We start from the raw sequence: 72,089 nt of genomic DNA, 5'->3' as shown, positions 1-72,089 counted from the left end.
TATAAGAAAACATGTAATTACTCTGTAATACCTGATATTTAAACATGTCATTACTATTTGAGCCATGTAAATACCTGGTGTATAAACATGTGATTACTGTGTAACTGTGTTATCATGTGAGTACCTCCTATATCAGCATGTTATTACTGGATAACCATGTAAATATTGGATCAATAAACATGAAATTACTGTAAAACCATTTAATATAACATAAATCAACTTGCAATTACTGGTTAACAAATTAATTACCTGATGTTTCAACATGTAATTACTGTTTAAATATCCAAATACATCTTGTAACAACATGAAATTAATGTATAAATTCCATACATCCTGAATTGTAAAAGTTACTAAATTTACTACATATATTATGGCGGTAATCCCCTTCCATACATCATGAATTATTGTGGGCCGAAATAAAGACTGATACATACGCCAGTCTGTTTGTTCGCGAGTGAATCGATAATTTTGAGAAAGATGAGACAGTTGAATCCACACAAGTACAGTATCACAACGATCACGAGTGACCAGGTGTACAGGACGATAACTACTGGAATGCAGGATTCGGAAGCGGAATCAACACTTAATATGATGAGTACCAACAAGACTCGTTCGATGAGTAAGAGTATACCATACTTTGTTTAACTGTTTATTGTTAATCATTCTATCTACCGTAATGAGATTACAGAGCTGGAACATACGTGGTGTAATGTTTGGTACACCTTATTTATGTGAAACGCTAGGTAACTCTGATATCAGTTTTTTTAGCAGAACACTGGTTACTGCCGGAACAATTAGACTTCCTTAGTAGTATTGACAGCAATTTCAAATATTTTGGAAGGTGTGATGATAGGTTAGCATTAGAACCTGAAAATAGAAAAGGTCGTGGTTTAGGAGGAATTGCTCTGTTATGGCGTGAACAACTTAAAGTAACTCCTCTTCTACAGGATGGTAATGACAGGGTAATTGGTATATATGTTGATACTGGTAATGTGTCCTATTACATTATTGGTGTTTTAATGCCGTCTACCAACTTACCACTATGTGATTACAAAGACACCATGCAATGTCTATACGATATGTTTGATAAATATGTAAAGGTGGTTCAGTTATAGTGATGGGGGATTTTAACGCTCATCTTTCAAAAGAATTGGGTAGCAAGAACAGCGTTGAGGCAAACGAGAGAGGGCGAATTCTCGCGCAGTTTATTCGAGATCGCTATTTAATGTCTGTCAATTCACAAAGCTGGTCTAACGGACCAAGCTATACTTACCTCTCTGGTGATAGAAGTAAAATGTCTATGATTGACCTTATTTTGGTACCGACATCTAAGTTTGATCTCGTTGAATCGTGACGTATATGCGATGATAATTTTCTCATCTACCTATCCAACTGACACTACGCGTAGTACTTCATAGGCGTCAAACTATAACTCCTAACTGTAGGGGTGATTGAGGTCACGTGGGTTAGAGTTGGAGGCTTTTTTTGTGCTCTGCAGAAATCATCAAGTTCACCAAGTTATTCTATTTTACAAAGCCTCGTTTCTGACTATGTAAATTGTGGAATTATTCATCGTCGATATATCTAAGGATTTTAGAACATTATTGGGCGGTTTTGATTTCAACAATGGACTGAGCTCCCCACGGTGACTACTACTCAACCACGTACACTTACATGTAGGAAGGCTGTAGAGTTGGCTGATGTATACACGATTTCTCGCTATCTCTCCGTGCCTACAAGTACGTTTATTTAAATTGTTTTTGTTATAAGATAATAGTACGCAGGCTAGTAGCAGTCAGAGGCCTTAACCATATTTGCTATGATTTTATCCTTTCTCATCTTCCTAATCCTTTCTCCCTTTTTCTTACAACACTATTCTTTCTTGTTCTCTCGACTTCTCTGGATGGAAGGCTGTTTGATAACGGATAATTATCTACCGTCGCTATGGCGGACATAGGTGTGACAGTAATCTCGGCCAATTGTCAAGGATTAGCAGACAGTTTTAAGCGTACGGATGTTTTTGCATATCTTAGGGAAAAACGGTATAGTATTTATTGTTTACAAGATACACATTTTTCACGTAAAATGAGGAATTAATTAGAAATGAATGGGGGTATGATTGTTTTTTTTTAACTCCTTTAGGTCAAATGCAAGGGGGGGTTGCTGTTCTTCTGAATAACAATTTTGAGACAAAAGTTTTTAGAGAAAGGAAGGATTTAACAGGTAATTTTTTAGCTCTTGACTTGGAAATAGAAGGCTCTCGTGTAACCTTAATTAATATATATGGCCCAAACCAAGATAATCCAGACTTTTATAACAAAATATCTGAAGCTATTGAAACTTTTAACAATAACAGGATTATAGTGTGTGGTGATTTTAATTTGGTTTTAAAGCCTGAGCTTGACTATGATAAAAATTACAAGAATATAAACAACCCTAGAGCTAGAAATAAAGTGCTGGAATTATTAGAGAATTTTAATTTAATTGATATTTTTAGAGAACAACATGATGAAACTAGGAGATATACATGGAGGAAAAGTAATCCAGTTAGACAAGCTCGTTTAGATTTTTTTCTGGTTTCAGAAAATTTACTCTCTAGTATCCATCTTTCAGGTGTAGACCCAGGATATCGAACAGACCATTCTTTTCCTAAAATCACACTGAAAATTAATGAATTTAAGAAAGGGAGGGGTTTATGGAAGTTTAATAACTCATTATTACAAGATATAGATTATTTGAATTGTATAAATAATTGTATAGATAATGTTAAGAAACAGTACTGTCTCCCAGTTTATAACCTACATAATGTTGACAATATACCTGAATATGATTTACAGTTTTCCAATAATGATCAGTTGTTTTTTGAAACTTTGTTAATGGAAATTAGAGGAACAACTATTTCCTACTCTTCTCATAAGAAAAAGCAGCAAGACCATAGAGAGAATATGGGTGACTACTACCCAACCACGTACACTTACATGTAGGAAGGCTGTAGAGTTGGCTGGTGTATACACGATTTCTCGCTATCTCTCCGTGCCTACAAGTACGTTTATTTAAATTGTTTTTGTTATAAGATAATAGTATGCAGGCTAGTAGCAGTCAGAGACCTTAACCATATTTGTTATGATTTTATCCTTTCTCATCTTCCTAATCCTTTCTCCCTTTTTCTTACAACACTATTCTTTCTTGTTCTCTCGACTTCTCTGGATGGAAGGCTGTTTGATAACGGATAATTATCTACCGTCGCTATGGCGGACACAGGTGTGACAGTAATCTCGGCCAATTGTCAAGGATTAGCAGACAGTTTTAAGCGTACGGATGTTTTTGCATATCTTAGGGAAAACGGTATAGTATTTATTGTTTACAAGATACACATTTTTCACGTGAAAATGAGGAATTAATTAGAAATGAATGGGGGTATGATTGTTTTTTTTAACTCCTTTAGGTCAAATGCAAGGGGGGTTGCTGTTCTTCTGAATAACAATTTTGAGACAAAAGTTTTTAGAGAAAGGAAGGATTTAACAGGTAATTTTTTAGCTCTTGACTTGGAAATAGAAGGCTCTCGTGTAACCTTAATTAATATATATGGCCCAAACCAAGATAATCCAGACTTTTATAACAAAATATCTGAAGCTATTGAAACTTTTAACAATAACAGGATTATAGTGTGTGGTGATTTTAATTTGGTTTTAAAGCCTGAGCTTGACTATGATAAAAATTACAAGAATATAAACAACCCTAGAGCTAGAAATAAAGTGCTGGAATTATTAGAGAATCTTAATTTAATTGATATTTTTAGAGAACAACATGATGAAACTATACATGGAGGAAAAGTAATCCAGTTAGACAAGCTCGTTTAGATTTTTTTCTGGTTTCAGAAAATTTACTCTCTAGTATCCATCTTTCAGGTGTAGACCCAGGATATCGAACAGACCATTCTTTTCCTAAAATCACACTGAAAATTAATGAATTTAAGAAAGGGAGGGGTTTATGGAAGTTTAATAACTCATTATTACAAGATATAGATTATTTGAATTGTATAAATAATTGTATAGATAATGTTAAGAAACAGTACTGTCTCCCAGTTTATAACCTACATAATGTTGACAATATACCTGAATATGATTTACAGTTTTCCATTAATGATCAGTTGTTTTTTGAAACTTTGTTAATGGAAATTAGAGGAACAACTATTTCCTACTCTTCTCATAAGAAAAAGCAGCAAGACCATAGAGAGAATATGGGTGACTACTACCCAACCACGTACACTTACATGTAGGAAGGCTGTAGAGTTGGCTGGTGTATACACGATTTCTCGCTATCTCTCCGTGCCTACAAGTACGTTTATTTAAATTGTTTTTGTTATAAGATAATAGTATGCAGGCTAGTAGCAGTCAGAGACCTTAACCATATTTGTTATGATTTTATCCTTTCTCATCTTCCTAATCCTTTCTCCCTTTTTCTTACAACACTATTCTTTCTTGTTCTCTCGACTTCTCTGGATGGAAGGCTGTTTGATAACGGATAATTATCTACCGTCGCTATGGCGGACACAGGTGTGACAGTAATCTCGGCCAATTGTCAAGGATTAGCAGACAGTTTTAAGCGTACGGATGTTTTTGCATATCTTAGGGAAAAACGGTATAGTATTTATTGTTTACAAGATACACATTTTTCACGTGAAAATGAGGAATTAATTAGAAATGAATGGGGGTATGATTGTTTTTTTTTAACTCCTTTAGGTCAAATGCAAGGGGGGTTGCTGTTCTTCTGAATAACAATTTTGAGACAAAAGTTTTTAGAGAAAGGAAGGATTTAACAGGTAATTTTTTAGCTCTTGACTTGGAAATAGAAGGCTCTCGTGTAACCTTAATTAATATATATGGCCCAAACCAAGATAATCCAGACTTTTATAACAAAATATCTGGAGCTATTGAAACTTTTAACAATAACAGGATTATAGTGTGTGGTGATTTTAATTTGGTTTTAAAGCCTGAGCTTGACTATGATAAAAATTACAAGAATATAAACAACCCTAGAGCTAGAAATAAAGTGCTGGAATTATTAGAGAATTTTAATTTAATTGATATTTTTAGAGAACAACATGATGAAACTAGGAGATATACATGGAGGAAAAGTAATCCAGTTAGACAAGCTCGTTTAGATTTTTTTCTGGTTTCAGAAAATTTACTCTCTAGTATCCATCTTTCAGGTGTAGACCCAGGATATCGAACAGACCATTCTTTTCCTAAAATCACACTGAAAATTAATGAATTTAAGAAAGGGAGGGGTTTATGGAAGTTTAATAACTCATTATTACAAGATATAGATTATTTGAATTGTATAAATAATTGTATAGATAATGTTAAGAAACAGTACTGTCTCCCAGTTTATAACCTACATAATGTTGACAATATACCTGAATATGATTTACAGTTTTTTTATTAATGATCAGTTGTTTTTTGAAACTTTGTAAATGGAAATTAGAGGAACAACTATTTCCTACTCTTCTCATAAGAAAAAGCAGCAAGACCATAGAGAGAATATGGGTGACTACTACCCAACCACGTACACTTACATGTAGGAAGGCTGTAGAGTTGGCTGGTGTATACACGATTTCTCGCTATCTCTCCGTGCCTACAAGTACGTTTATTTAAATTGTTTTTGTTATAAGATAATAGTATGCAGGCTAGTAGCAGTCAGAGACCTTAACCATATTTGCTATGATTTTATCCTTTCTCATCTTCCTAATCCTTTCTCCCTTTTTCTTACAACACTATTCTTTCTTGTTCTCTCGACTTCTCTGGATGGAAGGCTGTTTGATAACGGATAATTATCTACCGTCGCTATGGCGGACACAGGTGTGACAGTAATCTCGGCCAATTGTCAAGGATTAGCAGACAGTTTTAAGCGTACGGATGTTTTTGCATATCTTAGGGAAAAACGGTATAGTATTTATTGTTTACAAGATACACATTTTTCACGTGAAAATGAGGAATTAATTAGAAATGAATGGGGGTATGATTGTTTTTTTAACTCCTTTAGGTCAAATGCAAGGGGGGTTGCTGTTCTTCTGAATAACAATTTTGAGACAAAAGTTTTTAGAGAAAGGAAGGATTTAACAGGTAATTTTTTAGCTCTTGACTTGGAAATAGAAGGCTCTCGTGTAACCTTAATTAATATATATGGCCCAAACCAAGATAATCCAGACTTTTATAACAAAATATCTGAAGCTATTGAAACTTTTAACAATAACAGGATTATAGTGTGTGGTGATTTTAATTTGGTTTTAAAGCCTGAGCTTGACTATGATAAAAATTACAAGAATATAAACAACCCTAGAGCTAGAAATAAAGTGCTGGAATTATTAGAGAATTTTAATTTAATTGATATTTTTAGAGAACAACATGATGAAACTAGGAGATATACATGGAGGAAAAGTAATCCAGTTAGACAAGCTCGTTTAGATTTTTTTCTGGTTTCAGAAAATTTACTCTCTAGTATCCATCTTTCAGGTGTAGACCCAGGATATCGAACAGACCATTCTTTTCCTAAAATCACACTGAAAATTAATGAATTTAAGAAAGGGAGGGGTTTATGGAAGTTTAATAACTCATTATTACAAAATATAGATTATTTGAATTGTATAAATAATTGTATAGATAATGTTAAGAAACAGTACTGTCTCCCAGTTTATAACCTACATAATGTTGACAATATACCTGAATATGATTTACAGTTTTTTCATTAATGATCAGTTGTTTTTTAAAACTTTGTAAATGGAAATTAGAGGAACAACTATTTCCTACTCTTCTCATAAGAAAAAGCAGCAAGACCATAGAGAGAATATGGGTGACTACTACCCAACCACGTACACTTACATGTAGGAAGGCTGTAGAGTTGGCTGGTGTATACACGATTTCTCGCTATCTCTCCGTGCCTACAAGTACGTTTATTTAAATTGTTTTTGTTATAAGATAATAGTATGCAGGCTAGTAGCAGTCAGAGACCTTAACCATATTTGCTATGATTTTATCCTTTCTCATCTTCCTAATCCTTTCTCCCTTTTTCTTACAACACTATTCTTTCTTGTTCTCTCGACTTCTCTGGATGGAAGGCTGTTTGATAACGGATAATTATCTACCGTCGCTATGGCGGACACAGGTGTGACAGTAATCTCGGCCAATTGTCAAGGATTAGCAGACAGTTTTAAGCGTACGGATGTTTTTGCATATCTTAGGGAAAAACGGTATAGTATTTATTGTTTACAAGATACACATTTTTCACGTGAAAATGAGGAATTAATTAGAAATGAATGGGGGTATGATTGTTTTTTTAACTCCTTTAGGTCAAATGCAAGGGGGGTTGCTGTTCTTCTGAATAACAATTTTGAGACAAAAGTTTTTAGAGAAAGGAAGGATTTAACAGGTAATTTTTTAGCTCTTGACTTGGAAATAGAAGGCTCTCGTGTAACCTTAATTAATATATATGGCCCAAACCAAGATAATCCAGTCTTTTATAACAAAATATCTGAAGCTATTGAAACTTTTAACAATAACAGGATTATAGTGTGTGGTGATTTTAATTTGGTTTTAAAGCCTGAGCTTGACTATGATAAAAATTACAAGAATATAAACAACCCTAGAGCTAGAAATAAAGTGCTGGAATTATTAGAGAATTTTAATTTAATTGATATTTTTAGAGAACAACATGATGAAACTAGGAGATATACATGGAGGAAAAGTAATCCAGTTAGACAAGCTCGTTTAGATTTTTTTCTGGTTTCAGAAAATTTACTCTCTAGTATCCATCTTTCAGGTGTAGACCCAGGATATCGAACAGACCATTCTTTTCCTAAAATCACACTGAAAATTAATGAATTTAAGAAAGGGAGGGGTTTATGGAAGTTTAATAACTCATTATTACAAAATATAGATTATTTGAATTGTATAAATTATTGTATAGATAATGTTAAGAAACAGTACTGTCTCCCAGTTTATAACCTACATAATGTTGACAATATACCTGAATATGATTTACAGTTTTTTCATTAATGATCAGTTGTTTTTTAAAACTTTGTAAATGGAAATTAGAGGAACAACTATTTCCTACTCTTCTCATAAGAAAAAGCAGCAAGACCATAGAGAGAATATGGGTGACTACTACCCAACCACGTACACTTACATGTAGGAAGGCTGTAGAGTTGGCTGGTGTATACACGATTTCTCGCTATCTCTCCGTGCCTACAAGTACGTTTATTTAAATTGTTTTTGTTATAAGATAATAGTATGCAGGCTAGTAGCAGTCAGAGACCTTAACCATATTTGCTATAATTTTATCCTTTCTCATCTTCCTAATCCTTTCTCCCTTTTTCTTACAACACTATTCTTTCTTGTTCTCTCGACTTCTCTGGATGGAAGGCTGTTTGATAACGGATAATTATCTACCGTCGCTATGGCGGACACAGGTGTGACAGTAATCTCGGCCAATTGTCAAGGATTAGCAGACAGTTTTAAGCGTACGGATGTTTTTGCATATCTTAGGGAAAAACGGTATAGTATTTATTGTTTACAAGATACACATTTTTCACGTGAAAATGAGGAATTAATTAGAAATGAATGGGGGTATGATTGTTTTTTTAACTCCTTTAGGTCAAATGCAAGGGGGGTTGCTGTTCTTCTGAATAACAATTTTGAGACAAAAGTTTTTAGAGAAAGGAAGGATTTAACAGGTATTTTTTTAGCTCTTGACTTGGAAATAGAAGGCTCTCGTGTAACCTTAATTAATATATATGGCCCAAACCAAGATAATCCAGACTTTTATAACAAAATATCTGAAGCTATTGAAACTTTTAACAATAACAGGATTATAGTGTGTGGTGATTTTAATTTGGTTTTAAAGCCTGAGCTTGACTATGATAAAAATTACAAGAATATAAACAACCCTAGAGCTAGAAATAAAGTGCTGGAATTATTAGAGAATTTTAATTTAATTGATATTTTTAGAGAACAACATGATGAAACTAGGAGATATACATGGAGGAAAAGTAATCCAGTTAGACAAGCTCGTTTAGATTTTTTTCTGGTTTCAGAAAATTTACTCTCTAGTATCCATCTTTCAGGTGTAGACCCAGGATATCGAACAGACCATTCTTTTCCTAAAATCACACTGAAAATTAATGAATTTAAGAAAGGGAGGGGTTTATGGAAGTTTAATAACTCATTATTACAAAATATAGATTATTTGAATTGTATAAATAATTGTATAGATAATGTTAAGAAACAGTACTGTCTCCCAGTTTATAACCTACATAATGTTGACAATATACCTGAATATGATTTACAGTTTTTTCATTAATGATCAGTTGTTTTTTGAAACTTTGTAAATGGAAATTAGAGGAACAACTATTTCCTACTCTTCTCATAAGAAAAAGCAGCAAGACCATAGAGAGAATATTCTTAAGAAGTCTATAGAAGAACTAGAGAAGTTGAAAGAAGTAGATTTAGTGGAATTAGAGGAAAAGAAAAAAGAATTAGAAACTATCAGATTACAAAAAATCAAGGGGAGTATGATTCGTTCTAGAGCTAGGTGGGTGGAGGAGGGGGAAAAGCCAACTAGCTACTTCTTTAATTTGGAGAACAGAAATTTCACATCCAAAATAATTCCAAAATTGCATAAAGATAATGGAGATATTCTAACTAAACAGGAATATCTTGGAGGAAGTAAGTAATTTTATAGGAAATTATATGATAACCCAAGTTATTCATGTGAAATAAATTTAATCAATTTTCTTTGTGACTGTGAGGTACCAAAACTGACTAAACATGACTCTGCTAATTTAGAAGGAGAAATTACTTATGAGGAAGCTGGAAAAACTTTAAAACACATGAAGAATAATAAAAGTCCAGGTTCTGATGGGTTCACAACAGAATTTTTCAAATGTTTTTGGCGGCAGTTAGGGCAGTTTGTTGTTAGATCAATTAATTATGGTTATCGCAGGGGGGAATTATCTATTACACAACGGCAGGGAATCATCACATGTATACCAAAAGCAGATAAACCGAGACATTTTATTAAGAACTGGAGACCCATATCATTGTTAAACATTATTTACAAAATTGCATCTGGTACCATAGCTTATAAGATTAAAACTGTTTTGGACAAGTTGATAGACAGGGATCAAACAGGTTTTCTCACAGGGAGGTACATAGGAGTAAACACAAGGTTAATATATGACATAATGCAGTATACTGAAGAAAATGATATTCCTGGGATGCTGATGATGCTGGATTTTGAAAAGGCTTTTGATTCTGTGTCTTGGTTGTTTATTGATAAAGTTCTACACTTCTTTGGATTTGGTGAGAGTATTTCAACTTGGGTTAAATCTTTACATAATAATTCTTATTCAGTTATTAATCAGGGTGGTAATTTGTCGTCTTCTATTAATATTAAACGAGGCTGTAGGCAAGGGGACCCGATCGCCCCATATTTATTTATACTTTGTGTAGAAATCTTGGCCCTGAGATTGCGGAATAATGTTAATATAAAAGGTATGGATATTGATAATTGTCCAATTTTAGTTTCCCAGTATGCAGATGATACCTCCCTCATTTTAGATGGTTCAGAACAATCTTTGACAGAAGCAATTAAGGAACTTGATGAGTATGCAAAAATTTCAGGGTTGAAAATTAATGTAGAGAAAACACAGGTAGTGTGGATAGGTAATAAAAAATATAGTGAAGATTCGTTTTTACCAGATTTCAATTTACAGTGGGGAACGAATAAATTTACACTTTTGGGAATTATTTTTAGTGTTAATCTTCACGAAATTCCAAAGCTGAATTTTGACAAAAAAACACATCAGGTTAAAATCATTGATTAAACAATGGAGCAGAAGGTCTTTAACTCCAATTGGTAGAATTCATGTCATCAAATCCTTGCTTATATCACAGTTTAATCACCTTTTTATTTCACTTCCAAATCCAAATGAAAACTTTATTAAAAAATTAAATTCCATTTTATTTCAATATTTATGGAATGGGGGGTCTGATAAAATTAAGCGAGATGTTGTTGTTCAACACCATGTCAATGGAGGTCTTAAGATGGTTAATATAGATGCCTTCATGAGCTCTTTAAAATTAAGTTGGATAAGGAGGTTATTTCAAACCACTGAAAAATGGCAGGCTATTTTAAAAACCTATATTGATATTGATTTGCTGGCAAATTGCGGTAGTGAATATATACAGTTATGTATAAGTAAATGTAAAAATCAGTTCTGGAAAGATGTTTTTAAATCATGGTATAAATTCATTGTGCAAAGAGATAATTTGGAAAATAATGAGTTAATCTCCAAAATACCACTCTGGTATAACAAAAAAATATGTATTGGGGGGAAACCTATTTTTTACAAGGATTGGTACAAGAAGGGTGTGATCAATATATGTGATATTTTAAAAGAAGTTGCTCCAGTGTCTTTTTATACCTTAAATGAGTTTACACGTAAATATCACATTGCTACAAATTTTCTTCAGTACCACAGCTTCATATCTTCAATAAAAGATTTTATCTCTTCATATGATTTAACTTTATCGAACATAGCTTACCCATTCATTCCTGTAAACATACAACCCTTTTTTTTAACCTAGTTAGAGGTACAAAACTGTTTTATGATATCTTGATTAAGAATGATGTGGTACCATCTTGTAAATTGAAATGGAATCAAGAATTTGACGATATTAATGATGAAGAATGGGCCAAAATTTTCAAGATCCCCTTCCATACTAAAAAAAATTCAAAACTTCAATGGTTCCAGTTCAGAGTAGTTCATCATATTCTGACAACAAATTCTTTTCTCTGTAGAATTGGTCTGGTTAGCTCACCTCTCTGTATTTTATGTAACTCTGAAAGAGAAACTATTACTCATATTTTATGGGAATGTAATGAAGTACAGAATTTACTACAAGGTTTTGAAATACTATTACAGGCATTACTTATTCCTTTTTCAATTAATAAAAAATCTTTCTTCTTTGGAATTTTTTCAAGTTCTCATATCAGTAGGGTAGATAATGAAATTATAATTATCATGAAGCAGTACATATATAGAATGAGGTGTCTGCATAATTCTTTGCATATAAACTCATTGGTAAACTCCATTAAAGACAATTACAAAGTCCAAAAATATATTGCTGTTAGTAAGGGCGATACTGTTAAGGAGAAGTTTGATGTAGAATGGAGTAAATGGAAAAGGTTAATTGACATGTAGTCGGATTCTGATAAATTCTACCTCAAATATATAATATATATTTATACGAAAGTAGGATGTTTCCAAACCCTTGACAAGGCCATTCTTATCCTCTCAGTCTTCCATCCATTTCTTTCATCTTTTTTCTTAAATGCTTTTCCTATTTCTCACTGTTTTTTTTCTGTCCAGTAAATTATGTGCAATACATATCTGAAAAATTTGTTGGCATCTGTGTCTTTTTTTTTAGTCAGCATTTCTGATATTAAATACACCATCTCTTGAAATCTTTGGTTACTGCTCCCTGGAGTTGATGTATGCTGTTAAGATTACTGAATTTTGTGAGGTGTGAAATGGTGTGGATAGTGATGTAGTGATTGAGAATTATGATTGTGATGATGATGCGGGTATAATGGTGGTAGTGGTGATAAGGATCATGATAATAATGAAATGGTGATGATGATCTTGATTTGTAATGATGATGATGATGATCAGGGTGTGATGATGATGATGATGATGATGATGATGATGATGATGATGATGATGATGATGATGATGATGGTTGTGGTGATGATGACAATGATCTTGATTTGAGATGATGAAGTTGGCGGTGGTAGTGGAGGTGATGTGATGATGACGATTGATACATAATGATGGTGTGATGAGGATGATTATAGTGATGATAAGTGTGATGATGATGAGGATGATATTGAATTGTGATGATGATGATGATGATGATGATGATGATGATGATGATGATGATGATGATAACTGTACTGGCAACTGGAAATAGGAAACTGAGATTCATATAAATAAATATAAGCATTCACTAGACACAACGATTGAAAACACATCTTTACAGTTAAATGACATTGAAAATATAGTAAAACTATTCAATAACGCAGCAAAGTTAACTCCTCCTATGAAGAAGTACAGGCATTATTTAAAACCGTGTTGGAATTCTCATCAGGTTAAAGAACTGCATGCCAGGATGTGAGCTCTCAGGTTATTGTGGATAGCTGAAGGTAAACCAAGAGGTGTTCACTTCGAATTCTATGCAAACTATAAGTCTGCCAAGAGACGTTTTCGCGTTCAATTGAAATTAGCTCGTGATGAGTATGAGCGCGAACAATTCGCGGAACTGGAATCATCGGCAGAAATAGACACTGGTAGTTTTTATCGGGCTGTTCGACGGAAGAGGTCTGTAGGGAAGAAATCACATTCATATGAATTATTAGTTAATGGTAGAATTACTCGCGATACGGATGTTTTGAGAGAAGCGTGGTACGACCACTTCTGCAGACTTGCATGTCCTGTAATTCAACCGCATTTTGATAATAATTTTAAGATCCATGTTGAAAATGCTGTACATGACATGCATGCAGATAGCTTTAACAACTCTGATGGTATATGTGATCATCCGATATCATTACCGGAAGTGAAACACGCAATCACCCATATGAACTGCGGCAAAGCCGGAGGACATGATGGACTAGTATTAGAACAAATAAAATTTGCTAGTGATACTATGATGAAGATAATTGCAAATATGTTTGATAATATCATTGAAAGCGAAAGGTATCCAGAACATTTTAAATATGGTATTGTGATACCATTATTTAAGGGAGGAAAGCGAGATAGATTACTAATGGATAACTACAGAGATATAACTTTAACGCCTGTCTTACAGAAAGTCCTTTAGAGTGCTTAAGAAAGGTCATGAAATCAACTTTCCTCACAAATTACAGCAGGGTTTTAGAGAACAATGCGGTAGCATTACAGCTGCCTTCATTGTGAAAGAGTCAATTTCTTACTATATTGAAAAGAAATCAAAAGTATAGGCAGCTTTTCTTGATAACCAGAAAGCGTTCAATTCTGTATGGATAAAAGGATTAACGTATAAAATATATAAACTAGGGTTCAATGGCAAGTTCTGGCGACTTTTATTTGATTCGTTTATGAATGTTAAAGCATCAGTGTTTTTTTAAGGTAAGCGTAGTCCAACGTACACCATTGGACAAGGTGTCGGTCAAGGTCGAGACCTCTCTGCTTGGTGCTTTCTTGTAATGATTGATGACCTTGTAAGTGAGTTAGAGAGTCGAGGTCTTGGGCTTAGGATAAAAGACATACATGTGCCTTGTGTTTTACTAGCTGACGATACATTAGTATTGTCAACCTCTATAGGTTTACTCCAAAAAGAATTAGATGTAGTTAATTTATACTCTACTCGATGGCGTCTTAACTATAATTCTACAAAGAGCTCTTTGGTAGTATTTCAATCCGAACGTCGACGAGTACTTTTAGATGATTTTAGACATATACGATGTAAAATTGGTTCTGATATAATCCCAATTACATCACAGAAAACTTACCCTGGGATAACGTTTACTAGTAACTTGCACTCAGGAAGTAGTATAATGGACGCCTGTGTAAAAGGAAGAACCAACTTAAATCCACTTCTAAATATCGGTATTCGCCCCAACGGACCTAATGCCGTAGCAAGTTTTAATATTATCAAAAGTATTGTATACTCAGGTATGTTGTATGGATGTGAGCTTTGGAATTCATATACTAAACGAGCTGTGGAAAAGCTGGAACGCACACAGAGATATGCATGTAGACGTTGTCTTGGTCTCTCCAAAACCTCCTCGGCAGTGACTGTTCAATGTCTAGGATCATTTGATATATGGAGCGAGAGACGAAAACTATTGTTTTGGAACAAATTGTGTTTAGGAAGTGCTAAGTTTTTATGGAAAACGCTTTTTGTAATTAGATTGTGCCAATTTATGTATAGTGGTTCATCATCCGCTCAAGCAGGATTTCTGCCTGATATATATAACATAATGGTTAAATTTCGTATAGAGTCTTTCATTAATGATTATATCTTTAATACATTCGTACCACCGACAATGTGTTGGAAACGTTTCATTAATAACTTTGTATATGACTTTTATTTCAAAAGATGGAAAGATAAACACGTGAAGAACTCAAGAGATATGCCACTAACCACAGTGAGCAGGGTATGAACCCGATATTGTATTTAAGCACCAAACGAATTTGGCAACAATTAGTATGGTATTTAGTAGAATAATTTAAGTACTCGTTATCCAGCGAAAACGAAACAGTGAAATGTAAGATTTGTAATAAAATAAGCAGTGATATTATGCTACATTTTATTCTTGAATGTCCTGGTTTATACCTAAGGCGGGATAAAATGATGGATGGTGTTGTAAATGCGATTGAGGTTTTGTCATATATAAAAATTTTCAGAACTAAGCATTGAAGATCAATGTAGTTTTTTGCTTGGTGATCGCTCACAAGTATGTTTGACTGATATAGAATGGGAAACTCTGATGATAAACATGTCAAGAAATATCAAAGGTATGGTCTGTGAAATGGAAAGCCTAATATTATAGTGGTTAACATATAATGTATATCTAAAGGTGCATTCGTATTTAAATCGATAATGTAAAGATTATGTTGTAAGTAGTTTAAAATTATGAATTGTACATGTAAATGTAATCATAAGAATATCAAAAACATTGCATATATACTTTCCAATGTATTTACATATAAAATACGACTTATTTTGTAAAATGTTTTGACAAGATATGAAATCTCTGCAAGCCGGAAATAAAGAATTTCTGCCTGTCTGATATGGTCTTTATGTTTTTAGAGTTTCCAAATAGCTTCCTTTCCAGTTAAGGTCTTTATGCCCTATATATCCAGGTACATTTTAATAAGCTTAATTCTGATTATGACTTTGAATTTATTGTTCATATACAAATTTTCGAACAACATATCATTAAAAGTTGGGCCCATTTATTTCCAAATCAATATATATGACTTATATATATTCAGGAAACTATACATACGTAATTATTTCACATTTTTCAACACGACGAAGAAAACTATGTACCATAAAACCCAGATTACGTGTGATGATATCTTTTGTAAGTGTATAACTTTCAACTTTTCTTCAATTAGTTAGCCAGATTTCATGAGATGTGACAAAGGACGCCTGCCATTATATCGATTATAGGTGTAGGATATTCACTTTGTAGTAATTAATACTGGCAATGATAGTTGACTACGTGGCGTGCTTTACCGCACGAAACTGACAACTGTCTTTATAATATCACGGGTAGGCATTAACTGATTTTTGGTATGTATAATACTTATGAACAGTGTTAAACTTTAAAAAAAATAGTAATATTGATCCATTTGCAGTCTGTTTTACATCAATTTGGAAATCCGCATTACTTGTGGTAACAGTGTTATATAGCGCAATCATATAGGTTGCCGTTATTTGCTATCTTCAGTTTCTTTAAATAACATACGCGTTTAAATAGTATATATAAAAGTATATAGAAAGAGAGTTTTCATTTGATATGAACTTTTATGAAATGAGTCTTGCCGCGAGCCTTGGCAGATATATCTATAAAGATTTAATTGCATTCATATCTTAGAGTTATAAAAATACCCACACGAGAAGGTTTTTTATCTAGAGTCTATTACTTAATGTAACAACAACAGTAAAAAAAATGTAAAATCGCGTTTTACATGGGAATTAGGTTCATTCGGTGAAGCGCCTGCTTTGTATACTCGTTAGTGAAGATCCGTGGTGCATGGTTCGATCCCTCCCAGAACAGAGCATGAGTTTCTCATGTACCCATGCAAGACACTTTATCCATAAAAGTTACTCTAAACAGCACATGGTGGGCCTCCTGCGTGGTGATTAATGAAATATCTATCAGCAAACCAGTCGAACTCTGGCCCTGAGTGTCTGTTCACAAGCGATATACTATAGTCAAACAACCAAACAAACGACTCGAGAGAGACTATGATCTTTCGAGGCATGCGTTCGTAAAATAAAATAACAAGTCGTACTCGTTATCAAACCTAGCGTCAGACAGCGGGATATTTGAATTGCCCTTTGTATGTAGTCCCAATTTTGACAAATCGCTACGAGTTAATAATTAAATGAAACTTTCTTTAAATTTCCTTACAGCCAATTTCGAGACGGATTAAAAAGCAAATATTGCAACATTGTCGCAAGAAATCAGTTTTTACCGTTACTTTCCCAACCAAGCTCAGTGATGATTATCACACCCATTAAAGAATCCTGAACATGCCATACGTTTTGGGGGATTATCAAGAGGAAATAAAAGAATAAACCGTAATGACGTCATGTCAATTCACGCCTATTATTATTATTATTTTACATTTTAGTAGAACCCATGAAATAGGATTGACATCAAAGTCATGATTGCACGTAGAACTTCACGTATTTCCAAATGATTAGGTATATTTTCATTTAAGCTCACATAACAGAACCATTACGATGTTTTATTATTTCCAACTTCATTTTTGTGAATTTTGTTACGTGAACATGTGATATTCACTTTCCATAAAAACAAAATACGAGTGAAATGATACAGAAACTTAGAGTTTCTTTCAGTCAGTGCAACTGTGCCTAAAATGAAAGTAGACTGAATAGTTAATCTGTCTTCTTGCTTGAAGGCAAGTTTATTTTGTCGTCGTCGCGGACCGGGACAAAAAAGTCACGTATAGATTGTCAGAATCCTTCGGGCTATTCTAATCAAAATACGCAACTAAATACAGTCCACATTAAACTTCCGGTATTTAGCATAGGTAGCAGTAAACAGTTATTTTGCATTTTTCCTGAAATTATTTGTCATGTTTGAAATATACAGGTATAGCAGATTGGTTATGGAAAATACATCATTACATGTATATATATTTATAAACTATATAACAATTACATTAACAGTAGAGAGATGAAATTTGTGTAAAAAAAATTTCCTCTGATTTCTGACATTTGATTGTCATGGTTACCTACTGAAAAAATGCTAAAAATGCAAAAATACTGCTAATTCCAACCCAACACTACAACTTTCTAGGAGAAATTTAATTCTAAAAACCTATCTTAAAATCAACAACACTGTCATGGTAACAAAGTACTTACATTTCAGCAAATTCCAACTCGGAAATTCTTCATAACATGACCACATGTGAACACTATGAAAATTTCACTTCCTGTAAAGCTAGTTTTTGGTGCGTAGACACAGATTCGAGACTGCCCAAATAGTAATCTCCAACACAAAGCTAAAATATTATCCTGAAAAAAATGAAACCCCACATTGTCCACTTTAACATGACAGGACCAATTTTAGCAAGGATTTTTTTCATTTTTAATTAAAACCTTTATAATGGGGTAATCTAATGAGCAAAAAAAATCACCGAGAAACTTTGTACTGCTACCATAGTCGTTGTCGTATCCGTCGTGTGCACCTAACTTTTATGATACTTCCGGTTAGGGAGTAAGGTGACGTTGAAGTAACAGTGCCAACGATGGCGGGTATGCAGTTTGAATATGACGAAGAAGGAGGGACGTTTTTCTACTTCCTTTTATCATTTTGGAGTTTATGGCTTGTACCAACAACTATCTATTACTTCTGGCCGTCTGGTAAACAAGCTGGTAAGTTCATTTTGGTGCCAATATGGAGAAACTGCAAAGGGGCATTTCACAAAGTGGAGAGTACACAGTGTGACAAATGATGCCTATCGCTCACAAAGACCATAAGGTCTTACACATTTGTTGTCAAATTTGTTTAATGAACGTATCGGTCTGAATGTAACTGTAAACAACTTCACTTAAGGTCATTATCTTTTACAATAGGATTCAGGACCTCTGGCTTACTAATCTGAAGCTCAACATAATCAAACTAAAGAGATGTCTCTCACCAAGCAGTATATTAGGGCCAGTATTTTCCAGGGTTACATTTAGTCTAATCAATCATAAAACTGGAAACAAACTGCACACATGTCTGAAAGTGAGATGTGCACATTATAACTGATTCACAATCCAGGTTCTCGTTTTCTGTTATGAAGTAAATGCACATTTCTTAAAACCAGAATTAATTACTAGCACTGCTGTAAATTTTGATAAGGGTCAGAGTCTTTCAGACTAGGATTCAGTCTTTACTGATTTGAAATGCGATTTCAATATGGTGAGCCAAAATTATGGGATCACTTGGTTGATTGGAGGTGTGGGTAAGGATGTGTGTATGTTATGGCTAGTCCATTTGGTGTACAATCTGCTAACTTTCAATAAAGTCTTAAACCTTAAAAGTACAAGTTTTAATTTCACTGCTACACACTAGATATCAATAGATACAAATTAGTGAAAACAACAATGATTTATTTTAATATTTCCAAAACCTTGTCCTTGTGATATCTTTTTAATATTCACTCCAGCAATTGACTTTTTACTTATTTTACTGCAATTAAACATGATCATGAATACCATCTGCCTTATATAGTTTTATTTAAGTCTTGAATTCCTTCCTGTTTCCTTCCCTATCTGCTTTCTTTCTCTCTTCCTCTCTCTAGCCATCTGCCTTCTTTCTCTCCTCTATCTAACCATTTTCTATCATAATCTGTCTCTTCTCTCCTTTTTTCTTATATGTATGTATGTATGTATGTATGTATGTATGTAAGGGCGTGTGTGTGTGAACTTCTTTGTGTACATACAATGAAAAAATGCAAAAAATAAAATAAATATAAAAAAAGTTGATTATTTATGCTGTACATTAGATATATGATGAACACTCACAATTTGACAAATCCGTAGATGATGATGATGATGATGATGATGATGATGATGATGATGATGATGATGATGATGATGCATGTTATGATGTGTATGATGATGCATGCTAATGATGATATATATGTGTATTAGGATGATGTGTATGATAATACATGTAAGTGATGATGTGTATGATAATACATGTTTAATGATGATGTGTATGAGGATGATGTGTATAATAATACATACATGTTTAATGATGATGCATATGATAACACATGCATGTTTAATGATGACGTGTATGAGGATGATATGTATGATGATACATGTTAATGGTGATTTGTATGGTGATGATGTGTATAATAATACATGCATGTTTAATGATGATGTGTACGGTGATGATGTGTATAATAATACATGCATGTGTAATGATGATGTGTATGATAATACATGTTTAATGATGATGTGTATGAGGATGATGTGTATGATGATACATGTTAATTGTGATGTGTTGTATGATGATGATATGTTTGATGATACACGTTAATTGTGATGTGTATGGTGATGATGTGTATGATAATACATGTTTAATGATGATGTGTATGACGATACATGTTAATGATGATGTGTATGATGATGATGTGTATGAGAATATATGTTTAATGATGATGTGTATGATGGTACATGTTTAATGATGATGTGTATGATGATGATGTGTATGATGATACATGTTTAATGATGATGTGTGTGATGATAATGTGTATGATGTTACATGTTGGACATATGTATGTATGTAAGGGCGTGTGTGTGTGAACTTCTTTGTGTACATACAATGAAAAAATGCAAAAATAAAATAAATATAAAAAAAAAAAAAACATGATCATGAATATCTGCATAAAATAGTATAGGTACAGGTATACCAGCAAACTCTACATTGTTGTTTACTATATTAGATATTGCATGAGATAGGTACTCCTTTTATGTCCATGCTGGAAGTGTAGCCATTGACTTTAAATTGATCTTCAACCTTAATATAAAGTAGAAATATGAAGCAGTTATTTTTCTAAGATTAATGATTTCTTTGTTTTTAAGATAACATTTATGATTTCTAATTTCTCCTGTCATAAATTTTTGTTCAACCAAAATCTACAATACTACTATAATTCCAGCTTGTTTTTCCACTCCCTCTGCTGTTCCTCTCACAGGTTTTTACTGTGAAACATATTATATTGGAGGTGTATGTATGTATAGTCACCATCAAGATTCTGATCTATTAAAACATGTACACAATTCTTTAGACTATTTATAGTTATCTTCTGTACTTATGTCATGCAAAACCATGTAATACTTTTAAGAGGTTGATAACAATCAGTAAATATCCCAGCAAACAGCTTAAGGGGCCATCAGGGCCGAGAGCTTTAAAAGATACTCTAACACATGATAGCTCTCAACAGTCTTGCTTGCAGCTATACATGCATGTTGTATGAGGTCAAAAGTCACTTCCTGGTTCACAACCACTCCTACGTGGAACCTAATACTATAACATATACCTGTATATGGGCAGATCTTAGAATACAGGTTCCTGGTGGTTTTTTTGTTGGTCTAATTCTGGGTATTATAACAACTATATGACATATAAAAGCATATAATTAGATATAAAAGCAATGCTGTAGTTCATTGTCAAAGTTATTTTCTTACAAAATTATGTATATTTAAGAATGTTGAATACCCTTCACCCCATGTATTTGATTTGATAATTCTTTCCTCTTGTAGTGTTTACAGCCAATCTCAAAGCATTTCATCATCTCGGTCTCACCAAAAGAATAAATCTCACAATAATCTGCTAGTGCTTAATCCTTTTATTAGAGTTTAATGACCAAATTATTCAGTCCATCTTTTGTGTCAGTTAAAACAGATTTACTGACAGACTGTCTGATCTGACCAAATGATTCTGACCCTCATGATGTTAGTAAAGACAGATATTACTGACAGACTGTCTGATCTGACCAAATGATTCTGACCCTCATGATGTTAGTAAAGACAGGTTTACTGACACACTGTCTGATCTGACCAAATGATTCTGACCCTCACAATGTTAGTAAAGACAGGTTTACTGACACACTGTCCTATCTGACCAATGGGTTTAGACCCTCACGATGTTAGTAAAGACAGGTTTACTGACACACTGTCCTATCTGACCAATGGGTTTAGACCCTCACGATGTTAGTAAAGACCGGTTTACTGACACACTGTCCTATCTGACCAATGGGTTTAGACCCTTAAAAGACAGGTATGTGGACTCACTTTCCTGTATGAAATACTGACTTACTATCTTACCTTGATTGAGAACCTTTCGGTTTCACTTATGTGCATCTTTTGTTGTATAGAACCTGAGAATGATAAGAAAAGAGAATGTAACTGTGAACCATGCCAGTTAAAGAAGAATCGACTGAAAGCCAACTCAAAATGGGACCAGAACAGGGACCGAGCTGCGTAAGTTTTGCTTAGAAACCCATAATACTGGTAAACACATGTGGTCATGCTTTGATAACGAAAAGGAAATATTCTCCTAGGCACCAAACGACAGCAATGTACAGGTAGAAAGAACTGTATTGAAAAAGTTTATCTATGATACTGAATTATGGGAAAAAAATTTGAATTTTATTTCACAAGAAGACAAGTTTTACATGTGAAATGTGATTACATGTATAATTTTTATCAACAGCTTTTGTTTGTTTGTGTAAACAGTAGGTAGATAAGTATATAATTCTTGTTGAATAAGTTGAATAAGAAAAAAGTCATACTTTAATTATTTGTATTCAAGAGAAAATAAAGTAGATATACAAGAGATCATATAAAATTATTATCCCTAGTCTCTTTATTTAGCTGAAGTATCTACTGTAATGCAAGTGTCTTTATTATCCCTAGTCTCTTTATTTAGCTGAAGTATCTACTGTAATGCAAGTGTCTTTATCATCCCTAGCCTCTTTATTTAGCTGAAGTATCTACTGTAATGCATAGTTCCTGTCCTCACTTACCTGTGATTTACCTGTGGTTTTCATGATAGTTGTCAGAACAAGGTGACATTATCAGATGTTGGATTGCTTAGAATATATAGGATGAATAATTGTGTTTCAAGAAAATGTGTTATTAACTGGAATATTACACTGGCTTGACATCAAGTGGTTTTCACTGTATCTAAAACCTGTTAATTGTATGTCATCCTTGTTCATCTGACCCATCAGTTATAGTGGTATGCAATGAGGATATAGAAATGATGCAGTATTTCAGTTTGATGTAAAATCTATTCATACATGTATGATATATTGTTAGGTAATGACAATAACACTATTTTCGTTTACAGAAAATTTGGACTTTTCATCAGTTGGATAATATTGATAGCACTTGCATACAAAGTATCAAAGATTCAGATGGATTACGTTGAATATGATCCATACATGGAACTTGGTATAGATAGGGTAAGTATGAAAGTTCTAACTAACGTTCATTACAAGTGATTTGATTGTATACCTGAAACTTCACTTTAAATGAGACTTTTAGTTCATTTTCCTATTTATCTGTTTATAGCAGGGACATGATACACTATATACCTTTCCTGTGTGTAACCTTGCTATCTAGGGGCCCATTTCATTAAACTTATCTGGAAATACTGAACGGAAAAAATCAGTTATACACTATCGGATGGGAAGCAATATACACGTATTGTGAATCAGCTTAGGCTCTTCGATTCTACATGTGTTTTAACATTTGTTCACATTTTATTTTAAAGTGTATGTGATGATGTCTTAACTTGTGCTATTTGAAATCCTTAATTAGCTTTATTACTGATTGAAAAGGTAAATACATAACAGATCTTTTGTTTTTTGTCCAATTACCCTATGAAAACATTTGTTCTGTGTGGTTACAAAGTTATATGGAATAACTGATTACGTCATTCTTTTTACTTACGCGAACATATGTCAATCCTTCCTCTAATCTGTATGATATTTAACAGGGCGCATCAGATAAAGAAATCAAGAAGGCTTATCGTTCAATGAGTTTAAAGTTCCATCCTGACAAGGAAACCGGTGACCCAAAGAAATTCATGAGAATAGCCAAAGCTTATAAAGCGTAAGTATTGTTCCAGTTCCTGTGATGTTTCACCGTGTTGGATTCCAGTTGTAGAGCAAATATGTTGGAAATTTCTACCTAGCATTTGGAGGGGAGGAGGCAGTGGCAATATGACAAAAGAAGACACCTAGAAAATAATTTTCGAACTTTTGTTTTTTTTTAGAAAAAAATGGTTCTTCTTGGTGATTCAGCAGAATAAAATATCTTAAATGCAGTTGTCATATTTTGTTGATCTGGAGTTAGTCAAAGTTGTTCTAAATGAATTTAATTTAGAGATAATTGGTAAAGCAATGAATGAGAAATAAGAAAGAAATAGAAATTATGTGTTACATATATATGTTAAACCTGTTTTATCAATATATTGTATTCTTATTTTATAACTTTCATGTTCAAAGTATTGTGCTAAAATAGGACTGATGATTGCAGATTTTGTTTCATGTTTATATTGCAATTATTGTGAATTCACAAATTCATCATTGCGCTAATTTGTTAAAGATTGATAATGCTCTAAAATTGATGACGCTTAAATAATAGATAAGTTTACGGTATGTAATATAATGATTGGTCTTTCTTTGAACAAGGCTCCCTTTCATTTACACTGAGTGAAAACACTGGAAAAATTAGAATTTTAAAGCTGGTTTGACATGTTTGTTTTAAGTTACCAAGTTCATCTAAGATTATTTTTTTTCCACAAAATTTGATCTGAAGCAAAATATTTCCATTCAGAGTTTCTCTCAAGTCTCCTGTCAACAATTAAATTATGGAGTTTTGACTTTCCAGATTAACAGATGAAGACACAAAGAAGAATTGGGAGGAACATGGCAATCCTGATGGACCAGGAGGTATGTATCAGTAGTATGAATAGTGACTGATCATATAGACATCAGACACCAAATCAATCCTGATGGACCAGGAGGTATGTATCAGTAGTATGAATAGTGACTGATCATATAGACATCAGACACCAAATCAATCCTGATGGACCAGGAGGTATGTATCAGTAGTATGAATAGTGACTGATCATATAGACATCAGACACCAAATCAATCCTGATGGACCAGGAGGTATGTATCAGTAGTATGAATAGTGACTGATCATATAGACATCAGACACCAAATCAATCCTGATGGACCAGGAGGTATGTATCAGTAGTATGAATAGTGACTGATCATATAGACATCAGACACCAAATCAATCCTGATGGACCAGGAGGTATGTATCAGTAGTATGAATAGTGACTGATCATATAGACATCAGACACCAAATCAATCCTGATGGACCAGGAGGTATGTATCAGTAGTATGAATAGTGACTGATCATATAGACATCAGACACCAAATCAATCCTGATGGACCAGGAGGTATGTATCAGTAGTATGAATAGTGACTGATCATATAGACATCAGACACCAAATCAATCCTGATGGACCAGGAGGTATGTATCAGTAGTATGAATAGTGACTGATCATATAGACATCAGACACCAAATCAATCCTGATGGACCAGGAGGTATGTATCAGTAGTATGAATAGTGACTGATCATATAGACATCAGACACCAAATCAATCCTGATGGACCAGGAGGTATGTATCAGTAGTATGAATAGTGACTGATCATATAGACATCAGACACCAAATCAATCCTGATGGACCAGGAGGTATGTATCAGTAGTATGAATAGTGACTGATCATATAGACATCAGACACCAAATCAATCCTGATGGACCAGGAGGTATGTATCAGTAGTATGAATAGTGACTGATCATATAGACATCAGACACCAAATCAATCCTGATGGACCAGGAGGTATGTATCAGTAGTATGAATAGTGACTGATCATATAGACATCAGACACCAAATCAATCCTGATGGACCAGGAGGTATGTATCAGTAGTATGAATAGTGACTGATCATATAGACATCAGACACCAAATCAATCCTGATGGACCAGGAGGTATGTATCAGTAGTATGAATAGTGACTGATCATATAGACATCAGACACCAAATCAACCATGCATACACATTGATAAACAATTATTTTAGGTAACATTTTTTTCATGGTAGAATAGTGACTGATCATATAGACATCAGACACATGCATACTTATTGAGAAAAAATGTGAATTTCAAGATGTGGCAGGTCTGAGGTATTCTTATTTGTTAATAAAACAATTATCTAAGTAACATTTTTTTTCTGTGAGACTTGTAATAATTAGATATTTAAGATAAATGTTAAGTCATTGATTATGACATTTATGTAACTATTCTATCAAGAAATAGATATAAATATGCTATTTTATCGTAGCCTGTTGATACATTTTGTAATAATCTATGGAAGTATTATTATACAGCTATAGTACAGCTAATTGTGTTGATATGTTTAATTTACAGTTGTAAGGTTTGGTATTGCCTTACCAAAATGGATTGTGGAGAGAGAAAACTCAATGTTGGTAAGTGTACTACAAAAACCCTGCTTGTTCAGGAAATGTACTGTTTTGCAGTAAGACATCATGTATCTCCCTGCCTGTTATATGTTATGACTATTGTAAATCCTGTGGAGAATTGTGTTCCCTATAAGGTGTCTACTATTTATATCTACTCATGGCAAAACATTAGACCCCTATCTTTCTTTTTCTATCCTTCATTCTTTTTCTTTTTGATGTTATTTGTCTTCATTTAGCATAATCATAATCCTAACTCAAATTCAATTAATTTCTATATGTTCTGATGGATTATTTCAGTAATCCAGGAACAAAATCTAAAGCTTTTCATTTTAAGATCTAAATTTTTTTTTGTATAGGGGTAAAAAATTTGATTATTTATTTCAGGTCCTAGCTGCATATGGTTTGATCTTCATGATCATCCTGCCAGTGGTGGTGGTAAGTCTTGATGATTATTCCAGATTGTTGGATGATACAGATAAGTCTTGTAACTAAAATTACTTTATTGTATTCTGACTATCTGTGACCAGTGTTTTAGTGAAGTGATTTGACAGTCCTGTTCAATACACCAATAGTTCACAGTCTCATATTCGCGGTTGCTAATGCAGGGATGGAGTGAAATTTGCGGGCTGGATTTTCAAGGTTTCACTTCAGATTATTTAATTACATAAAGATTTTTTTATATTTAGCATTTATCTTTCAATATCTCAATGCCTCATGATAAGCCCACCTATATTTATTGGTGTTATGTGGAAATGGCAACAGATGCTACCTTGCCTTGTTTTTAAGCCTCTCCATACTTGATGATACATATACATGTACTCAATTAACATTTTACCATAAATCTTTTAATAAAATACCTAGTGACTTTTCATAAATCATTTATTGCAACTGGATGAGTGTGACAATATGGAAAAATGTGAAGGGATTGGTTTTTTTGATGAAAATGATGGTGCAGTCACAACACAACCCGATCTCCTGTGTTAGTGGTACTTTAGGGACCGATGAACGTATTGTATTTGCCCAGACAAAGTCGTCCCCTGGATGAAACCGGTCGGCATGTATATAGTTAAAAGTAAATAAAGCACCACTAACTAAGGATGTGAGGTTGTGTTGTGATTGCACCTCCGTGATCATGTCTTAGTCATATACAATCACCCTACGTACATAAGGGTATCCTTGATGGCACTAACGACCTTTCTGTGTTGACGGGCTGTTAAGAATGTCGTAATAATAATAACTAAGGGTATCCATTCCTAGACAACTTATCCAATACAACATCAAATAGTAGCAAGACGGTGACTCTTCTCCTTCTATTCTATTGAGATTTTTTTTTCACTTTATTAGATTACTGAAAAAACAAGCACATGTACAACAAATAAAAACAAACTATGTAGCTCCTATATAAATGTGATGCATGTATGACAGAAGACATGAACAGGTTCAAAACTCTTCTAGCTGGAACTAGATTTTACCAGACATATTTCTGTCCTCAGGGTATTTGGTGGTACCGCTCCATAAAGTTCAGTAAGGACCAGGTGTTGCTGGATACAACCAAACTCTACTATTTCTTCTTCCAGAAGGCACCCAATATGATGCTTAGACGTAAGTCGAACAACAGAAAAATGAATCCACATTTACCAGAAAAGTTACACTGTTTGATGTTTATAATCTCCTGAATTAGGACAAATTAGTCATAAGAACAGATACTTTTCATAGCAATAAATATTCATCAACTTTTTGCATAGGTAAAAGAGTTTTTACAAAAAATGAATAAATATGAAAGCTTTCCATTTGTAAACAATAGGGTATAGTTAAATGGAAATAATTATTATCCTTCAAAATGTTTCACATCAAGACTGTCATATTAAGGTTTTTATGAGATAACTTGTTAATATTCAATCTTGTGTTTTCTTTACATATGATAGCCTGTTCTTCATGGGCAGTGATTACCAATAGGGATACAGGATGTAATATTTAAATAGCAGTTTGCGTATTGTTATCTTTCTATTTAATTCAATCTACAGGTTGTATAATGGTGCTGGGTGCATCATTTGAATTTGATAAATTCCATAATAAGGAAGTTATAGAACGTCCGAGTGATAACGAAGAAGTCCCTCAGGTTTGTATTAATCGTTTACTACTATATTTATCTGTAAATAAACCACTGCCCTTGCTTACTTTTCATAGCGTCACAAATGTTGGAATAGGAAGTTAAAAGCCGTTCAAAATCCACCCTCCCCAGACTTTAGTACTTAACTTTTACTTTAGGGGAGGGGGGTTATCTTAGAATAAATAGGGTATTAAAGTTGTAAAGATCATATGACTGTTAGAAATATAAAATGCCTTGTAGCCCTTAATTCAGTCTTTTTATACTGTGATGAACTAGGATGGATGCAGTTTCTTATCATACAAAATCATTACCTATCATATTTTATCAGTTTACTGTGATTTTTAAAGCTGATTAAGTTCATGTTCCTTTCTTATAATCAAATAAATTCATGATCTCCTTCGTTTTAAAAATGTTAGAATAATTTTGGGATATACTGTTTTTCCATTTGAAATCCAGAAAGCAAGAAACAAAAGTATGTCATTGAAGAAATAGTATAATCCCTAGAAATCTTATCAATATATTTCTCTGATAAATTGTTATCAAACCCTTTTTTTTATCAAATCTATTTCAGCTGATTAAGAGGTTGCCAAATCTTGATGAGAAGAATAAGGAGAAACCATTATGTTTCCCCTACAGTGTCAAAGCCAGAGCACTTCTCCACGCTCACTTTAACCGCCTGGATCTCCAGTCTTCTACACTAGAGCAAGGTGAGCATCAGATCAGATTGAAATGACAGAAGTATTGATTGCCTGTTTCCCATGTATTATGTTATATTGACACTTGGCGTCGGCCTGTGCAACCTCAGATGAAGATGAGGTGCATGGTTTGACACTCCATACCTTTGGCAATTTGTGTTTCTCAGAAAGTTGAGAAATGGACCTGTGGTTGTGTCCTTTAACTCAATTGCTCCAGATGACATGCGACGTATCTCCCTTGTGTTGTTCGGTGAGGTAGTCACCAGCTACTAAAAGGAGACCTGCCTCCAAATAACCCTGGCTGATCACAGGGAAAGAAACCATACAAACAGACTATTTGATAAATGTTTTACATGATTTATAGGTAAATTTGGGTCAGGTGTAAGCATTTTTCTATGTAAGCATATGTATAATTATTGTATGTATAATAATATATGCATACAAATGAGATGGAAATCAATGATTAACAGAATACTAAATTCTTTTTAAATGCATGTATTGGAATTTGTTGCTTGTGATCGTTAAACATACTCAAATAGTAAATTCAGGAAGCATTTCTATGGAATAGAAGTTCTTGTAACACAGCTAGTAGAAGATTAAAGTGGGATGTTTCGATGATGGTCAACTTCATCAGACAAATGACCAGTGTGAAGCGTACTAGCACTGACGTACGTAGTTTACAAGATCTACACTGTCAACTTCATCAGACAAATGACCAGTGTGGAGGGTACTAGCACTGACGTACGTAGTGTACGAGATCTTCATGTCACCTTCATCAGACAAATGACCAGTGTGGAGGGTACTAGCACTGATGTTACATAATGTATGAGATGGAATGGAATCAACCCGGCTGTACTTTAATTCTATGTACACTGAGGTCAAAGATTGATGAGGGTGACCGTCTATTGACATTACCAACCCAAAGAAAATGATAAAAAAAGCATAGGAAGTATTTCTGTTTCTATTACAGAATAATATTTCAACACTGTTTATCACTGAAAACCTCATGTATTTGATGAGATAAATTCTCATCACCAGGGATTTTATTGTCTCTTCTCCCTCAGTTGTGCTTGATATTTCAGCAGCTCTCAAATGCAGAAGGTAAATTTTTCATGTGTGCTTCATTACCGAAGACGTCAACTAAAAATCTATTTCAGGTCACACAGTCTTTCATATCCATTGTGACTGAAATTTATGAACTACTTGATGTTTTAAAGTCACTTGTCTGATCACAAGATTTATAAGCATTTATTTAGCTGAAGGTAGTGTTAAATTCATTCAAATGTCGAGTACTCTTTTACATTCATGATATATTAACTTAAAAACAGAAGCATAAGATATTCAGCTAAGAAAATGTATTTACTCATTGAAATTAATTTGTTTCAGATAAGCAGTTTGTCATCAGCAAATGTCCTTGTCTTATCAACGAAATGATCAACATCATCGCCCAGCTTGTAGCTGGGGCGGCTCGCAATGGTAGGAACATTTTGCTTCCTACACATAATGATGTTTAACATAAATCATAAATGCCATAAAAAACGTATATTGTATCACTGATAATGATATGAAATACTATTCTGTTTATATAAAACATTTCAAGATAAGAGTTTCTTATTTCTGTTGGTGACTAAGCTGAACTTGATTTCTTAATCAAATGTATGGAATTTCCTCCTACTTAGTACTCTGGTATTGTAAGATTGCTTCACACTTCTTGGCTAACAAGAGTGTTTGATAGGTGCAGATAGAATTTGTTTTATACCAGTTATTTGTTTTAAAATTATCAATTTTTTGTAAAGAATCAATAAAGCTTGTTTTAAGGGGTTCTGATTCTTGGAAGAAAGAAATTAAAAAAAAAACTTTTTACGGAAAAAAAAGGCTGTATCATGAACAAAAGCCTTTAGCATTACAATATCTATTGTACTGATTGGCTCATTACAGCTGTGGCACACATGCCACGCCTGGAGACTGTGGAAAACTGTATGAAGGCATCACAAATGGTAATTCAGGGACTCAACGAACGGTCAAGCCCTCTCTTACAGCTTCCTCATGTAGGCCAAGATATGCTGAAACATTTTAACACAAAGAAGGTAAGTGTGTAATAAAATGCTTCATTTTACATTGAAAAAAAAAGATTAATTTAGTGCTGTTTGTGAAGATTTTATAACAATTCCTGTTTGAAAATTTTATAAATTCCACAATAAAAGTTGATGGAAAGCAACAGAGACACAACTGAATCAGATTAACCTAGTAATATCCCTAATCAGTACAGAAATGGAGACTTTCACTTTTCAAAATCAAAGAAAGTTTAGAATATTTTTGCAGACAAATTTTCAGCAATTAATTTTTGTGAATCGGGCTGTATTTGACTAAAGGTTGGTCACAATCAGCAATAATATTTATCTGCCCGTATAAAGTTTAAGTTCTATAATATCATATACCATATCTTCTGTATTATAAGCTGCAGCTGTTTTAACGAGTACCTGGCCACCATGAGTTTGTGACTGAAACAGATTGGGTAGAGCAGTCACTCATAATCTTATACGGAATGATTAGAAGATCATTAATATGAGTCACAATAATATCTTCTTGGCATTCACGGTTACATGACTGCAGCAGCAGAAGGCATGGAAGAAGTATGCAATAGTCTATTGCACCCTGGGATGGATTGGTCATAGGGTGATGGGTCAAATTCTAGGACGACCGCTATACTGTAAATTACAAGAAATAATATTGAACTATAAGAATTTTTTTAGCATGCAAAGGCCATAGTTAATATCTATCAGTACAAACACTGATGAAGAGATACTGGTGCGACTTTATAACATGGAAAATACGGTACATTTTTACTTTTTTTCATAATATTATATACATGTATGTTGGTTTATGTATCTTTTAGAGGCACATACAAAGAATCACCGATCTCATTGCTATGAAGGAAGAAGACAGAAGATTGTTATTCCGTAACCTTGGTAATGAGGAGTATAGGGACATCATCAATGTGTGTGCATCAATGCCTTATGTTACCATGGATGTGAGGTCAGAGGGTAAGCATGTTTGGACATGAACCTTCAAATCAGACTAAAAAAAATTCACACATCAGGTTTTGGGTCAAATAATGATTTAAATTCTGCAGTGGTAAGATAGTAGTATTACTAGATAATGTGAATTTTATTCAGACAGGTTACCTAGTGTATGCCTATCAAGCAGCATAGTTCTGTTAAGAATAGAGGAGGGACTTGTTTATCTAGAGATGGGCAACATAGAATATTCATACTTTGATGCCATTTTTATGAGATCTTCCTGAAACTTTGTCATTGAATTCATCACAAGTATTGAAACATATTTATTGAAATCTGAATTTAATTATAGTTCAACTAGAAATTGAGAAAAAAAAAATTGTTTTTATGATTTTGATGTAAAATCCTGAGTTGAAATCATCACAGTTTATCATGGTAGTGAGTATTCATTGTGGTTTCTGTAAACCAGTTCTGGATGATGAAGATTCAACAATTACTGCTGGATCTATCGTCACGGTAACAGTCGAACTCCGTCGAGAGAACATGGAGGTTTTGTTCGAGAAAGAAGACATTGAGTTTTCTCATATGGATCAGGAAGTGGTAGAGGAAAATATAAAAAATGAGGAGACAGAATTGGTGAGAAATAGAATCTTCTACTATTGATTATGCTCTACAGTAAATCATTCTAAATGGGCTTAGTTTTTATACACAAAACATTGATGTTTGTCTTTTAATAAGTGACATATGTTTATTAAATGTCATTTCATTGTTTTCTTGCCAGGGTTGCGTTACACTTTTACTTGAAAGCAGTAACATATAAACCTGATCTCCAGAAGGCACCACCTTCTCATTAATGGAGTATAAATTTCTCTTGGAAATTTTTGTGAATGTACAATTATTTCAAAACAAGATGCTAAAAACAGTAGATAAAGCAGAGTCACTTCTATTTGTTTGGTTGAAATGATCTAGGGGGAATATGAAATGGTTTGGATGAAGAAAATATTCCACAATGAAAACAAAGTCTGAAACCAAAGTACTATAGGACTAAAATTACATATCACTTGATAAAACCTAATCTTTCGTTCATGTTAAAATGAAATGATTATGTCCTGGCAAAGAAACACTATACAGAGGACTTCTTTTTATTTGTGTTTGATAGGAACCAGTAGATTCACTTAAAAACTTACAACAGACTCAGCAACAACAAAAAACATCTAAAAAACAACAGAAAAATAAAAAGGTTGTGAAGAAGAAGAAAGCACCAAAACAAGCATACAACTGGAAGGCTGCTGCTGCTGAGAAGGAAAACAACAAACAGGTACTGATAGAAGTATGTTACGGAATCAACCATTGGTCAAAAGGTGTCTACTAATCAGTAACGGTATCAGCAATTGGTTGATGGGAATGTGGTGTCTGTAACAGCAACAGCCATTGGTTGGTGGAAGTCTGGTATCAGTGACAGCATCAGACATAGGTTGATGGTTATCTACTCTCATTTAGAGTATCAGTCATTAGTTGATGGAGATCTAATATTAGTAACAGTATCAGACATTTTGTGTTTTATATCTACTTTCAGTAACAACATTACTCATTGGTTGGTGAGCAGTCTGGTACCACTTACAGTTTCAGCTATTGGTTGATGGGGATGTACTATCAGCTATCCCATTTACCACATATTTGCAAAGTCTTATCTATGCCAAAAATTAGGTAATTTAATACTTGTAATAGTAAGGGTTTTCCAGGTGAATGAAAATCCTTGATTAATTGGGGTTTTTTTTATGAAATCTGCTGCTCTGACAGCCAAATTCTACATTGTCATTTTTTTCAATGCAGAATTCTTTGGCTGTGACAACTGTTGGAGGTGCTGAAACCGAGACTCACAAGAAGGAGGAAGAAAATGACAACAGTGATGCTGAGACTGAAGAGGGAGGAAATGACTCAGATGAAGAAAACTCTAAAATTGTAGATAGATCAAATGATCAGGACAGAAATGATGGTGCAGTTGAGGATGACGATGAACAATGGAAAAAATACCAGGAAGAAGCCAAAATGGAAACAACGTTAGATACAAAAGTCAAAGAAAGCCATCCAGTTCATTGTCCATACTTTTCAGACGTGAGTAGAAAGTCTTTAGACCTTCAACAAGGATGTGGAACATCTAGGTTTATAAGATTGTGTAAAATGTTGATGGCTACTGCTTGGCCATTGATGTGTAAAATCTTTTAAGTTTCATGTCAGGAGAAATTATTCAGCATGTTGACAGCTTAAATATTTATCTCTTTGTTTTTCATGTTAACTGGAATAGAAATTTCTTTTTACAATTTAGCCTGTGATGTGAAGGTCAGCATTTAGGTAAAGGGATGTCATTTTTATCTGTGGATATTTTTTGTTTTAAAACAAAAGGAAAACATCTATTACTTGTTTGTTATTGCTGAGAATGGGTAACGGAGTCACTAGTGATATCACCAACTCAGATTTTATAGATTAAGTTCTGCAAAATTTTAGAAATGATTGAAAATGTGAACATGACTGATACATCATAAAAGAAACTGTCTATTATAAGTTCATTTGACATACTCTGTGTTCTAGGATCGACAGGAAGGCTGGTGGCTCTATGTTGGGGACAAGAAAAGCCATATGTTAATAACAGCACCAGTACAAATCCAGACCCTAAAAATAAAGGAAGAGGTAAGTCTCACAATGATTACAGTGACAAATGTCTCAAAATGGTGGTTTTATTTATATAAATAGTCCGAACTTGTTGGATTAAGATTGATGACATTACATAATAAGGCTATTTGTACATTTATCATTGTTTGTGATTGTCACAGAAATCAGAGGTCATCAACTGAGGTACTTCTCCGACATCAACATATTTTTCTGGTGTTCCGTGTCATTCCTTTGAAACAGGGTCATTTTCCACATTTTTAGTCTCTGAACATATAATGATTAACTTAAGACATTTACTTGTTTTTTATTTAATGTTTTTCAACATCAGACTATTATACACATACATATCTGTTCTTACACCAGTATTTACACTTGTAATTACACCTATATCAACACCTGCATTTACACCTGTACTGAACACTTTTACTTATATGTATATTTACACTTGTATTACATCTCTTTTTTACACATGTTATTTCAGATCCAGTTAAAGTTCTCTGCTCCAGTAAAACCAGGTGTCTACACATACTTTGTAATCCTACGATCAGACTCGTACCTCGACTTTGATCAACAACACAAAATCAGGGTAAGTTTGTCTCTAACACAAATTTTTTTCTGCTCCTGACCTTAAGTAGCTAAGAAGGAAAAGATTCTTTCCTTAGACATCTCCCAAAGTTAAATAATGATACTTCTCTCATTCTTTATATATAAAAAAAAAATGATTTTCGAAATCAATCATTAGCTATCTTCAGTATATGAAGTTATCAGTCAATGATATAGTATCATAAAATTGATGGTCGTTATTTTTTTCATCTAAAGTTTTTGATATCTATCTTACCATCATTTTTTCTCAAAGTTAAGTTTTTTGTCTGAAATCTGACCACTTTTCCTCCTTGATTGCTCCTGTTTCTTTACAAAAACAGTTGTGTCCATTATTTTTGTCTAAAACCTGTTGTTGTATCCCTTTTCTAACTCTGACTACTTTTTATCCTGAATTTCTCTACGAAAGTTGAGGGCTGTATCATTGGCTTAAAATATACTGTTTTTATAATTCTAATAATGACTGTCTCCTTTCGCTTAATGTAATAATTGATAGTTCCTAATTTTTGTTCAAAAGATTTATCTCTGTATGTTGTAGCTGGATGTGAAAGAAGCTAAGTTAGTGAAGGATCATCCACAATGGGACATTTCTGATGATGAAGAAGACAAGGATAAAGACGATGACAGTGATTCTGACTACTCTACAGATATGTCTGATTCAGAATAAACCAGGATTTAATGGAGCAAAACTGTTTGACCAAATGTAAAAAAAAATGTCGGTCTCTATCTTGTGATGATTTTACAAAGCATTTTAATGTTACTTTAGAACGGCGCTCATTTTGAAAAAAATGTCATGAAAATAAGAATCATTGAAATTCATATCAATAGTGAATGTAACTATGATAGAAATCTCCAGAGGACATTTTTAAATAAGTATAAACCTGGACTAAGTTGTTTTCATATCTATTGTGAAATTCCGTAGAATGAAAATTAGTGCCAAGGTCCATTTCTGATTGAAGAATAGACTTTATATATAAAGTACATGGCTATGATTTGAAGTGATTCCTGTTGTCTTTTTGGTCTTTTGTCATGTCAGGTAAATCAGATTTAAGATCAAGCCATTTTCTAGAACTTAATTTGGCCCTAATAACAAATAGTTTAGGATGATGCAACAGCTAGAAATGTAAAAACATTATAACTGTTTAATTTAAAACAACTGTTATATTAATGTATTGTCTGATTTCTTTTTCTCATATTTTAAAAAGATTTCATACTTTTGTTTTATTTTCTATATTCTTTTAAATTTCAACCTAAGTGCAGGGTATGAAATGTGAAAATATTAAGTTATCATGTCTTGGAACATATATTACTGACGGCAGCCCAGAACACTAAAATGGGTGTTCAGTAGCCATGATCGCTAATGTGCTAACAGTATGACTGTCGTGATGTGTTCAATCAACCATAAGCTTCAGACCACTCTTTCCTTGAATGAAGGTTCAAGATTACACTGAAAGTGGGGAACAATGTCAGGTTAATTGTTTCCGGGTGAGATTGTTCTCCCCGTAGGGACTTCCTATAACATCCGAAACAACACTCATTCCCTTAGCAATCTTGTAACAATAGCTCTTTATAGCTTTCATTAAGGGTTGAACTTATTTAAACATGAAGGAAAGGTTTATTATCATTTTCTTTTTTTCGTTTGCCTCCCACAAAAATTAAGAAGGAGAAGTTAAATTTCTGTTTTATATGGCTTAGTATTTTACTTTTATCAATGCAATGGTGAGTGAAACATCTTCAGCTTTTCCTTAGAATTAGGATTTTGGTTTTAACTTTAAAGGTTAAAACTGAGGATGAAATCACGTGGGCTCATTTTTGGTGCCAACCGCCGTATCAACAAGTGTTCAGGTGAATGTGTTCACAGGTGCCAAGTGGTCTCATAGTCTGCTGCTCATCATTGTCTGCTTTCAGAAACAATCACTAGAGTTAAAACATACTTGACAGTCAGTTTTGCATAGAAGCATTTTATGGAAATTTTTGCAACAGTTTTAAATTGATCTTGCTAATTAATTTGGACCATTAAATCTATTCATGGTCAAGATTTTTTTCTTTCTTGACTTCTCTTTTTTTTATCTAGATTAGATCTTCCAGAATTGATTAGATTATTTAAAGAATGTTTTTACTTCTACTGGAAATGAAAATTTCAATTATTGCTTTCATCCTTTGGCTGCATCAAGCACAAAAAAGGCAGGTCTACCATGAGTTAGTTAGGGGTTGAACCAGTTAAAGCCTTCCAATAAAATCTTGGATATTTGCCTACTTTATTTGAGATATAGACCTCTGTAACTGTCTAATATGGTTTGATGTTTTTACCTCCAATAAAGGTTAGACAAAGATTAAATATCCCACATGACCACATATTTTGCACCTTAAAATGTTGAAAACTTCAAACCAGAGAAGCTGCTGCCCTAGTGATTGGAATGAGAGGCGTGGAAGGAAAGGATGACCATATGTTGGGAGTAAATGAAGATTTAGTGATGGTATATGTCAGAACGTGAGCAAGATGTGGACAAATTGAAAGCATAAGAGATGAGTAAGAAGAGGTTGATGCAAGAATTTTCTTTAGAAATATATATATATATATATCTATAACATCTGGAGTGGATGCCATATACATACATGTACATTAGTTTTGAACACATATTTATTTTTCATGTCTGATTTACATTAACATGGATGGTGGCTAGAAAATCAGAAGGAATGTATTTTCACATGTATATTGTTATTTGCATAATTTTCATGGGTTTTTAACTTTACTTACCTCTAATAAAAGAGAATTTTGTTCTCACCATGTCCTTTAATACGGAACTCACTGTACTGGTATTCGCAGACCTACCTGTTATCATTAATCTCTTTGAATTCTATTTCATTGCATTTAGAAAGAAACACTGTCTACATCTTGACAAAGGAATCTGTCTAGTCATTTATCATGGATACAGATTACCTTGAAACTTTCAGAGAAGGTGGTGGGAAGGGGAGAAATCTGAAAGACGGTGCAGTGTTTATCTTTTGAGTGTCGAACATATGATCAGAGGGGGTGTTTCCGCATGAATTTTCATTTTCTTTTTCTTATAATTTCCAGAAATTTATCCATGTACAGTTCTTGTAAATAGATGTATTTATGTATGAAACCATTATACTTGTGACGGCTCATCACCAAACTCGAATGAAACTTGAAGAAAGAGCCTATCATTTTGGCCTTTCAGCTCATTACATGATGATTTCTTAGAGGCTTCTACTGCAGCGACACTTGGTGGTACATAAAATGGAACTTCTGGGTAATAGGATACTTGTTTGTGTAAAAAATTTATATTGTATCGGTGATATGTTTTGCCAATAAAGTGTTTTATGTTTGTGGTTCAAATGCTGAATATATGTGAAAAAGTAATCAAAGTGTATCTTTAGTATGTATTTTCAGAAATGTAAGAAAGATATTAAATGAAATTTTAATTTTAAATGAAAATTTTCATGTCCACACCATTTTATGGGCTGGGACACAGTGTTATCCTTGCCCATCATTCCATCATTATTTTGTTTCCTTTCATTTATTTTTTAACAGATATAGATATTGGACTGTACTTTAGTTTGTAGATACATGTATGTATGGACAATATGTAGGTCATGTACTGATTGGATTGTGTTCAATTAATTTTTACCAGAGCAGTAAGACCAGTAGGTATTAAAAAAACAAAATAAACAAAAATCTGCAGTCAAAAATGTAATGTCATTTCAACTATTTTTACTGTTGATTCTGCAGGCAGGACTCAGTTTTATTAGGTCACCTGTGACAAAGTGTCCTGGTGACTTATTGTGATCGCCTTTCATCCGCCATCATACATCTGTAAGCTTTCAACATTTTTACTTTTTCTTGACAACCTTTGAACCAATTTCAATTTAATTTTGGAAAGGTTCCCTGGCCACTTACTATGAACTAAAATGGTGAATTATATATGGTCCCCACACCCAGTGACCTGAGGGGCAGGGTCAAATTAATTGAAATTTCAAAAATCTTCTTCTCAACACCTAGATATGGTAGAATCAAATGCTCTTCTTAGATGGAAGGGTCTTTAGATGCTTCACCAAAATTGTGAATTTCATGACCTCTGGGTCCCACAATACCTGTAGGGGAGGGTGTGAAGTTACCTACAGTCTACATAGGTAGGTAGAATTGGTTTAGTTTTCATTGGAAATACTTCAAACTTTGTTAGTATTATAAGAAAAGGATCATGGCTTGATGGTTTGCCTAAATTGATCCTTGCTGTCCCTGAGGGACTGATGAGCAGGGTCAAAAGGGGTCAAATTGACTTAAATTCTTAAAAAATCTTCTCAACACAGAGATATGGTAGAATCGAATGCTCTTCATGGGTGAAAGGGTCTTACCAAAACTCTGAATTTCATGAGCTCAAAGGTTTCACATTTCGTCCTGGGAGGGTGTAAAGTATAGTTTTTACAGGAAAATTGAATTTTCAAACATTATGTAATAATTTCCATTGGCTTGAAGTTAGTAAGAATTATAAGTATAGCACAGTTTTGATGGTATGTACATATAGACTCTCCAAGGGGTTGAATTGTATCACTAGTCAAACTCTCATCGATGTCACATTTTTTGTTTTTTTGATACTTGAAATCTACTAGCCCTGTAACCATTACATTCAATAATGCTTACCTCAGATGACCGTCAAGACCGTTAGGCCTCTTGTTTCATGAGTTATGTGTACACGTCTTCACAAAGACAATGACACTGAAAAGCTCAGACTTCTCCTTGAATACCTATATGGACATTCATTTTGCTGCGATACACGTCAAGGTTAATGATTAGTAGTAACAACATGTAATGTACATTTGTGATAAATCAATAAATAAATAAATACAGTTGAATTGTGTATTGCATTAAGTCTTGGTTTTCAATATACCAGTAGCTATAATTGAAAAAAAAACTCGCATATTTGTAAAGGAAACTACGAATGTTTTGACAATTTCATCTCAACAAGGCTTGAATTTTTCCCCAGATAATCAAGAGTCTTTCTGCCTTTTATATGATTGGTTAACATATGAAAATGATCCCCTTTTCCAGCAGGATATGATTGGGCTCATGGAGATAAAAATGCAACAATGACGATCATGTGTGAATTCTCACCCAATTTGTTCCGAAGCATCCATGGATGAAGGGAGATAAACTTTGTATAAACAATGGGTCTTGGGCTCCTGACATTACATGATTCTGTCCCTATTTTATCTGAAGCATGCTTATGTGAAGGAGATTTTTGTATAACTGCTTTGGCTGCCCCCAGGGAGCAAAGAGGTGGGGCCTAAACAGGAAATAGCAATTTTACCCAATGAAAGTCAGGTGAGCAATGCAGGCTATATCATCTCTTATTTGTGATATGGATCTATATCTATATATATTTACATGTTTTACATGTTAAACTCTTTTCTTTGATAATTTAAACGCAATATTACAAAACGGTATCAATTTTTTGAAAATTTTGTATGACAGATAGTCCTTCTCACGCACTCTTGTCATGAAAACTTTGACAATAAATCAATAAAGCAGATTGTGATGTACATTTATCATATTCTATAGTCCTTGTTGTATGATTTCCTCATTCAGATTTATCTCCTTATTTCATGCATCAAAATAGAAGCAAATACAAGTTAATTGGGAAGTTTGTTGAATTTTCATGCTGTCTTGGTTGAGAATCATGATATATCTTATCATATCATTCCTTTTGTTCAGTAAAAACCCTCTAAAAACAGATTCAAGGATGAAAATATAGATTACGTTCTACCTTTTTTGAATACTAATATCAACAAGACACTGGACTGTAGGGTAAAGGAAGATATATATATATACAAGAATTTTACTCCTCATCATTTACTTGGACAAATAGAATATGGCCGTCCTAACTTACAGGTGTATTGAGGCATGGAAGGTTATTTCAAACTCTTAGAACAGCTTATAAACTTTAAACACACGTTTACAATTGTGGCATGTCTGATGTACTTTGTTGAAAATAAAATCAGTATTTTGTATAAAATATTTTCTTGTTTTTGTAAAGAGAGCCTTTTTTTTAAAGAAAACTGTTTGATCCTATTTAGTGAATGAATGTTGACTACAGATGATATTTTAGTTGAATATCCTAAGTCTCTTTTTCATATTAATCTTTGTAATAACCATATCTTCTGGTAGATTCCACAATTGTAGGTCAACATCCCCCTGTCTCACTGCAAAGTGAGTGAAAATTTTATTTCACATGATAGTAATCTGTAGACTCAGTATCACAGTAAAGTCTGTGCATTGAATGTTTCTTTTGTTGAATTTTGGGGCTTTTTAACTGATGATATTTGTGGGACTTCAAGTTACATCTAAATCAGATTATATTTAGGAAAGTTAGAGCACAAAAACTGACCGACGAAAGAAAAGAAAGGATACCTAATTAGTATGCATAGATATTAACAGATGATACTGATTGCTGAACTCATTCTTATTTGCCCTAAAATGCATCTGCTGACCAAGTTTCATCTAAATCAGATTATATTTAGGGAAGTTAGAGCATGGAAATGAACCGACCAATGATATCAAAGGATACCTTATCAGTATGCATAATTTTTAACAGATGACACTGCTAGTCAAACTCAGTCTTAATGATCCCAACATGCATCTGCTGACCAAGTTTCACCAAAATTGGATGATATTTGGGGAAGTTAGAACACGGAAACGAAAGTGTGACAGACAGACGGACAAACCAAAATTAATATCCCCCGTTTCTGTGAAAGCTGGGGATAATAAGTTGACCTGATCCACCTTCAACTGTTCAATTATGTTGTAATTGTCTCCATTCAGTATAAATATTTTCTAGATTTCAATGTTGCTTAGAACCATTCAATGATGGACAGAAATGTTTGAGGCCCCATATCTGTGGCATTTTTTATTTCTTTGAAAACCGGCCAGGTTGTGCTGATGTACTTGGGCAGTACACTTTTACCTAGTTGCTCTTGATGATATACAACAGGTCTCTTGTATCTTGCCCAGTGATGTAGTCACTAGATACAAGGACTCCCTGCCTCAAAATAACCCTGGCTTCTCAACCCAGCAAAAGAAAAAGAATGTTTAAGGGACAATAAAAAGGTTAGAAACCAGACTCGCTATAGAACAAGAAACACCAAATACCACAACGACACAGGCAATATTCTTGTATATATTTATTTATCTATTACAGTTGGATTGTATCACTATTTGTGAAGTAAACTGGCTAATACCAAACAATAGTTCTATACAAAACACGATCTTTTGTATTACTGTTGACAAGTATTGCTTGTGAAAATAAACCTGAAGCAGGTGATATGGATCTCCATAAATTTTTTTACCATGTGGTTACATCAAAAATGCAAATACATATTTCAAAGACATAAATAATACAACAAAATTACATGCATTAAATTTCTTTTTCCTGACAGAGTTAGAAAATATAACTTCAATAAAATGTTCTCTTCAGACAAATGTTTGAAATCAATTAAAACAGAAAGTAAGAAAAGATAAAGGCTTCCTCCTTGGAATGAAATAGGGATTTGATGATAAATAGGTCATTCTTTTATGTGCAACCTCTCTTGGATGACACGGGAACAAGGTATGATTTATATGAACCTGTATGATACAATATATCTTGTAGTAATCAGGAAAATATAACACAGATTTACCACAAAATCAATTTTAGGGCTGTCAATTTATGCAGAGCAAACGATTCAATCATTATAAATAAACATTTCCAGCATCAATCCTTATGGTATCATTTAAAGAGGTCAGGCCTGGTAATTCTTCTGTCAGGGCTTGACGCGACAGTCAGACTAGGGTCTAACTAGTCAAACAATAAAGAACAAAATATTAAAATGAAAATCGCCTCCATTTTTTATAATAAAAGATCAGAGATCATGAAGATTGAATAAAGTGGACAGAAAGGTTTTTAAAAAAGAAAAAGAGCAGTTGAAGCGTTAGAGAGGAAGAGCAAGCAGTGACAGATCATTACCACTACTTTGACAATATTTTGGACAGGATTATGTTCTGTAGTACCAGTACCAAACTGCTCTATCACTAAAGAAGGAAGTTATAGAGTGAACAATATAAAAAGGAAAGCACACAGTGCAGAGAAAATATACAAACATTACTTCATTTCTTGATCAATATGATCAATACTCATCAAAATACATATAACCGTTTTCCCCTTTAATATCAAAGCATGAATGTCTGGGGTGCGGGGCACTGTCAATGAAAGTTTGAAAAAGATTACATATCCAGTTGGATAAGCAATAGAATTTTTATATACGAGAAAAACATCAGATTTTGACAAAGATATTCCATGTAAATTACCTCCCCATCTATGTTTCAGCGTTTAAAAAAAAAATGGGCACAACTCATCCTCTCTCACACACATCTTTAATAATTTATTTTTTCACATAAATTTGATCATGGTATCAAAATACTACAATCTTTTCTGCACCAATAGATAGATTTTGCCTTTAGAAATTTGACTTAAGAGTGGGGAAATGCAGGACGAGGGATTGTTTTAATATAAAGATCTCTCTTAAGATTATTACAAATTTCAAATAGAATAATACAATTTTTTATTACAATAATTACATATTATTTTTTTAGGGATATTTCGTGATGAAATTCAGATATCTACAAATGAAAAAGTTATCTATAAATGAATTCAACAGAATAACATGCCTGCTTAAGTCTAGATTCAAATACATATATCTACTACATGACTTATCCTGAAGGTATAGATGGAATCTGAATAGTTTCAAAATAATTTCATTCTTTAAATAACTTCAATTCAAACTCCTTCAAATATCACTCCTATCACTTCAGGTTGCTTAAAGTAAAAAATAATCTGTAAAACTGATGGAGGCATTAACAATCCAATGAACACACAATCTAATTCAGGAATGTTGTTCCTGGTTTCATAATTGGAGAGTCCCAGTGGGCAGAGCTTGTGCGCTTGTTGAAGCGGGCCTTCTTCTTATTGAAGAGTAGGTTTAAATCTGGTGGATCAATAGGTCCAAACAGCTGTGGGAGGTTTGGTGGATGGTAGTGTTGGTTGATAAGAGAAGCCTTCAAATTGGGACCTGCAAAAAATATTGGAATTAGAGAATGTCTACAAGAAAGTCATGGTGACATTGAAACAAAATTCATCTGAGGTATTCTTATATAGTTTGGCCTTTTGAAAATTGATAAATAGCCAATTTTATGACCCCAATAAAACTGTTGGGGCATGGCATCTTTATACCTTTCAATACAAATATGGAAATGGTGATGAGACAAATTGAATTAAAGCATGCCAAGTTTTAAAGAGATGTGTGGAAAACAAAGAAATCTGGCTTAATGATTTGTATCTGTATTATAGACCATTTATGTCAACTTTACAGATATAACAGATGACATATTCTCCAAAATGTATGTTTATCCAAACTACATGTGCATGAATGAATATTCCTTAGCACTTAAATAACACTTAAAAGTCTATTTAAAGCATTAACAATTTTGAAGCTTGACCCTGCTTTAACCACAAATTTAATTTCATTGGCTTTAATATATCAAATATTCATACAAACCTTGAGCCCATGCAGGTATCTTTCTTCTGGGTTTCTCATCATCATCAGTAGAGTCGTCCGATTTCATATCAGTTATGTCGTAGTTATCACTGTTTCTTGAATATTTCCTCACTGGAGTCATCTCATATCTAAATAATAACAAACAAAAAACCATGAAAAGTGAATACAAGGTAAATAAGAGAGCCATCCAATCCCTAAACAACAAAGACTATTGTATAAGCTGTAATCTCTAAACAACAAAGACTATTGTATAAGCTGTAATCTCTAAACAACAAAGACTATTGTATAAGCTGTAATCTCTAAACAACAAAGACTATTGTATAAGCTGTAATCTCTAAACAACAAAGACTATTGTATAAGCTGTAATCTCTAAACAACAAAGACTATTGTATAAGCTGTAATATTGTATAAGCTGTAATCCCTAAACAACAAAGACTATTGTATAAGCTGTAATCTCTAAACAACAAAGACTATTGTATAAGCTGTAATCTCTAAACAACAAAGACTATTGTATAAGCTGTAATCCCTAAACAACAAAGACTATTGTATAAGCTGTAATCCCTAAACAACAAAGACTATTGTATAAGCTGTAATCCCTAAACAACAAAGACTATTGTATAAGCTGTAATCTCTAAACAACAAAGACTATTGTATAAGCTGTAATCTCTAAACAACAAAGACTATTGTATAAGCTGTAATCCCTAAACAACAAAGACTATTGTATAAGCTGTAATCTCTAAACAACAAAGACTATTGTATAAGCTGTAATCTCTAAACAACAAAGACTATTGTATAAGCTGTAATCTCTAAACAACAAAGACTATTGTATAAGCTGTAATCTCTAAACAACAAAGACTATTGTATAAGCTGTAATCTGTAATCCCTAAACAACAAAGACTATTGTATAAGCTGTAATCTCTAAAAACAACAAAGACTATTGTATAAGCTGTAATCCCTAAACAACAAAGACTATTGTATAAGCTGTAATCCCTAAACAACAAAGACTATTGTATAAGCTGTAATCTCTAAACAACAAAGACTATTGTATAAGCTGTAATATTGTATAAGCTGTAATCCCTAAACAACAAAGACTATTGTATAAGCAACAAAGACTATTGTATAAGCTGTAATCAAAGACTATTGTATAAGCTGTAATCTGTAATCCTAAACAACAAAGACTATTGTATAAGCTGTAATCCCTAAACAACAAAGAATATTTTATAAGCTGTACTCTCTAAACAACAAATACTATTGTATAAGCTGTAATATTGTATAAGCTGTAATCCCTAAACAACAAAGACTATTGTATAAGCTGTAATCCCAAAGACTATTGTATAAGCTGTAATCCCTAAACAACAAAGACTATTGTATAAGCTGTAATCTCTAAACAACAAAGACTATTGTATAAGCTGTAATCCCTAAACAACAAAGACTATTGTATAAGCTGTAATCCCTAAACAACAAAGACTATTGTATAAGCTGTAATCCCTAAACAACAAAGACTATTGTATAAGCTGTAATCAAACAACAAAGACTATTGTATAAGCTGTAATCTGACTATTGTATAAGCTGTAATCCTAAACAACAAAGACTATTGTATAAGCTGTAATCCCTAAACAACAAAGACTATTGTATAAGCTGTAATCCCAGACAGGAATCCCTAAACAACAAAGACTATTGTATAAGCTGTATCCCTAAACAACAAAGACTATTGTATAAGCTGTTCCCTAAACAACAAAGACTATTGTATAAGCTGTAAAACACAAAGACTATTGTATAAGCTGAAATACATCTCTAACATAACAAAGACTATTGTACTGTTCAATGTATAAGCTGTAATCTGTAATCTCTAAACAACAAAGACTATTGTATAAGCTGTAATATTGTATAATCTGACATGTGATGGATGTTGTCAGGGTTTTTGTAATTTGCTGAATTTACAAGTCTAAATTGGTTGACTGTGACATGTTTTTAATGTTATCACAGTTTCTGTAACTTGCTGTACTTACGAGTCTAAATTGGTTGACTGTGACATGTTTTTAATGTTATCACAGTTTCTGTAACTTGCTGTACTTACGAGTCTGAATTGGTTGACTGTGACATGTTTTGTGTAGTGTTTATAAACGTAGGTTTAGGCAGTGGAGCCTTTTTGACCTGGGTTGGAGCTGTTACACTGGCATTGTGTTTAGCTATCAGGTTCTGTAGTTCAGCAGCCTGCCTCTTCTGTTCTTCTTTCTGTTTATCCCATTTCTCCTGTTGTTTTCTGGCCTTTAAAATACAAAGTATCTTTTTTTAAAAGAGTAGTTACAACACATCTGAATGTCAAAAAAAGAGAGCAAAACAGTCTTTCTATGGTTTAACCACAAGATTTATGTGTATGTTTATAAACGTAGGTTTACAAGCAGCCTTTTCCTGGGTTGGAGCTATAAATTTGTTTAATTTTATTAAAAATCCTGCCTGTTTTCTTTCTGTTTATCTGTGTGATATATTTAAATATATATATATAAAAGAATTGTTGATGGAAAATGAGTTAACATACTCCAAAGTCTTATCAAAGAAATGAAGCTAAATATCAAGACAGATGCCTATGAACCACATGTAGGTTTTTGTAATTATCAAGTTGGAAATGGAAATAAATCTCATGTATTGTGTGACAAAATTTCAAAACCGATTGTTTGAAAGTTCATACAAGTAAGTCAGTGGTTAGTGAACATTTTTTCAAATGGAAAAAAAGCACTTTCACAGCAATCCAAAACACTCAAATTTCAAATGAATCAATTTATTCTCTCAAAACAAATACTCCCAATTTTGTTCAGTTCAAATCTGAAAATGTTCATTTACAATGGGTTTACTCTAACCGACATTTGAACAACCAGGCACCAATGTCTAAAGTTCTGAACTCCATAAGTTTAATTTCAACCATTTCAATTCACTGCCTTCATGTCTCCACCACATGCTTGGTACCTAAATATACCTTGCACAATCAATCAGTAGTCTTTCAGAAAGTACATACCATTTCTTTCTGTTTTTCTAGATTCTTTTTCAGTTGGAGTTCTCGTTCTTTCCTTTTCTCAAGTTCTAGTCTCTCTTTCTCTGCCTGGGCCAAAGCTGCAGCCTTTTCCCTGTAACAAAAAATAACATTTCAACATCCTTAGTATTTGAATGGATTCCCTGTTACATGTTTTTCACAACATTAATGTTACTTCTATAACATCAAATACACCATGTGATTTCACTTCATAAATAAAATATCCTACTGCAAAACAAAATCCTCATAGTTTGCAATATCCTGCCCAACTGAAAATATTCAGAAGAGCATTTGGGAATTAGTTCAAAAAGATATGTTTTCACATAAAACAAGGGTCGCCTTAGACAGGTTATGCTCCCAGAATAGGACAAAAGTAAGAAAAATAACAAAGGGCAATAACTCCAAAATTATGAAAAATAGAGTGATGGTTCTTGCGCACTGAACTTTTCCTTGTTCAGATCTATATACCTATGAATTTTCATGGTGAGCTCTTATAGGTTTAGTGTAATGCTCCAGATCAAATTTAAGTAGGATTCCCTTGTAATCTTTCCTAATTATGCAAAAGAGAGTGATGGTTCTTGTGCACTTTTTATCTATGAAGTTTTTGTGCTATACTCTGAACAGTCAAAGGGCAGACTATATGCTCTCATTTCAGGATTCTATCCCAAGAAATGTCTTTAACAGAAGCAGATACTGTTTGGTTAAGCAATTGTCACTGTATCAATAGTGTGACAACACACAGCACTATTCTCCGCTGTTAACTCTCTGCTATGTTCTACCTTTGTTCTCTCAGTCGCTGTCTTTCTGCTTCTTTCTGTCGCTCCTCTTCTAATGCCAGTTTCAGCCTTTCCTGTTCAGCCTGACGTTCACGTTCTACCTGGGCAGCCCTCTCCTCCTGACGACGGCGCTCCTCTAAAATCAATCGCTGCCTCTCTCTCTGTTCCTGTTCCTTCTTCTTAGCCTGTAAATCTTTCAGCCTCTTTTCTTCTTCCTCCTATACAATGTGAACAGATAATCAGTTTCCTCTTTCAATATTTTTTTTGTCAATAAATCTCTTTCTATATCACTGAAGAAGTCCATCATCTCTGTACTTCTGTGGCGATTTCACTCTCACCACAATACAGGAGTTATCAATTTTAATGATCTCCAAATCATTAAGGTTTCCCAGCAATTTTTGTTTGCATTTTCTTTCTTATGAGATCTAAGTCTATGCAAAACTTCATGTGGCTGATAAAACACAAAAATTATGGAGGAATGGATCACATTTTAATTTGTTTATACCTGTTCCTTCAATTTTCGTAATCTTTCTTCTTCATCCAACTTTCTCCTTTCCTCTGCTTCTTGCATCTTTTTCAACCTTAAAGATAAATAGACAGATACTAACTGCACAGCTAAAAGTTGAGGTCCATATCCAATGTAAGATTAATTTCAACTAAATGTGACAGGATACCATGAATGTCAGATAATTAATTTTGCGTAGTATTATACAGACCTTATCCTTTGTTTCTCTCGTTCCTCCCTCATTTTCTCCTCTCGTAAGTTTTCTGTCTGTTGTAACTTTTCTTCACGCTGTCTCTGAAGTTTGTTCTTCAGATCGATGTCATGCTTCTGTAACAGCTGTCTCTGATCAGCTGCCTTTTTCATCCTCTCTTCCCTTTTCCTGAAGATGTTTCAACAATGTAATAAAGATTTTACCATGGCAAAGTAACGAGAGAAATGATAAATTCTAAAAAGATCATATCATGAATGTCAGTTTAATCAGATAAGGACCATCTATGCTGTTCTCTTACATGTTTTTCCTAAGGCTTGTCTGGCCCAAAGTGAATAATAACTTAAGCTGTAGTTTATACATTTCGTGTTGCATTTGTGAGGTGTGTTTATCGAGAAGAAAACATTAAACAAATGAAATTAACACTTCCATCTATTTTATATGATTTTACTCTCATGACTCAACATGAACTTATCATTAAGGGAAAACCTATCACACAATAACTAAGCCAAATGAAGAAGTGTTCATACTTGCGCTGCTCTTCAATCCTGATCTTCAGTAAGGCATCTCGCTGTTGCAGTCTTTGTTCGTCCTTTTTCTGCTTTTCACTCAGTTCTTTCTTACGCAGCTCTTGTTGCTCCTGTAGACAATATCAAATCAAATATCAATGCAAAAATAAATGTTAACAACAGTTAAATACAATGAATTTGTTACAAGATCAGTATTGAAATGTCACCAATTTTACTACAAACTGCATCGTAAAATAAAGCCATTTAAGCTTCAATAAATCCATCAACAAATGAAAGAGCTCATTTTTTTACCTTCCTGTTTTGACTTCAAAACTTCAAAAAAAAAAGTCTCAAAATACATAATTGAATGTGATGAAAATCCTTTATGTGCTTATTGAAAGTGTGTTTGAAATCTTATAAAGTAAAATGAAATATTTTTGAAGGCATTCTTGCAAGTCAGCATGATCCACCAACATTTCCTATTTTGTACATAAAAAATAGCATCTTAACATCCCTAACCTGTGATTGTGCTGACTTAATTTGTCTGACTTATAAACAAACTTCATACCCATTTAACACTACCAAGATTTGTTGCTGTCAAAGTATCGTCTCAGAAAAAAGTATTAAACAAATTTCACATTAATGCAAATGCTGAGGCAGGACCTATCAAAACTTATCTACAGACTACATATAAAATGAAAATCAGGTACCTTTATAGTCAGTTTGGCAGGAGAATTTTTATTTTTGATGAAGGACTTCATTATTCCTGTTGACAAAGCGGACGGTGGCAGGACCTTTGATAAATTGTTTACAAACGAAGGTGGTTTTGCAGAGGGCTGAAAGACAAAGAAATGACCATTACTTGTTTAGTGTCGCTTTATAGCAATATCTCCCGGATTTGTACCAATTTCATTGTTGCCATGATGGTGAAGGATTGCTGTTCCCTACATCTGTTTTTACTTAAATATTTATTGTAGAAAACATGGACTTGTAGAACTTTTCTCACAGATTTATAAACAAATTACGCAGAGGAATCTTAATAGTTTATTACATTATAATGATATGGGCTAAGGGGCTATAACAGCTGTAGTGCCTGCCAAAACTTCAGTATTACCCAGCCAACAAGTAAATACTTAAATACACTGTCAAGATATCGAAGCTGCTAGCCGAGCTATGTACCTGAAGAGAGGCAACTTAACTATTTACTGCCAAATAGAATTCTTGGGGGACTTAGGAATTACATAATGAAGTAAAATGCCCAAATTGAAGATGTACCACAGCTGAAATACCCCCATGAAATTATTGTAAGAAACTTGGACATAGAACTTTTCTCACAGAATTATTCTCCAAATAAAAATTTTACTCAACTTTAATTTTTAGAATAAATACATACCGTTAGTTTCTCTGCAGATCCAGTGTCACTGTTGTCACTACAAATACACAGGACATAGGTGTTATCATTTCATCTGGGAGGTTCAGACACTAAAAATCCTACTTTCGCTGTATTGCATAGATCTTAACTTGTTCCATTAGACATATAGATAAAAAGATTAAATGCTTGGCATGTTAAGTATAAACACTAAATCATCTATTAAACAATATATCCTTTAAACTAGGAAGATAATTAGTAGCAAAGTCATCATTAGGAATATTGCTGTTGAAAGGGTTTGTTTCTTTATATCCATAACAAGTTTTACAAAACAAATGCTGCTGCCTTACCTGGATTTTGGTGTTGAAATTTCCCTGTTTGAAAAATCTGGAAGTTGAAAAGAACATTGTTTTTATTATATAGATAGTTAATAATATAGCATTCTCGACTGTTCCTGTAAAACCCCACTTGACCTAAGAACTCCAAAACAAATATCTCCTATTCATGGTCTGCTTCCCTGTCTATAACTTTTAAGAAAATTATCAATTAAATTCTATGGCTGGTACCTAAAAACAAAACAAAGTCCTGGTAAGGGAAAAACATATTACTGGAATAGCCCTCTATAGCCAATTAAATATGATTATGAAAAAAATTAGTTCAAATTAAAACACATTTTGTTAAGCATTCTTTTTCCTTTCCTCAATCATTATTGTTATAAAACTTATTTGACAGGGTTCTCTACCTTGAATATAATGTCATAATAGATATATGAATGTTTTATTACCAGCACTGCTGTTACATAGCCTCTCCAACTGTTCAAATGAATCTTCCACCTACAAAAACAAACAAAATCATTATCAAAACAAGGTAATATAAATGATATTGCTACTTTCCTGATGAAGAATACGTCAAGAGTGTGGTGATCTTTTTATATCATTGTGGTATGTTTCTTCATAATACCGAGTTTCAAATTGATTGCAAGTGTTACTGAAATTGATCAAGGGTAAATTTTTTCAGAATTTTTTACATGGAAGAAGACAAACTTCTTTTAAGTAAAACCAAACTACATTATATCAAAACGCAAACAAAACATGAAAGTAACTGCAGGAAACAAGGTTTCCATGAAACTTTTGGCTGAATTAAACCTAGCAAATCAAAACAATTTGGATTAGTAATAACAATTTTCTATGTCTGAAACTTAAGAAGGTTTATATCACCAATTTCTAAAGTCAAAGATAAATTTTGCAACTTACACAACAAAGTGTGTAGTAATCACATGGTAAATGTTATTCTGAAGTAAATTAACAAGTGTTACCTGTGATATAGAGTGTTCTGTACAGGACTTTTTAGATATTGACTCATCAGCACTATTGTCCTCATCCAACTGTCTTTTCCTTGTCTTTGTTCTGATTGAATGAAATATTAAAATTCAGCAAAGTATTCAACAAATCAATCCAATCAAAATGGTCTACACAATCATCAATGACATGAAATGTTCAAAGGGATAGAATCAAAATGGTCTACACAATCATCAATGACATGAAATGTTCAAAGGGATATAATCAAAATGGTCTACACAATCATCAATGACATGAAATGTTCAAAGGGATATAATCAAAATGGTCTACACAATCATCAATGACATGAAATGTTCAAAGGGATATAATCAAAATGGTCTACACAATCATCAATGACATGAAATGTTCAAAGGGATATAATCAAAATGGTCTACACAATCATCAATGACATGAAATGTTCAAAGGGATAGAATCAAAATGGTCTACACAATCATCAATGACATGAAATGTTCAAAGGGATATAATCAAAATGGTCTACACAATCATCAATGACATGAAATGTTCAAAGGGATATAATCAAAATGGTCTACACAATCATCAATGACATGAAATGTTCAAAGGGATATAATCAAAATGGTCTACACAATCATCAATGACATGAAATGTTCAAAGGGATAGAATCAAAATGGTCTACACAATCATCAATGACATGAAATGTTCAAAGGGATATAATCAAAATGGTCTACACAATCATCAATGACATGAAATGTTCTAAGTGAAGTACAGAACTGAAGGCAGACTTTCAAACACTGAGAACAAAAGGCATTAGCACATACCTTGTAGATCGCATCGGAGGTGCATCTGGCATCAAAAATGGGTCATCCCCCTCATCACTACTGACAGACATAGGTGCAGCTCTTGGTTTGCGTGCCTTCGAGCGTGTACTTTGACGAATCTGACTATTTCCATCAACTTCCATCACCTCATCATCAGCAGACGAAGCAGATAAAGCAGCAGTATTTTTCCTCTGCTTGGTCCGAGAACTGGTCCTAAGAGGTGGTTCAGAGGAACTGTCCCCTAAATCAGAAGTTGTTGAAGCAGTTGATGCAGTTTGTTTTCTCTGCTTTGTTCGAGTACTCTGCCGAACTGGCACAACTTCTTCTTCTGCCATTCTCTCATCATCAGCATCACTGTCATCCACAGAACTTGTAGCAGCATTTGGTTTACGCATCTTTGATCGTGTGCTTCTTGTGATATCACTGTCTTTTCCCAAGCCAGAGTCTCTATCAAGTGCTAAATCATCATTGGAAGACACTGATGATGTAGCCGTGTTCTTGCGTTGCTTGGTCCGTGTATTAGCACACACTGGCTTCTTATTTACACTGGCTGTATCAGACGACACATCAGTGGGTGAAGTCTTTTCTTTAAGAGGAGAACTTTCACTGACCTCATTATTAATATCCTTAGCATTGAATGTTGACCTACCCCTTTTCCTACCGGCATTATTTTTCTCACATGCTTCGCTATCTGGATCACTCTTTTTCACATCATCTATATCTGAAAGTTGTTCAATATCAGAATCTTCAACATAAACTATCTTAAGGTTCTGAACCACTTCTTCATAAAACCATTCATCTTCATTACATGAAGTCTTTGGCGTATCAAGCACTTTGTCTGATTGGTTACTTTGCTGTTGACAACTAGCACTGTTGTCATTTTCCTCTCCTCCTGACGAATTGCTTGTCTTTGACAATTGTTGACTGGAAACAACTGAGGAATCATCAACTGGGATCTGGAAAGAAAAGAAAGAGAACTTGATTAATTTCTTTCATATTGAATATAATGTAACAGACTGAAAATAACATGTCAACTCCTAATCAAATAAACGTGAGCTGTTTGCTCACAGCTTGCTTATTGATTCACAAATATGCCCCATTTTAGACACAAAAAGAGAGAGAGAAAATGGGTTGGCATATTGATGCTTGAAATATTTAATAATCAACAACCCCTTGACATTCGTGATATGATACCGATTAAAAAAAACTTGCTAAAGGAAAATTAATATCAATTAGCTAATTTGGGTTATATGATTGGACTATATTTAGAATGAAATATTAACAGTATGACTTTATGAGGAGATACTATATACAGATTACAAAATAAAATTAAAAAACAAAAAAAAGGATTACTTCAGAACGATTAAACTCTTGCATTTTTATTTTGTGAATCAATTTCATTTGGCAAAGAAAATTAAGCTTGGAAAATCTTTTGGCACAAGAATTTTAAAAGCTTGTGTAAACTCTGGCTTACTTTCCTGTATGACCTTACCATTACTGTTTAATTTGCGTAAAGCAAAAAATCAGAAATTACAAGCATAAACATGACATTGTCATATATATAAGATTTCTTGTCCAGATTTTTGTTTTTTTTTTGTTTGGACAGAATTGATCAGATACACATGGAAATAGAAAATATGGATATTAGATTACTGGGATGTTATTGTCATACAACTGTAGAAGCATAATCAGTCTTTCCTTAAACAAGCAATATGCAGGAAGTTTAAAATGAATTAACAAGATTCTTATATTACGAGCTTTAAGAGAGAACAAAACAATCCTTACATGAAACAAAATGTCTTACCTCTTTTTTCTTCAACTTTAGTTTCGTGTGGACAACTTTTCTTTCAGTAGTCTATAGAACAAAGAAAAAGGGATGTTTTAAACACAATCAACATTAAATTTCAACAACTACAGGTACAAAAGAGGCTTCTAAAAGAAAGCGAACCCAAAAATGAGAGAGAAAAGTAATTGTTTTACAATGCTTCATAAACTGCATTGAAAATGAAGATCAATGAACCGGATATGTATATCTGAGATCATTTTAAGATACTAATACAACTATATTTTATCAGATCTGTACTGTAAATACATTTTTTTTGCCTAGTATGAAAAAAATTGACATCGCACTTCCCTATTGATCAATCTACCCATCCCAATTATCCACAACATGACCTTAACTGTATTAACTTGTTTGGACAAGCAAAGTTTCAGAGGAAATATCCTTGTTCAAAATAACTCCCAGAAGCTTAAATAATAACACAGAAATTAGTGGAGATTATTGGTAGCTAAAGGAAATTTTGGTATAAAACAGAATTTGAGTGACATTCAACAACCCTACTGCTGCTAAACTTACAGCTGTATCTTTTAGGAATCCTTCAGTACTGGGAGAATCTTGGTTTACGATAGCAGTAGAAGCCATGGCAGGAATCTGTAATTGGCTTCTTAGTTTTGTCATTTCCAATTTACTTTGAGACGCAATCATTTTCAATGATTTCCTTAAGCTTGCTCTGGATGTCCTTCGTGACCTTCTGCAGGTAGATGACCTTCGGGAACTTTGACGGCGTTCCTTGGGTCCAGTATGAGCTAATGGGGTGAGAGTTGTGTTTGGGGTCTCTGTAACATTTGATGGATTATTATTGTTGCGTGACGGCGTTACTACAGAAGATACTAATACTTGTTTTTCTGGTCCTTTGACAGTGTCTGGTGTAGAAACATTGTTGTTCTGTTCAGGAGTCTCTGGTACAGGTATCGTTTCCTCGTACAAATTTGATTCGACTGCACTGTACAGCTTCTTTTGTGTGACAGGAGTTGTGGAGCAGCTATTATTATTTTTGGGGGTTGTTGTGCAGCTATTGTTTTGTGGTGTTGTAGGACTACTCAACTCCATCAAGTCCTCAAACACAAGAACTTTATCCTTTACATGACCTGGCCCAGCCTTCTTCATACAAGGACCTGTCACAGTATGTTTACGTAGGGGTGACATTTTAATGGGCATCACATTGGGCATTGATTTAGGTATATGAAGTCTATCATTTTCTGGTGTGCTTTCAAGCACAGGCTCAGAGTTCTCTTTTTCTATAACTTTCGTAATTGACAATTGTGGGCCATCTCCAGAAACCTTCTTTTTCTTTCGTGTCTGAGAAGCTTTACTGGAGGAGCTTGAAACTGTTCTTGATGCAGCACGTCGCTGTGGACGTCTTCTAGGTTGTTCTTCTTCAACATCTGTTTCATCATTGTCTCGTAAACTGAAAATACAAAATTCAGGACGATCAAGACTTTAAACTACTTTTTTAAAAATAATGTTTCTACATAACTAAAAATGAAAAAAATAAATATAGAAAATTACACAGGTTGATTATCATTATTTTGTTATAAATAACTTTTTCGTTAATCAATGAGGCTGAATTAGCTCTAGCAGAAATAAATTTTGATTTCAAGGAAAATACTTAATTCATTGCAAGGATTGCATGCCTCTCTCAAATTTAGCAAAACAATTTGTTTTAAGCAGATGAACCCCAAGAAGAATTTCTAACAAGATTCAAAACCAAATACTCATCACAAATTTTTTGTAATGATAATTTCATGTTAAATAATAGAGGTAACATCTTTTGCTGATGTTGTTTTACTTTATAACTAAAGTTGAAAAAAATTGTATTTGGTTCACATTTCATTTACAATTTTATTGATATAATGGATGACAAAACATTTCAAATAATAATTTAAGAAGAGAAAAAAAAATTAGAGAAAACTGTTTATCTTTTATATTTTGTTCATTTTCAAACATTTCATTATTTGGAAAGCATTTTGTCTCCAAAATTTCTGAGTAGGTAAGCCTACCTTTTTTTGGATGGTTGTTCAAAAACATCACTGCTGTCACGTTTTTTGGTTTTCTTTTTGCTTCTCTTAACTGTAGGCGTCTTTGGCAATAACCTGATGTCTGGTCTGAAATTGTTTCAAAAGAAAAAGCTTTAACACTGAAAATATAAAATGTACAAACAAAACCCAAAAGATAACATATGGAACCATGCGGGATCAACAAAGAGACATTATGCTTTCAATGTTCTTACACTGGTGTTGAGATCCCTACATCTCACAAATAAGGGGTTGAATGATAATTTTCTCTTACCCTGCTAGCCTTGTTAGGTATGTGTTTTTGTTGTCCCAGTGCTTTGCATCATTAACAGGAATTCATATTTACCAAAGAATTATAGATTTGTCGATATGATATCAATGAATTGTTATTGGACTTTTTACCATCATCCTGACAGGGAAATCCAAAGCCATATCCCACATCCCTTGTTTGAAAAACAAGAGGCCCAAGGGTCTTAATGGTCACCTGATATACAATACTTATTGTAACATATCTTATAAATGATATTTGCTAACTTGTGGGTCAGTCAAAGTCAATATATGAATATCATCAAAATGTCAGCTTGTACCGATACTTCTAACCAAGTTTGAACTAATTTTACAAGAAAATAGATAAATTATGTTCAAAAATATTATTTTCTTACATAAACTATTATAGGTTTTATCCCCTCCCTTAGGGGAAATATGAGGCCCTTGGGTTATGAAATATACAATTTTGGTAAAGCACCATAAGACACTTTCATATATAAAAAATATTTGGTTCTACTTTATCTGGGACTCCAGAAGAAGATTTATGAAATTTCAGTCAATTTGACCCATTTGACCCCTGAGGGTCAGCTGTGGTCAATATGTACTCATAATTATAACCAAGTCTGAACTATTTCCAAAAAGAAAATGGACAAATTATGTTCAAAATGTAATTTACCTATATGAACTATAGTAAACAGGGGGAAATGTGAGACCCTTGGGTCAAGAAAATTGATAATTTTGGCTAATCTTCTGAAGGCCTTTCCATCCTTGAAATGTATTTGATTCTACCATATCTAGGATTTGAGAAGACCATTTTTAAGTTTCAATCAATTTGACCCATATGGCCCTTGCCCCTCAAGGCTGGGGACCATTACAATTTTCATGAGCGTCTAGCCATGGAAGTTTTTGTGAAATTTCATTGAAAATCAGTTCAGTTTTCCAAAAGTCAAAAATGTTTAAAAGTTTGCAAAACACTATGCCGCACAATAGAGGATTGTAATAGGTCACAGAGACTTTGTCTCAGATGACCTAACGAATTCTTATACTGGTAAAAAGCATGGATACACCTGTCCTGGGTAAGAGAATAATAGAATCTTTCATTCTCTTGAAGATTTAAATATGGTGATCTCTACTCGAGGGGAAAGACAATTAAGTGAGGATTTCCCCATCTCACCAACAAAAGATACCATGATGCAGGGTTTTCCATAAGAGCAAAAAAACATTTTGTTTCTTTCAATATCGAACAAACAGACAGCTGATTAGGTGATTGATTAAGCTCATTGAAAAACCTATTTGATTTTAACCAATAATCAATGATAGATCTTAATTGATTTCCAATCACTATTCTCCAAAATTATTCACCAACATGTAGCCATAATTATAAATGCCCTCATCCAGATCCAGTGTAGTAGAATACAGATGATAACACACACAAAAAAATATATAATATGACCTACAGGGTTTTCCATAAGAACCGGTCGCCGGCCAATTTGACCGGCTACTTTGATCATTTGACCGCCTACACAAATCCAGTTCCGTAATAATGTTCCGTACATGGCAGGCCAGCCTACTTTCACTACACAGCCTACTACTAACAAAATTATGGAAAACCCTGATGATGAGAAAGAGTTATCCAAATTGTTGATATGAAGCAACAATTGCAAGATCTCCATCTGAATTTCATGTAAAGAGGTAGAGAAAGAAATAAGAGATATGATTTTAATTATATTACATTGACTTTTCTTCATGTCTAAGGAAGTACATGGATGCCTACATTTAATCATTTAATGTCTACATGAGTTTAAGCATTCATTACTTTTCAAAAGCTGCTTTGCAATCAGTCACAATATCTTCTAGCCATTGATGGAACTGTCTTTGTTGTTCCACAATTGTCTGGAAATGTTGGTTGATGGATCTGTAGGAATCCAACCCAATGGTATGGATGAATGTTTGTCCTTTGTTCATCCCGAGACTTTTGGCAGTCAATCAGGATGCCACCAAACCTATAAAAGTAAAGAGTTTCTGTTTCTTTCTACATTCCCGTGTAGTAGAGTTTCGTCATCGATCATTATGGTTAAAACTATATCACATCTATTACATACAACTTGAGAAATGAATACGTTGATGTAGATAAGTATTCTTACTAGCGTTCTTCTATGAGAGTGAGCTTACAGGAGCCACATAACTCAACCTGAATTTTCAAAAAAAAAGATTTTTTTTCCTGCACGAACACAAACAAGACTTCACTGGCGGGAATAACATACAAACTAAACAGTATACAATTTCAGCAGTGGTATAAAACGGTATAAAAACGTTGCCATCTAAAAATTAGGGTTGCTAGATTATTATATAGTGCTTTAAAGCTTACAACAATCCAACATAATTTTGGGAAAAAAGATTTCAGGATCATAACAACAACATATTTAGCTATTTAAAGTGTTCCCTTTACCTCCACTGCAGTCGTTTGAATTTCCTTCTGAATATCACGAACAAATTATTGACCAATCAACACGCGAGGAAATAAGCGGAGCTAGCATACTACGAAACTACAGCTAATCATAGAAATAATGTGGTACAACGATAGACTAAATGCATCAAATTTCAAGTCAAAATGTACATACTGAATTTAGAATGTTTAATAAAGTCTTAATATCATACTATTACAAAACATCGAAACCAAAACGATGAATCTGCATCATTCACTTCCGCCATTTTGACATGAAAACATCCTGTGGAAGAAACTCCCTCAGCGATGTCTAGGAACAATGAAGCAAACTCCTTCAGCCAGAGTTACAAACTGGTTGTAGTAGGAGGTGGAGGTGTGGGCAAAAGTGCCTTAACCATACAATTTATTCAGGTTAGTGGAATCATCATTCATTTCCATCGCGATTTTTTACTTCCGTTCATCATTTTCAGCAAGACTCTTAAGAGCTCGTCAGCTGATCGGCCACATACGTTATATTGGCCTATGCTTAATTTGTTTTCGTTACGCTGTAGATGTTTTTTTAGATTAACATTTCTGAAAAAAAATCAATTAAATATAGTATCACAGCACGCACCACTGCGTTCTTACGGTATCGTATGACGGATGTGTTATTGGAAAAAATTATTGTTTACTTCGCCTAGTTGTCCGTCTAGCTAGACCTGCTCACGAGTGTGGTGACCGGCTGCCGGCACGCAGTAAATGACTTACGTCGGTTTGAGATGCCATGCCGAGTTCGTAGCCACCAACAATACCGTTATATAAATAAACATGCATCATTCTAATTTTAAAACGTACATATAAATTACCAGTTAGGCTACAGAGGTTTTACCGTAGCATTATATCAAGGTATGAAATGATTTTCCAATATATCAATGTTTTTTTCAAAAGGTAAAATCATATTAGCAGATCACTGAACGAATTTGATATAAATGCAGATGAAATTGATCATCACTATAAACGATATGTCCTGCATATTGAAAAAAAAATCTTATGCCCAACACTAACTTCTGTGATACAATAGAGCGTTTAATGGTTGATATAAAATTGGTTGTAGGATGCTTCCATTCACTTTTTTGATACCACATATCACAACTGAAAGTAAATTTGATTTTACTTGTCAAAAGCAAAAACAAAATTTCATAAAAGTATAGCCTATGGTATGTCATTGTACATGACATGCATAGTTAAGCTACAGAGTACAAGTTGTTCATGTAGTTATTTGAGGGACTTAAATTGATGACTTAATTTAATTGATCCATTCATTTGCTTTTTAAAGTGATTTAAAGTATTCTGAAACGCAAATGAAGTTTATTCTCAGTGGCTTGCAATGCATCATGCTATGGTTTACAGTATTAGAATGAGTTGTAAAAAACTCAAAACACCACTTACTAATTTATAAATTCAGTTTGGTCCTTTGCATTGTTTCCAACTATCTTTCATTACATTAAAGTCCAATGAAGCATTACATATAGTCTAAATTTCCTCTTGCCCCAAAACCAGAAAGTCTAATGTGTGACATTTCATATGTCCAACAGAATACCAATCTTCAAGACAGTAGTGTTTTGGCCAGAAGACACTTGACTACCCCTGATATTTAATTGTTTGTAAAAGAAAAACCACAAAGTTAGCTGTTTCTCTGCTAATAACTTCCTGGTTTCACATTCAGTAATCAAACATTTTTTTTTTTGGCCATTTAAATACTGAATGGTTTCACTATATTTCTTCCTGAATCATTACAAATGGAAAGATTTTTTCTTCCTTACCTCAGGTGCATAGTCTTTATATGCCACACGGAAACAATTCTGTTGACTTATCAAGATACATGTATCAGTATTTCACACAAACACTGAGAGTTTAACTAGCTTTTCTTCAATCTTATTCATTAACAGTAAATCAGGAGTGGAATTGTACTTCCTTAATTCATCAGATTCATGTACATAAAAAAGGTCACACAGGTCACTTAGTTCAAGTTCAGAGGACCAATTGTAATTACCTTTTACCATGCCATAGCCCTGCAACTTCTGTCCATCATCTACTTTTTCTTTAGACTTTAAAACACCACTGGTATAAGTCAAGATGCTTGATTTTGGCCAAAGTTTGATATCATTTGGTAAAGTTTACTTAATTTATACAAATAGCTTGTCTGGCTCCCTATGGGACCAGAGGGGCAAGGTCAAAAAAGCCTAGAATGTAAATGTATGGGTAAATGCATCTTTAGAATAATTTTTTTTTATTTGGACAAAAGGAATTTGAGTTATTTTTTTTTTTTACAAATTTGAAATTTTTACTTGAAATGGTAGTCTTTTATAAGATTTTTCCTTTTGTGATATAAGGTCTAAAACTTCCAAATGTTGACACCAGAATTTATCTAGATCTAAGATAAAAAATAACCCAAAAAACTGTGCATCAAAGCATAAATGTGTACTGTTTTTTATTGAAAATACAGAAGGTCAATAACTTGCATATGGTATCTATACTTTTGTCAGTTTGTAATTGGTCTTTTTTTACACTCTCCTTTGGTGCCTTTTTCATTATAAACTGTCTTTTTCCAGTCCTATTTTGTGACAGACTATGATCCAACAATAGAGGATTCCTACACAAAACAATGTGTAATAGACGAGGTTGTTGCCAGGCTTGACAGTAAGTATCATTAAAGTCTTATTCAGTTATTCAATCCCTTAAAAACTTTAAAAGTATTAGGCACAATATATATGTATGTCAATTTTTGTTTCACTGATCACTCTGAAAAACATACATATATCCGTATTTTGTTACTTTGGTCACTCACTCCCATAGATGCTATAAACCACAGTCAATAGATACAGCCATATACAGTCACTCTCTCCCATAGATGCTATAAACCACAGTCAATAGATACAGCCATATACAGTCACTCTCTCCCATAGATGTTATAAACCACAGTCAATAGATACAGCCATATACAGTCACTCACTCCCATAGATGTTATAAACCACAGCCAATAGATACAGCCATATACAGTCACTCTCTCCCATAGATGTTATAAACCACAGCCAATAGATACAGCCATATACAGTCACTCACTCCCATAGATGTTATAAACCACAGCCAATAGATACAGCCATATACAGTCACTCTCTCCCATAGATGTTATAAACCACAGCCAATAGATACAGCCATATACAGTCACTCTCTCCCATAGATGTTATAAACCACAGCCAATAGATACAGCCATATACAGTCACTCTCTCCCATAGATGTTATAAACCACAGCCTATAGACACAGCCATATACAGTCACTCACTCCCATATATGTTATAAACCACAGCCAATAGATACAGCCATATACAGTCACTCTCTCCCATATATGTTATAAACCACAGCCAATAGATACAGCCATATACAGTCACTCTCTCCCATATATGTTATAAACCACAGTCAATAGATACAGCCATATACAGTCACTCACTCCCATATATGTTATAAACCACAGCCAATAGATACAGCCATATACAGTCACTCACTCCCATAGATGTTATAAACCACAGCCAATAGATACAGCCATATACAGTCACTCTCTCCCATAGATGTTATAAACCACAGTCAATAGATACAGCCATATACAGTCACTCACTCCTAAATGTACTGTAAGCCACAGACAATTGACATACCCATATTTGGTCACTCATTTCCATAAGGACTATAAACAACAGACAATTGACATATCCATATTTGTTCACTCAGTCTCATAGATACTTTAAACCACAGACAATAGACATACCCATATAGTGTATTTAATCACCCAATATAAACTTTAAACATGACACAAAAGAACCCTTTTTTCTCCATGTCTCCTTATATACATGTTAAAACTGGAAAAATGGACATCAAATTAGAAAAGTAATGTTTAGAAATTAAAATTCCCAGTTGAATCATTATTTGTACATGATACATGTATTTGAATATGTGTATTTACACATCTTTAAAACTTAGAACAAATGCTACTATATTGTACCTGAATGTATAGGATTCAGGATGTTATTCATTAATGTGGATTAAGAAATTTCTCTACCAGTACTTGTCAAAGCATCTGTCAATACTTGCAATACTTAAATATCGCAGAGCAATTAATGAGAGTCTTAACATTTCTGTGTTACGATAAGGAAGAACAGTGTACATTGAACCTTTAGTCTCTCCCATGTAAAATAGGCAGTAGTTATGGTAGAGAAACATATACGTAATGACTTACATAGATTTTTGGTGACCACTTAAAATTGTATGAGTTATAATGTGACACTGTATCCTGAACATATTAACTTTCTAGCTGGCTTTCACCATTACAATTAAAGCATAGGAAATGAAAAACTTGACCTGTTGTAACCTAGATGTGTTTTCTTTATAACAATGTACAGTGAAGTGGGTCATATCTTTTATATATATATATATATATATATATATATATATATTGTACTTATGTTGACCATTTGCCAAACATAATCAACAAAACATTTTTTGTAAAACTCGTAGATAAAAATATTGAAATCTGTCTTAAATTTATTTGAAATATTAGATTGTTTTTTACCTTCTTTAGTTACATTAGGTGTAGTTGTGGACTTATATTGTAACTGTGTATCAGATATGATCATGGTTGACATCTTTATATAGCCAGCAATACATTAAATCATTTCAATTAACCAGGAAATTAAAAAAACAAACAAATTTAGATGAAAAGTATGTGATTACTGTTATATCCAAAAATAAATCTGTACTGAAAAGGGATGAATTTGGTTGACACGTGACAATAAACATTGAAGATCTGCTGTCAGTCTTAAAAGTGAAGCTGTACAAGTGCTTGCTTGAAACTTATGTAATTGTTGAAATAGAAAAGAAGAAGGATGACTGCAAAAGCTAGGTAATTATGTCAGCAACTGATTAGGAAACGTATTCCGTAAACCGTTCTCATGCTCAAGCATGAATTTTGTGCTCACGTCTTGTATCTTGTTTTAGATAAAAATGAATAAGAAAGGCTAATTTTGTGAAAGATTTGATAATATTTCATAAGGACTTCAAGCCAAATGCTATATTCAGTGTTTATAGTTGACATTTGTATTATTGGATAACATTTAGGTGAATTATGAAAAAATTATCTTGAGTACAAAATCTATGCTTGAGCATAAGAATGGTTTCATGACTACAGGCCCAGGTGAAAGTAGAATATACTGCTTGGAACCTTTTTTTTAGGAATTTGTATGGATGTGTTACTTTACAGATGTAATGAGTTTCATAAATATTCCTTTGTGCTTTCAGTCCTGGACACAGCAGGTCAGGAGGAATTTAGTGCTATGAGAGAACAGTACATGAGATCTGGTGAAGGTTTTCTGTTAGTTTTCTCAGTAACAGACAAAAGTAGGTAAGTTTTGTCAGTCACAGGCAAAAGTAGGTAAGTTTTGTCAGTCACAGACAAAAGTAGGTAAGTTTTGTCAATCACAGATCAACTGAATAATATTTTTTAGTCACAGACAAAAATAGGTCAGTTTTGAAGTAGAAATGAAGACATGACTTACTTGAATACATGAAAATCATCTGTTTTTGAAGTATTCTTTTTCTTGCTATGAATTTTAGAAGAATACATATATTGATGAATAAGACTTGTTGTGTAAATGCATATTTACTTTTCATTTCAGTTTCAATGAAATCTATAAGTTCCACAAACAGATTCTCCGTGTGAAGGATCGTGAGGAATTTCCTATGATCCTTGTTGCCAACAAAGCTGACCTTGATCATTCTAGAGTGGTGAATATTTTTTTCCTTTCTTGACTATTTTTGGGAATCTCCTCAAACTTGCAAGTATTATAAGTGATTGCAATAAGTCTGTCAGTTGATTGTTGGCACACACAACCTCCAGTGAAGTTCCGAGGTTATGCGGTTTGACACCCTCCAACCCATGGTGGTTTATGTTTCTTAGGAATCTAAGAAATGGACTGATCTGTACTTTCAAGGCTGTGTCCTTTTTGAAGACATTTTACCCTAATTGCTGTTGAAGGCACGAATTTATGTATTGATAACCATTCAATTTTATGTGACAAATTCTTGTTTATTTTCAAGGTCACGGGGGTCAAATTTGTTGAAACCTTAAAATTCCTTTTGATGATGAATCACCATGAATAGAATAATAATATTTAGCTTGCAGAATTCATAATGTGTGCAAAAAAATTAACTTGACAAATATATAAGGTCACAGGGATTTAATTTGTTAAAATCTTCAGAAGACTTCCCATTAACCAAGAGACTTTGAATCTTGATATTTTGCAGGGTACCTGTAGATCTTTGACATAAAACCCATCAACTTTTCTAAAAGAAATGATTTTTACCAATATTCAAGCTCACAGGGATCAAATATTCAATATCTATTCAATGTTACAGATGTCAAATTAAGTAGAACCTCTAAATGATTTCTTCTCATTGACCACAATGCTGAATGTCTATGATGTGTAATGTTAATGTACTAGTAATGTGAAAATCATTGAATACCAGGTGAGCAATGCAGGCCCATTTGGTCTTTTGTTTATAGAAATTTGTTATTTTTGTCTCTGATCCACTGCAGTATTAGTACATCCAGATTAGAAATTGATCAAAGACTGTTATTGTGGTTTAAATTATTACATAGAAATTTATTTCTTTACCAGGTCAGCAGAGAGGAGGGCTCTGAATTAGCAGAACAGTTAGGTATTAATTACATAGAAGCAAGTGCCAAGGTGCGAGTTAACGTGGATCAGGCATTTTATGATCTTGTCAGATTTATTAGGTAAGTTCACTTCTTGTGTTTATAACTAATCCAAGCAAAAATACAAAACAGCCCAGAAAGAGAGGTGATGAAATGTGTTTGTTGTAATCCAAAAATGATCCTTCTTGCATTAAATATTTATTGTTAAGGTTTTCCGAAGTAATCATGACTTTCAATTAACTCAAATTCATACATTTTTTTTTTTACCTTTGGCCCTTTACTAAGTTATTATTATAAGTCCATTTAGAATTAATACAATGCTTTTAGATTCTCATCTGTATTGTGTAAAAAAAAAATAGTATTTGAAGAAATATCAAGCAGAATGATGTACATATTACTTCTTTCTGGTTCAGAAAATTTCAAGCAGAAGAGCGACCGACAGTGAAGCTTGGAGGGGATAGGAAGAGGAAAAAATGTGCAATACTCTGATGGTTTACACAGCTGAGAGTGACTCACTATGATTGGCTAATTCTTTGAAGATGATATATAAGAAGAACAGCGCCGGAGACTTTGTGTGACATGCTCTGATTAGCTGACAATTGGAGGATTGCTTGTAAGATATTCTCTGATAGGCTCATTTACAGAGGATGTTACATTAGGGCGAGCTCGCCAACATGTGAGACTAATGTGATGTTCTCTGATTAGCATATAATTGGAGGATGCCACAATAGGGACCACCCCCTCCCGCCCCTTTTTCCCAAAGACTGATATAAAATTCTCTGATGGCTGTCAGACAGAGAATAGCTTTTAAGTGTCTATCATCAGAGATTAACAACCCGGGCTTCAAAATCTGCCTTCCATTTACCCGGTTCATTGCTTATTACACCTCTAGCAGAAAATCAGGAAACTATTAAAGTACGGTCACGTATATTATGCAGATTATGGTATGACTATTTGTGCTGTGTTTGTCCTTAATATATATAAATCAGTTTTCGAGTAAAAATATGTCATTCTTTAATTTTTAATTATTTTCCTAACAACTGAATTAATCATTTGATTAAAGATTTAATATCACAGAAAAAAAGTCATCATTCATCTTCAATTTTTTAAATCTAATGATTTTCAATGAATTTCAGGGAGGGGGGGTGAAAGGTTTCCAGTTCATTAAATTTTAATTTGATAAATTCAATTGACCAAGAACTGTTTTTCATTTTAATTCTAGTTTTAAGATATTTTGCATGAAATTTCACCAACAAAATGTATTCATAAAATTTATTATTTTAAAGAAATATATCCATGGAAAGCATGAGCTGTATTTCCCGCGGAGAAATCAAAGCAATGTGTATTTTTTCATGTATTTCGTTAAAGAAAAGTTTGTTTTCATTTTCACTGAAGTCGTAACTTCCATACCAAACTAAAGCTTCTGCTAACTTGTATACTAGGTGGTGGATGTTTGGAGACTTCAATGAAGTGTGGTTTTATCTTGCTGAATCAGAATGGAAGATTTAGTAGATATTTGCCATTTATGGTAATGTGAGATTAATGTTTTCATTTTTTCTTTTATTTTTTCAATACATAATATGTTTCTGTTTTATTTAAATGATAGATTTTTGAAAAGCATGTCTTGTAACTTTATAAAAAAAAAAAGAAAAATGTTATTAATTATCTTTTGAGACAATTTTTTATTTGAAATGCAAAATTGTCACTTACTGGTTAGTTTTTCTTTTTGGAACTGCATAAAAGTAATTACCTAGATACGTCATTCAGTCCCAACATTTTGTGTCTGTGTGTCCCGCCCATCCGTGTAACTTTCTGTCCCAATCTTTTTTTTGTGACTGTCTTGTTCATAGACTGCCCCAAATTCTTCTATATAGATATCTTCAAATCATCAAATGGGATGATTTATTCTACATCACTATCTTCTTCGTATACTCATGTGTTTTTCTTCAATCTTTTGTCCCTGTTGTTTAGCCCCAGAACTGTTGTTCCCCGATAAGATATTAAACACTCTATTGTACCAGTGGTTGGAATTTTTGTAACATTATAGTATATTAAGACTGTAAACTTGGTTGTACTTGATCAGAAAGTTCCATGATTTTTCAGAACTATATATATCATGACTAAGAGGAAAACTTAGTCTAAACTTAACCAAATTCAGCATTATTTGAAGTCCTTTATCATTTTGTTCTTGTGTTTGTGTACTGAAGAAAGACACTTAAAAGGTTTTCAGAAAGAAAATTTCATTTTTTCAGTTTATTACCACAGGAATAATGAAATCACATTATCCTATTTTTATAACAAAGATATACTAGCATACTCTATTCCCATTTATTTTTCTACAAAATCAACATATGTGTCTTTTTTTTTCTTTTTTTTTTTTTTTTTTTTTCGCAGTATGACGGTTTTAGTCCTAATGTCACATGTCTTTTATAACAAATTTGGGCTCAAATTGTTTTCATGCGAACATTAGAAGAAATTAACAAAATACAATTTTTTGAAAGTTATCACAAGTGTAATAGACATACAAAATATTTCACAAATGAATGACATTTTGGTCTAGTGATGATAAATTGCATGACTATTTATCAGTTTCTAGTTTTAATTTTGTGTTTTGCTAAATTAAGGTTTTTCTTTGTAAGATATGTTGATATTTTGTTAAACACATTGGATGCTACCTCTTCTTCAGAAAGTGACTTGGAATCTCATAGATATAGGCAAGGGAAGTCTGAAGCACAGTCATTCAAGCTTTTAATATTTGATTCTTAAATGGTAGCAAGTAAATAAAACAGTAAGTAAAAATAGCATCACTAAAGAAAGTCTTATTCTCATCACAACAGTTCATTTTTTTTTTCACATTTGAAGAATGTTTTCCACTGAAGTATCTATCATTCATCCATTAACTAGAAGAAAATCAAAAGCAAAATTACCAAATGTATTATGAAATCAAATTAATATTACTCTGTATGTACCAACCATGTGTAAAGACTGAGGAACATGTGTAAAACCTCTTTCTCCAGTCTGTAGGAATCCTATTTCCCTAACCTTGGACAGGTATATCTACACTTTTTACCTGGGTGAGATTTTCTTGTCTCTTTCTAGGTTGAGAGAAAGGGTTTTCATTTTTATAACTCTGACATCATGTCAACATTGGGAAGCATTGGAACAAAAAAAAACATATACTTCACCAGGCCAGCAGTGCAAGAGAGGAATAATCATTCATTCCCTTATTGGTGAGATCTTGGAATGTCGAAACTTGGGAGAAGATTATTAAGTTGCAAACACAGGGCAAGCCTCATGCTACCTACTTGATCATCTTTCTGCTGGAGTTGAGTACCCACTATCTCATCTCTGAGAGGATAGAAGATTAAATTAAAAATCCTGCCTCGCAACATAAGTTTCACTAAAATGTAAGGCTCCCTCTCTTGATATGTGTATTTGTATTTAAATGATATTATGACACAAAGGTTCACTATAACTGCCCTGATGATATCGCACATGAAGATGTGACTGGATGGGAGACTAGCCTCATGTTGAGGGTGGAGTGCTTTCAGGTGGACATTGTGTTGGGGTATGTGACATTTTTCTTTCGTTCAAGTCATTTAACAGAGAATTATTCTACAATGTTGAATTCCTTACCCAGATATATGGAAAATGCTTTTGTCCTGGTGATGCGACAAAAAATAGTCTGCATTTGATCCCATGACAGTAAGTATTCAGTATCCTTGCCATATGACTGAAAATATTTGTCTTGGTCATGTAACAAGACATATTTTATCTCCTACCATAAGGAATAGAATCATGGATTTCCGAGATATATCATGTTCAATATTTCTGTACCTTACTTCAGAGTTTTGTAACTCAAACCATTGTTTGTCCCATTTTCTTGAGACTGAAAGTTCGGTGTGTGTGAGTTTTTGCTTTGTGTGCTGTATTATTTGTTCCGTGTGTGTGTGTGTGTGTGAGTTTTTGCTTTGCGTGTTTTTCGTTATTTATGATAATTGATTACACCCTATCTAGTCATGGTTTTTATGTTTTCAAATGTTAACAATTGTTTTATTTCCAACGCTTTGACTCAACTGGGTAAACATTCCAGAACTCGGCTTCCTGTAGAAATAGCTGACTATAAATACACGTTAACTCTTTTTTTATTGTTATTTTATTTCAAAACTTTTTGTAAAAACAATTGAACAGGTATTATAAATCTTAATCAAAATTTAATTTTATTTATTAATTATTGGTGATTTTATTTAGAACCAAGGGCCAATTGAACTTTAGCTGCGACACAGAGTCCATCATCATTTCACAGTTTACCCACAGGTCTGTGTGATAAGCTAACTACAAAATCAGTCACAGGAATCTCAGTTCCTGTAATCTTTCTGCAATCAAATGATTTTATCATCCTCAGACTTTCTTTACTGAAATTATAAAGTTTCCTCAAGTGTGAAATAAGCAATGATGATGCTATTCATTTTGAATAGAGATAGCTTAATTGGAAATTAAGTTATCTGTTATTTGGTGTTGTCTAGAATTTTAAATCCTACTTGTTGAAATTATGTGATAGCATAGATTGAAGAAGTCAGGATCCCATTAATGGTGGCCATGTCTTTAGAATTTTTTTTCTATAAGTCCCAAAATCTTTATTTGTTTATCTAACAAAATATTTAGGAGTCCATTTTGTAACTAGTCCTTAGTGCACGACAGAAGATGATTGATTTTGAAAAGTTTTTATTTCTTTGTGAAGTCTATTACTTATGATAACTCCTTCCCGGTGTAAATCTGTATTGCTTTTACTAGCTTCATATCAAGTATAACAGCTTGTACATGTTTTATTCTTGTTGAAAATACAGGAATATGTGTGCACTCAGTGCCACTACTAGTTGTCTCCTGGCATAATTATGATGCTATGAAGAATTAACTATAAAGAACAATCTAATCCTGTTTTGTTTCTTCTCACTGTCCATGTATTGCAAAACATTATCGGACTATATCCTAAAAAAGTTTACTAAAACAAAGTGGAGCTGCATGTTTATACCAGTTAGAAAATATTAGCCAAACTACGTAGCTGAAATCATGATATCTTGTATGCAGCTCGAAATGATAACAACCACTGGCTTAAGTGTTTA

At 33.4% G+C, this 72,089-nt stretch overlaps 3 protein-coding genes across 3 annotated transcripts; 2 read left to right on the top strand and 1 right to left on the bottom strand.

Annotated features, from left to right (window-relative positions):
• Nucleotides 1–18,613: 18,613 nt before the first annotated feature.
• Nucleotides 18,614–37,526, top strand: LOC132559151 (translocation protein SEC63 homolog). Its single transcript, XM_060223767.1, has 19 exons — nt 18,614–18,740; nt 22,241–22,346; nt 23,218–23,332; nt 23,869–23,984; nt 24,765–24,826; nt 26,374–26,432; nt 26,811–26,861; nt 27,920–28,028; nt 28,451–28,545; nt 29,108–29,243; nt 30,618–30,707; nt 31,170–31,318; nt 32,128–32,275; nt 32,718–32,884; nt 33,408–33,566; nt 34,082–34,363; nt 34,838–34,936; nt 35,400–35,504; nt 36,057–37,526. Exons 1-19 carry the CDS (start codon nt 18,614–18,616, stop codon nt 36,183–36,185), a joined length of 2,304 nt encoding a protein of 767 aa, XP_060079750.1. The 3' UTR covers nt 36,186–37,526.
• A 6,813-nt stretch (nt 37,527–44,339) lies between these two features.
• On the bottom strand, nt 44,340–59,743 carry LOC132559487 (inner centromere protein A-like). Its single transcript, XM_060224117.1, has 18 exons — nt 59,595–59,743; nt 57,497–57,601; nt 56,013–56,904; nt 55,461–55,511; nt 53,657–54,612; nt 52,838–52,928; nt 52,307–52,355; nt 51,873–51,909; nt 51,547–51,583; nt 50,864–50,989; nt 50,175–50,284; nt 49,648–49,815; nt 49,437–49,512; nt 48,935–49,149; nt 48,141–48,249; nt 47,205–47,395; nt 45,128–45,255; nt 44,340–44,641 (listed from the first exon to the last, which is right to left on the bottom strand). The coding sequence occupies exons 1-18, from the start codon at nt 59,741–59,743 to the stop codon at nt 44,451–44,453; spliced, it is 3,681 nt and encodes a 1,226-aa protein (XP_060080100.1). The 3' UTR covers nt 44,340–44,450.
• Nucleotides 59,744–60,530: 787 nt separating this feature from the next.
• Nucleotides 60,531–67,587, top strand: LOC132559389 (ras-related protein R-Ras2-like). The gene is made up of 6 exons (XM_060224003.1): nt 60,531–60,635; nt 62,816–62,903; nt 65,550–65,652; nt 65,927–66,035; nt 66,929–67,047; nt 67,380–67,587. The coding sequence occupies exons 1-6, from the start codon at nt 60,531–60,533 to the stop codon at nt 67,453–67,455; spliced, it is 600 nt and encodes a 199-aa protein (XP_060079986.1). The 3' UTR covers nt 67,456–67,587.
• The last annotated feature ends 4,502 nt before the right edge of the window (nt 67,588–72,089 follow it).

The sequence above is a fragment of the Ylistrum balloti genome, unplaced genomic scaffold, assembly GCF_031769215.1.
Source record: "Ylistrum balloti isolate Yb309-2 unplaced genomic scaffold, AGI_CSIRO_Ybal_v1 Utg369662, whole genome shotgun sequence".
NCBI lineage: Eukaryota > Metazoa > Mollusca > Bivalvia > Pectinida > Pectinidae > Ylistrum > Ylistrum balloti.
This window is presented reverse-complemented; position numbering and strand designations above follow the sequence as displayed.

Coding starts and splice junctions, on each gene's coding strand:
- LOC132559151 (XM_060223767.1), top strand. CDS start 18,614: ATGGCGGGTATGCAGTTTGAATATGACGAAGAAGGAGGGACGTTTTTC. Junction 26,433..26,810: donor AGAGAGAAAACTCAATGTTG/GTAAGTGTACTA, acceptor TATTTATTTCAG/GTCCTAGCTGCATATGGTTT. Junction 31,319..32,127: donor AACATTTTAACACAAAGAAG/GTAAGTGTGTAA, acceptor TGTATCTTTTAG/AGGCACATACAAAGAATCAC.
- LOC132559487 (XM_060224117.1), bottom strand. CDS start 59,743: ATGAACAAAGGACAAACATTCATCCATACCATTGGGTTGGATTCCTAC. Junction 48,250..48,934: donor CAGCGACTGAGAGAACAAAG/GTAGAACATAGC, acceptor TTTTTGTTACAG/GGAAAAGGCTGCAGCTTTGG. Junction 47,396..48,140: donor TAGAAAAACAGAAAGAAATG/GTATGTACTTTC, acceptor TGTATTTTAAAG/GCCAGAAAACAACAGGAGAA.
- LOC132559389 (XM_060224003.1), top strand. CDS start 60,531: ATGTCTAGGAACAATGAAGCAAACTCCTTCAGCCAGAGTTACAAACTG. Junction 60,636..62,815: donor TAACCATACAATTTATTCAG/GTTAGTGGAATC, acceptor GTCTTTTTCCAG/TCCTATTTTGTGACAGACTA. Junction 66,036..66,928: donor ACCTTGATCATTCTAGAGTG/GTGAATATTTTT, acceptor TTTCTTTACCAG/GTCAGCAGAGAGGAGGGCTC.